We start from the raw sequence: 72,089 nt of genomic DNA, 5'->3' as shown, positions 1-72,089 counted from the left end.
GCTTTGTCAGCCCTGCAAAAATGTCATTTCTGCCCCAATCTTGCTATCTTGCTATCTACCACCCAGAGGAAAGAGGTGCAGTGTAGAAATTTAATGAATTAAAATAAAAACTTGATTCCTCTGCCATCTTCCATAGCTGGGTGAAGAGAAAAAAGACAGAAAATTTCCAGTATGAATGTTTTCTAAGAAGAGTTAGTTTTCATCTGTCTTTCTACCACATAAGAAGATAAAAAATAATTTCATTGAGGTGGTTCAAACTAAAAATGAGGCCTTTGGAACTAAATATTCATTTAGATTTTCTCCCTTCTTCCTATTTATTCTTATTACAGCCTACATTAAAGTATTTTAATTTAATTTAATTTAATTTATTAATATTTCTATACCGCCCTTCTCCCTGAGGACTCAGGGCGGTGTACAGGGCAAGAATAAAACACAGAAATGTACAAAAATTAAAAGATAATTAAATACATGCCCGATTAAAATACAATTAATACATAATAAAAACCCAATAAAAAAGATAAAAAACCCCACCAATCCCCCTCATGCCAGGCCGGCTTGCTCAAACAAGTATGTTTTCAGATCGCGGCGAAAGGAGCGCAGATCGGGCGCCGTCCGGAGCTCAACCGGTAACTGGTTCCATAGCTCCGGGGCGCCCACAGAGAAGGATCTCCCCCTGGGGGCCACAAGACGGCATTCTCTGACCGGTGGCACCCTGAGGAGGCCCTCTCTGTGGGAACGCACAGGGCGCAGGGAGCTTGATGCCGGCAGCAGATGTTCCCTGAGGTACTCCGGCCCCATGCCATGAAGGGCTTTAAACACCATTACTAGCACCTTGAATCTCACCCGGAAGACAACTGGCAACCAATGCAGCTCACGGAGCAGAGGTGTCACATGGGAGTATCGGGAGACTCCCAATACAACTCTCGCGGCTGCATTCTGTACCAGTTGGAGCCTCCGGGTGGTCCTCAAGGGAAGCCCCATGTAGAGAGCGTTGCAGTAGTCTAGACGAGAGGTCACGAGCGCGTGAGTGACCGTGCACAAATCATCCCGGCTTAGATAGGGCCACAACTGGCGCACCAGGCGAACCTGGGCGAAAGCCCCCCTAGTCACGGCCACCATGTGATCTTCCAAGGTAAGCCGTGAATCTAGGAGGACTCCCAAGTTGCGAGCCCTATCTACGGGGGGTAATAATTCACCCCCCATCGAAAGAGATGGAATATCCGAATAGACCCGGGATGAAGGTATGCAAAGCCACTCGGTCTTGTCGGGGTTGAGTCGAAGTCTGTTCCTCCCCATCCAGACCCGAACCGCCTCCAGGCAACGGGACATCACGTTGAGGGCATCACTTGGTCTCCTCCATTTATTTTTCCCATTGAAGTCAATGGCTCAGAAGCAGAAGCGGGAAAAGTCAGACACATTCACAGATTTCGGGGGCTTATATTTTAAGGAATTAGTTTTACCACCTGGAATTAAAAGGATTGATGCATCTGAGTTGTTCTGATGCCAAACCATGTTTAACTAACTCTAACCCATCCTTCATGTGTGGGATGTAGGATAATTGTACCACTCCTAAGATAGACACTTTACGTGGTAAAACCAAGTTGGGATTTAAAATGGACTCCATTTAATATTGTCCTACTGAGTAATTGTTTTCAATGTTGAGGTTTAGAACTGGGGCCAGATTAGGCCTATTAAAGCCAATAGGACTAAGGCAGTTGAAATCCACATAAACTTAAGGATGGGCTATCACCTAGCCTGTCATCCTTAGAGGGTCCTTTCTGACTGTCAGGCAGTGAAGTCCAACTGCCCCCTTTTATAGTGGATTCCTTCTTTCTTTCAAACCCATGAATGGGTAATGGAGCCATAGAGTTGAAACATTTATTTAAGATTCATAGGTCTGAAGGAAACTTCAACGGTCTTTTCATTCTCTCCTTCCCATACCCTAGGGCAGGAGCTACCTCATCTATCTCACCATTGAATTATTTGCCAGGTCATTCTTAATCCAATCAGAAAAAGGAATGCGCACAAGTCCTTTCATAGTCTGATTCATCTTAACTCAAATTAGGATGGGGATAGAGATCCCTTCCCATCAACTGGAACTTGGATGAAAGTGACTGGATAAATGTGAGCAGTCTGTGTGAAAAGCTTCTAATGATTCAGTCCTTATATAAACATTCCAACTTGGATGGCTGTAGGGTGGGGGGGTGGGGGGTCCTGAGGGGTTGGGTGACCAGAGTGATTTGCAGGTGTGAATGGCTTGGCATAGACTAAACATCACTGAACTTTCACATGGATTCAGATAGAATGGAATTCACATATTTGATGGGCTGCATGGTAGCATTCTGTCTGAGGGATGATAGCCGGGCCAGCGCTTCTAACTCTAAACTCTTGTCTTTTTTTCTTTTTCTTTTTTTACATCTGTATAGAATTTTAGCAGGTGATGTTTTCCCTATCAACATGGCAGAAGGAAAGATCAGCGGTAGGATTCTTGTGTGTTCTCTGGCTGTTAAAGACTCCAAAATTCATCCGGTTAAGAAATACTCTAACGTTACTCTTTCCTCTGAAGAAATCCTTTATTTAGAAAGATAGTTAAAGCTGGTGGCATCAAAGAAGCACCTTCTTGGATGGATTAGGAATCTATAAACCGATACAAAACTGGAGCTACATTTCTCCACAGGCCTGCACTTTTACTAGCCTTTAGGCAAACTGCTAGTTGGATTCACGCATAGCTTTAAACCAGAATGAAGTTTGTTTGGTTTTGCTTTAAGATGATGGGCAAGTGTAGTAGCCATTACATAATATGTTATTGAGGTGTAATATGTCATGGATCTAGATAATTATGGTTTGGAATAAAGGACAGTGATTTTATCTTGTGACTTATTCAACAAGTTTGCAAAATTACGGCTTTGCATGGCATAGGCCCAAATGGACTTAACTATTGTGTAGTAAACTCCCACCTTATTACTAATTAGTAGAAATGTCCAGTTAATGGGGTAAGAACATGACTGAAATTAATATCCTCACCTTCAAATAAATATTTTGTCCTGCAGGGTTCCTCAAACTGGCCCTTTCCAGATAAACTACGCTACCTCTTCCATCATCCTCAGCTGTCTCAACTTGACTATGCTGAGTGGATTTTGGTTTACCATTCATGAAATTTAGGCAATCCTAAACTAAGTAAGTTTGGAGGGGAGAAGAATAGCAGGGATCTGCTTGGTCATACCTGAAAACAGAATGCATTTGTGTTGAATGGATGTCATTAAACCTATCACTGTTTCCATCTCCAGCATATAAAAAAACCAACAGAAATAGGGTTTATTTCGATATATTGATTTATTCATTTAACCGATTTATATGGCCACCCATCTCACTTTTAGGTTGACTACAAGCAGTTTACATTCCCATTGTGTCTTATTATTTATTTATTTAAATGTGCATGCTGCCCGTGTCACTCTCAAGCAATTCTGGGTGATTTATTTATTTACTGAATCTGGGGGTGGGGGAGGAATATCCAGCCTATATAATTGAAATATAATTAAAACATATCCTAAAAAATGAAAGGTACTTAAAGAAGGGAATCTCAGGGTTGCAGCCTAAGGTATGAAGTTGGCAAAGATTCTGGAGGAAGGCAGTGACAAGGCACTTCTGTTACATCCATGAACTCACTGGGAGTCACACACACCTGACTTGAGTGACTCTTCATGCTACAAATAATAATGTCAAAGCTGTAGCCCATTTCTGGTGTTTCAGCTGAAGAGTGGAAAGGGAGAGAAAACTGAGAAACGGTGAGCATATCTCCATTGGAATCTAAAAAGAGCCAGTTTGCGGTCTTTCCAGCTACTGTCCCTTGCAGCACTAATTGCAAAGGTCTAAAAGATTTTTAAAAATAGCCATGACAGAAACATAACAGCTAAGTGAGATTTCTATGTCACTCCATTCTGGACTGGCTCCTGCCTCTATGAAGTCAAATAGGAAAAATAATAAAATAAAACAAAACAGTATTTTAGGATAGTACCCCCTATGAATGGAAAGTTAAGCCTGACTGTGAGTTACGATGAGATCTCTCTGTTCCAATTCAGTATAGGCAGAATCGGGCACAACCAATGTTTAATCCTACACGAATGCTGCCCTTAAAGCCGAATGAACAGCCAGCACATTCTTGCAGAGTTTACAGGTGCCATTATTTTTCACTTATCTGTTTTACTTTGCAGTGCAATTTTGTACACGGCTACTCTGCAAATCAAGGGCTTAGTTCCAGATCAGTGGGTATGAGGTTTCAAGTGGCTTTTTAAAAATTAAATAGAACAACTCTGCTCCGCCATTCTTCAAATAAAGTTCAAGGTATTTAACCATAATGGGAAATCCTCACACATAAAAATATCTCCCCAAACTGAAATAACCTCCCACTTGGAGCTTCGTGGAGGAGAAACAGAAGAATTGAGGGAGAGAATCTGGTTTGAATTCCCTCTCCCCCACCTTTTTTTGTGTGTGTGTGTGTGTTCTTTTTTTTCTTTTTCCGTTTTGGGCCGTAGACGACTATGAAGAAACTGAAATACTGTAAACAGAATGGAATATTTATGCTGTCGTCGAAGAGAAACGCTCTTCCACCTTTCCCCGTTGTTGTTTTTTTTTTTAATTCTCTTGTAAATAAGATACAGTTTTGTCTCTTGAGAGTCAAGATTTTTAGAAACCCTATCTGGCAGATTAAAAATTTCGGGTTCGAGAGCGGGGAGGGCAAATTGTGTATGAATTTATTCGCTTTTTAATAAGGCAGACACCTAGCTTTGATTGATCTCACAGAACCGACAGGAAGCCGTTTTATTCCCGTCGAAATTCTCTTAAAGCGCTGCCTTTAACCCCCCCGATCGAGCCTTATCATTGGAACAATAAAATTGGAGCGGCGATTCATTCAAGTCTCCAACCGTGGGGTGTGGAAGAAAACCTGCCCCACGCTCTGGAGACCTGGCTGAGAATGATCGGGCTAGAAGAAAATAGCCATGCTCTTTTGTTCCGGCGGAACGCACGGAGACTGCATCTCGGATTGAATAAGCATCATCTGGCACAATTGTACAGGACTGAACCGAGATCTTGGGGAGCGGGCGGGTGTGTGTGTGTGTGTGTGTGTGTGTGTGTGTGTTAAAAACGGAGAAGATCTCATTTCTTTTTTTTTAATGAAAAAAGAAAGGTGGAGGGGGGAAGGTATGTCGACCTGTCGGATTCCCAAAAGTTTAAGATGTGTCAGCAGAAACGGAGAGGCCTCGCTTGCTTTGAAGGTGGATTACACGCCGTAGGGCAGAGTGGTAGTAAGGGTGCCTTCCCCTCCCCCGCCGCGCGAGAGATAAATCGCGAAATCTGATTAAATGCGAGCCCGTCTCCCTTCCCCATCCATGTTTCTACGCCTCTTTGCGCCCGTCCCAAATTCTTCCCCAGCTTTTGCTCCCTCGACCCTCGGAGCCGTGGCTAGGGGAGGAGAGAAATTGGTTTTCAACAGGTTTCATTCCTCCACTCCCCTTTGTATTTTATTTTGTTTTGTTTGTTTGTTTCAATCGGGAATGTGGCGTTTGGCGAGAGTAGCTGCACCTGTTGAATTCCTGCAAAGGCCGTTTCCCACGCGGTTCTTCTCTCTCTCTCTCTCTCTCTCTCTCTCTCTCTCTCTCTCTCTCTTTCCCTTTCCCTTTGGGCCTCGTCCAGTTCGCCCCTTCCATTTGTCTCCATTGCACGCTGGGGAGTGGGACTACGATAAAGGGCTTCCTGCCTGAGCAGGGGGTTGGACTAGAAGACCTCCAAGGTCCCTTCCAACTCTGTTATACTATTCTGAACGCCCCGAAGCGAGCGTTTAACGAAGTAGTCTCCGCAGAAAAAGAGCGGATCTCCTTTCTTGCGGACGCCCCGGAATGAATAGATAGGAGGGGGGTTTTTCGAAGGCCCTGGTGGCCGTCGCCGCCCCCCCGTCGTGCAGGGCCTCTTCCCCCCCCAAAAAAAAAAAAAACAAAAGTCCCATTTTTTTTTCCACGCACTCGGGACTCCAGTCACAGGCGCTGGACTTATGTACTTGCCTCCAGATCAGGGCGCGTAGATTAATCCTTTCTTTCAGGAGCTCCAAGCAACTTACATAAATTCTCTAGTTTCCCCCATTTACCACAGCCCGGGAAGGTAGGTGGGCTGAGAAATTTAGCTTCCTTTCAGAAATGGGAGATGAAATTACATTAAACAGACGCCTGGCTTGAAAGGGGCCAGCTATGTTCTTATGACCCTACTAAGCCAAGTTTTGTTTGTAAGGGTGGTTTGCTTTAAGCAACATGGATTCCATTCACACTATGCATTTTAGTCACCAGTTGGTCGACTAAGCAGGCTGGCAGCAGAGGAAAGCACAGAGGGGTTTAGATTAAGAGACATGAACAGAGTTGGTTTTGCCTGACCAACTACACCTACGGAACTTCTAGACCCCTGATTGACATTAATCCAGCTGAGAGCTATTACTACTGAAAAGTATAAAAGTAAAGGGGTCATCTTCCAATTCAAATATGATCAAACAAGCATTCCCATTCCCCAAGTAATAGATTAAATTAACCTGAGTAAATCTAAGTGATAAGATTAAATTAAGCTGAGATCCAAATCACTTTGTTTGCTAAAACATGGTTATTCCAGAAGTCCTTTAATGAACTGTTGTCTGGGGGGCGGGATACAATGCATTAATACTACTGTGAGTTGGAAATTATTGTATCTGATTGTTACTGCATTATCTATTATTGAGTGAATACTAACAGTCAAAACTGAAGTAATATAAAAGTCTCATAAACAAACAAAAATAAATAATTTGCCCTCTTAAAACATCAAGAAGCTTTTGATAGAAGCCTTACATTATCATCTTCATTAGCCATGCAATTAATGTGATTTGTTTGCAAATGAAAAAGCAAATCTACCTTTGTATGGAAAGATTCCTATTAATTAAGCAACTGGCTAGTTTTAATTTCAGTATATATTGATCTTGATCAAAGGAGACTCCTTTACTTAGCCACTGGTCTTATTTGGAAATAAATAACAAAAATTATATCATAGTAAAAATGGCATAAAATAGGAATGCCATAAAATAGAGTAAAATAACAATAAAACAATGAAATACTAAACTAGAGAAATAGAAATATTAGATGTCAAAGTTACAACACAATAAAGCCAAAATTTAAGAATTTCTTTCTGAGATTAAATGACAGTAGAAGAAAAATAGCAACTTGGTTGCCGATAGTTTGAAACACATCTGCAAGAAGATAATTCAGTTTTTCAAGATATGAGCCCTTTCCTTCATCTTCCATTAATAATTTCACCTGATTTCATCTTAAATGGGGCTGTAGAGGTCACAACGAACAATGTCCTCCACTTAAGAGTAGGCTAATATTGAGTATTTCAGGGTTCAGAAGGGGGTGAGATGAGGTGGGGTGAGAGAAAGCCAGTTTGGTGTAGTAGTTAAGGCACCAGGCTAGAAACCATGAGTTTGAGTGCTGCCTTAGACATGAAAGCTGATTGGGTGACTTTGGGCCAGTCACTGTCTCTCAGCCTAGAAAGAAAAGCAATGGCAAACCACTTCTGAAATTTTGTCAAGAAAACTGCAGGGACTTATCCACAGTTGTCTGGAGCCAACATTGACTCAAAAACACTTAATAAATAAGTGGGGGAGGCAGCATGTGTAGTGATAGGACGTTGGGTTGAGTCCAAGTAGATCTTTCAACCTGAAATTTCCCCTTAGATGTGTTGTTGTCCAGCTATGTCCAAAAATATGTTCATCTAGGAATGGATAGTTCAGGAGTCTCTTGAAGGTTTGAGTTTGAGTGAGGGAGACCTGGTAGTTTCCAGAATCAAATCTTCCAGATTAGAGGTGTTTCACTGGGGTTTGGACATAGGTAATTGTTTTCTGGAAAGATTAACTGCTTGGGGGCTGGATCATCCCAGAATATGTTTGTTTCAGAAATTTCCAGGAAGTGCTGGATTGCCCATCCACTCCCAGAATGGCATGGTCTGGAGGGAAGCAAAAAGTTCGAGAGTTCTTTAGTTTATTCTTGATTGACAGTTTCTGCACATCACTAATTTGTGAAGAAAAAGTGAAGAGAAGGTTATGTATGCTGCTTTGACCTCCTGCAAAGATGCAAACATAAATTGAAAGTACGAATATACAACAAATCATATTAAGCTATGGTTCAATTTACTTGCATGGACAAATCATGTTACGTTAACCCAATTTTAGGATTTAGCATAATGTCTAAACTTAGACATGTAATAGATCCCCTTATCAGCCTTGGCCTGAATATTTGCTCAGAGACCTTATGAGCATGAGAAATATCTATATCAAAATATTTAATTGGATTAATGAGGGCATTTGTGTCTCACTACAGTCCCCTTTGTTAAATATGTAGGAGCAACTTAAGAGTTTCAAAACAATACGTTGCACATTTTCTTAAGAAGAGATACCCAAAACTCCTGTTGCATCTGGACAACATGAGTTGGATGGAATTCTAACCTCTTTTGAACTTTGAAATAGGCTTAAGCTTTTTCAGAAAAAGTTACAAAGCTATTCTCTTCCAGTGAAATTGGAGCATTTAGATTCAGTTGTGTGCCATTTGAAGTAAGCCTACTTGTGCCCAGTTATATTTACTCAGAATAAGCATACAGAAGAGTGATTCTCAAACTTTTTCAACTCAACAAAATGCCAAATATAGCAGTTCTGTGGCAAACCAGAGAAAATTTTTTTATATACACATATAATATGGTAAAATATGGTTCAAGGTGTACGATGTTTTAAAAACTGAATGTATATACAGAATTCAAAAAAAATGAAAAAATATACAGAAATCTCATGGCACATGAGAAAAAAGGCCACGAACACTTGGACCATAACATCCTGGTTGAGAACCACTGATATATAAGATTGCCAAAAGTTGCAATTAATCTCTGGATAATTAACTTAGAGCAAACTCTATTAACTATGCTGCTCTGGATCTGGCCCTTTCCTCAGCCTCTAAAATCAAGGAACATAAAAGGGCATCTTAGGTTTAAGGTGACATGCACCCTCAGGGACACTCATGTCAAACATTAATGGGGTATTTGACAAATACCCATGCAAAAATCAATCAGCCTCTGGTGACTTGATGCAGGTGCTCCATGTAATTTCCCTCTAATTTTTATTTTAAAAATGGTAAACAGCGTACTAGGCAGGCTCTTTGCTGGTCCAAACCAAACGATTTTATAAGATTTTGTTCTGCACCACCAACACCACCTCCTTCGGAAAGGAATTAGTTTCAACTTACTATACTCGATTTGTTTTTAATTTGATTAGTTCCCAGGGCTATCAGCTTGAATAGACAGGACAGAAATCGATTGAGGAATAATAAAACGATACCTATGTTTAACGAGAGGGGGGGGGAGAAAGATATCTTTGATTGCCTTTTTTCTCTATGTAATTTTATGGCATGGTTCATTTAACCACCTCCAGAGCTAAAAGCAGGCCTGTCCAGCAACAGGCAGCAATCCAACAGGTGAAGCAAGACGACTTCCAACTTTTGGCAACGCGAAACTCGCGCAGGCGCTCCGTGGAAAAGAGAAACGTTGGTATCTCATTCACCAGGGGTGGGTGGCAGGGAGGGAGAGGGGAGAAATACCCAGCGCGTTTGCGAGTGGGGCTTTGGTGCAGCGGAGCCTGCAAAACGATCTCCCCTCTCTGAAGCTTTTCAGGTCTGCGGGAGCAGAAAACAAAATGAAACCCACAAGCCAGTGGGCTTTCCCACTCTTTTTGGATTAAAAAAGAAAGAAAGAAGAGGGAGGGGGAGAGAGAAAGAGAGAAAGAGAGAAAGAAAGAAAGAGAAAGAAAGAGAAAGAAAGAGAAAGAAAGAGGGAAAGAAAGAGGGAAAGAAAGAGGGAAAGAAAGAGGGAAAGAAAGAGAGAAAGAAAGAGAGAAAGAAAGAGAAAGAAAGAGAAAGAAAGAGGGAAAGAGGGAAAGAGGGAAAGAGGGAAAGAGGGAAAGAGGGAAAGAGGGAAAGAGAGAGAAAGAGAGAAAGAGAGAAAGAGAGAAAGAGAGAAAGAGAGAAAGAGAGAGAGAGAGAAAGAGAGAGAGAGAGAAAGAGAGAGAGAGAGAAAGAGAGAAAGAGAGAGAAAGAGAGAGAGAGAGAGAAGAAAGAGAGAGAGAGAGAAAGAGAGAGAGAGAGAAAGAGAGAGAGAGAGAAAGAGAGAGAGAGAGAAAGAGAGAGAGAAAGAGAGAAAGAAAGAAAGAAAGAAAGAAAGAAAGAAAGAAAGAAAGAAAGAAAGAAAGAAAGAAAGAAAGAAAGAAAGAAAGAAAGAAAGAAAGAAAAGAAAGAAAGAAAGAAAGAAAGAAAGAAAGAAAGAAAGAAGAAAGAACCTGCTGCCGCTCGTGCCAGGCGGGCAGAAAAAGCCGGCGCGCGCGAAGAGCTCGCCGCTCAGCAGGAGGGGAGGAGGCAGCGTTAGACGCCGAGCAGCTCCTTTCTGCGCAGGCGCGGAGCTCTCGCTCGCCCTGAGCCCCAGGTGGAGCGCTTTGCCCGGGACTCCAGTTAAAGTAGTAGTAGTAGCTGCCGCCGCCGCCGCCGCCAGGACTTTCGGTCCCCTCCCCGCCCCGTCGGCTCCGTTCCCTTCGTCAAGCCCCCCCACCTCGGCGGCTCATGGCTCTCCTGGGGAGAATCGACTGGCAGGTATGGGGGGGCTTGCGAAGTGGGGTGGCGGGGGGGGGGTAGGAGGAGTGCGCCTTGCCGGGGCCGGGGCGAGAGGGTGGGGGCGGTTGAGCGCTCGATCGAGGGGAGCCCCCGCTTGCCCCGGCTCTCCCTTGCCCAGGCTGGGGAAAAGGCGAAGCGGTGGCCTCGCTTCTGCTTCCAGGAGGCGAGTCTTTCCCGCAACTTCTCCGGAGCTTCGCCAGCACGTGGCGGAACGTCGAGCCTAATGTGCGGGGGCTGGAGGCTGGGATTCCCCGCCGGGTGGGCTCGCACCGTCTTAGCCGGGGGAGGACGGGGCTCTGCCGGTGCCCCGGTCTGGCTCCTCGTATAGCGACGGGGAGTCCTTCCTTTTTGATCGGCCCGCTCGGTCCCCAGTGGCTAGAGCCCTCCCTGCCCCACACTGGAGTCCCCGGAGTAACTTACTCCTGTGCCCTGAACGGAGCTTCTGCCTAAGTGCGAGAAACCCCGGCTTTGCTTCCTGCTCTCTCCAGCGAAGAAGCTGATTGAATGATATTAGAAGGCAGGGACCCCCGTCAGTCCCTCGAGACAGACTTAAGTCCAAACACAGATCCCAGCAGAAATATTGGAACTCTACTTTATTTCCATATAGGCTGTACTAACAGGAGCCAGGAGGGATCCAAGCCACCTGCGAGCTTTGGCGGCTGGGGAAGGGGTACCGATGGTGGCTTGCGATCCCCAGCCGTGCCCAGCCAGAGCTGCTGAAATCTGGCGAAGGGAGGCTAAGAGCTTTTTTTTGGCTTTGCGCAGCTCAGCTCCTCGATTCCGCTGAGATCAGCTCTTCCGTGGGGCTGACAGCTCCGATCGGCCTAAAGCCGGGGGGATTCTCTGGTTGCATTGAAGGGCGATCGAAGCTGGACGGTCTTCTTTCATTCTGAACCGGGGCAAGATCTCTAGGCTCCCTTCCACCCTCTCTCTGTCTTAGCACTTAATGGCCAACCTGTGCCATAGTTTTTTTAAACAAAAAAGAACATAAGTGGCTGTGTTCGTACAACAGGTAATGTTGGGACAGTTTTTAACTCGTTTCTCTTTTGGGAGGATGGGGGGAGGGAGTTGGGGGGGAGTAGCTTAGCTTGTTGGGTGAACTGCTCTTGTTTGGTATGGAAACTTATTGTGCAAACTCAACAAGCAGTGCTATAAAACATGTATCAACTTAGCCAGGATTTTATTGGTTATTTTTTTTGTCATCAGCTTTCCAATGCCTTTGCTGTTCTCCAACAAAGTACCCCAGTTTGCAAATTCGAGGTTCTAGCTAAAGGGCAAGTCAAGTCTTATTCTCGGGATGCATTTATCCATGGTTGGTTGCACCAGAACTCAAGTTTCTGGATTTGCAGGAAACCCTAACCCTAAAGTAAGCCAGAGGTCGAATAACATGGTAGACTAAAATGCAGTTGGCTTGTTTGTGGTTGAGCTCTCCTGAAGCCGCTGGGGCCCCTGAGGTCAAAATGGGCAGGGGAATTTGCCATCTCTTCTATCTTGTGCTGTGATTTTTTTTTTTGAAGAACAGCTCAACATTCATTCACCTGCTGACAGGAGTGGCTGGAACTTCCTGACCAGAGGTAAAGGAAGCTTTTTCTTTTCCTTATGCCGTTCTGTTCAGTTTGGTTTTTGGTGAGGAATCCATCTGAAAGCAACATTTCTCCCTTTAAAATTCAAGTGGATGAAAGTGTAGCTTTGGGTTGTTTCTGAACCACAAGAATCAATTTCTAGCAGTTGTTGAGGTAGAGAAATTTGCATGAGGAAAGAGCCGAAGTAAGTAGCGATCTCTTGGTTCATACTTTCTTTGAAATTCCAGAATGGCTAGGAATGATGAAAATTGTAATTCCAGACATCTGCAGAGCCAGGGATAGGCAGAAAAGATTGCTCCTAGCCTTCATGAAAAACTGGAGGTTTATTTTGCCACTTTCCCACTTCTGCCTGTTTGCAAACGAAGTACAATTCACTTCTGGCTTAAGTTAGCAACTTTCTCAGTATAGTTTTTCTACTGTTTCTCTTAACCACTCTCCAATTTTCGCTTTCTCCCACAGAGCAAAAATAAGAACAAAAACAATACTTTAAAAATGTTCTGTCCCACTTCTGTGGCATATTGTCAATAATTCACTCATTGCTCAATATTTTCAGGATTTTGGAATTGTACAATGTTTTTTGGGGGGGACCGGCAAACTCATTACTGACCTGCTTAATGCCAATATACTTCATTGATTTTAATTTATCATATAGTTAATCCAGCCAGGATTATGGTTTGTAAGGTAGAGTTAATGGCTCAGCCCAATGTAATTTTTTTTTGTTATTCCATTGTCATGTGTCCCAGAAACAAATGTGTTGGCAAGAGTACAAATCTCTGCTTAAAACAAAGATATATGCTGTGTTGATACCTCATCATAACTTTGACAAGTTACCGGTAATCAAAGATTAAAGTTTTAAAACTGGTCAATCTTTTTGCAGTGGAAGGCCTTCGACTTTTACATAAGTGTCTGAATTCCACAAGACCTCTTTGGGAAAGGCTGCAATCCAATGAAAAGATTGTTTTGGGGGGGCTTCTGGTAATTGCAGTTTTCCAAGAATTTTTTCCCCCACCCCTTTGCCTGCAGTGTTCTGTGTTGCTGTTGCTATCTCAAATGCTTAAGCAGATACTTAAGAGTAAATGTGTTAAGCCTGAGAATGACACCATTGTACAGAATATATAGGTGATCATCTCTGGAAGCAGACAAATCCTTTTACACAATTCTTTTTATCTCAAATGTTCATGCTTAACTACCATAGTTCCTAAACATGAATAGAAGGTGGACAGCTTGGGCTAATTCCATCAATCAGCTGACTGGTACTTTTAGAATAAGACAAAGGAGTAAAGGAAGATATAAGCAAAGAGTTAAAGGGAAATGGTTGCTTGAAGTGAGGTCAAGATTTGAACATCCATTGGTCCAAAGTTAATACTGTTGGAGGTTGTATAAGCTTGTAGAATATGCTCAGATATTAATATTCAGACACACACTGTAAATCTGTGAAAATGTTCTCTCTCCAGATTTTCATTAGTTGCATTTCCTCTTCATATATCCACACAATCTGTGTAACTGGCACCCAAATCGATAATTTTGTGTGTGTTGGCACAATACACCATACATTGCACAATAAACCAATTTTTTTTGGTGTTCATAAAAGCCTAAGTCTCGTACACTACTAGTTCTTTAATTGAGATGGGTAAACATGGTGTGTGAATGTGAAGATAAATTTTGTACAGACCCAAGGCTGTGGTTAGCTTGTACCTCAGCGGGTTCTACAAATCCAGAAAACTTATAAATTGTGGCTCCTGTAATAATGGATACATTTGTCCTACAACGAACTGGCTGGTTCCTGAAAAATTTGAATTTGATTCTCAGTGGAATGCATGATACCACAGGGCTTTGAATGTTCATGTCAAATATCTTTGCTCAGGCTTATGGCCAAAGTGATTTTATTTATTACATGTATATGCTGCTCATCTCACTGTTGAAGCAATTCTGAATCTGAAGTGAGGTGGTGCAACTATAGTGCTTACTTAGGAGTAAGCCCCCATTGTGCTTGGAATACATTTTTTAAAACCAACATGGTTTGCAGACTTCCAAACCTCTGCACCTCCTCTTTGGGATAAGGGAAGACTAGGCAGGTAGGATTTTCTTCATAGTAAACATGTGTAGCATAGGCACTCAAATTCTGATCATTGTTTCCAATTTTGAAAAGTGCTTGGTAGCCTTGATTTTAATGGATTTCATATTGGTAAATCAAAGAGCACCAGGGTCTTAAATTCTGATCTTAACCCCATTTATGTGGACATATTCCTTGCTGGTCCAAAAGCACTGGGTACTGTGTTATTTATTTTCTGCACATAAGTCCCTCTTTTAAATCCTTTTTCAAAACCAAACAATATTGATGGTTTCTTCAAGGCAGCTTGTAGGAGAAGGGATAGATCCACAAAAGTTTTTATGACACAATATATTTTGACTATTTATGGGGGAGAGGTTTGCTTCTCAGTAAGTAGATTTGTCAACTCAAATTTCTTATGAAATAAATGGGATTTATTTTAAAGACCACAAAAAGCTGGAGTTAATCTTATTACACCACTTTCAGGAAAGTCATGCTAATGATTTTTTTAAAAAAATTAAGCGGGCTCTCAAGAAAATTTTTCAGGAAAGCCTAGGTCTGTTTCATATTTTAGTAAGACAGAGGACTTTCTGACCCTGGGGAAAAATCTTTTAGTTCAGAGTTTTCTCAGAGGTCAGCCATTCTGCCAGAATAATTAAATCAGATCTACAGCAAGTGGCCCCTGTTTTTTTCCCCTTCAAACAGCACTTGGGAAAAATAATGGTTTTTCTCCTATAGAGGAATGTTAAGGTGAGCTGTGTCTTTTTCTTATTGAGATGCCTCGTCTTAATGACGCCAAGTGCTAAGAGGGGGAGGGTGAATCTCCCCCTTTTTTGTGGTAAATGCAGATTCTTTTGCCCCACCTGGGCCTCAGCCAGTGGTATGAATCAGCACCTGCATGACAGATTGAGAGATAACAGGGCTGGGTTTAATTGCTGGCTGATTAGTCTCTCCCCCCCTTCCTTTTTTTTAACCTGGTCAGTTGTATCTTCTCTGGGCTTTTCACCTGGGTCATTTTGAAAGTGGGATGGGGTGGGTACTTTCAACTTTCAGGCTTCCTCTATCTTCCATTGCTTCTGGAAGAAGCAGTATTTTCACTGGTGACATGTTTAATAAACACAGGGGAAGTGGAGTGACACCATCAATGTTAATGAACCCAGCCTGGAGTTCCTGCGAAGAGATTCCCCAGAGACTCCCCAGAAAGAAAAAAAATATGGTTGAAGCCACTAAGCAACCATGCATGATTGCAATGGGGTTTACTAGCGTGGTACATAGTGGGCAGTTTTATACATCATGCTGAACCCCTAATCCTGGTTTAAACAAAAGGCCGTTCTCAGCATTTTCATAAGATGCCATGCCTGAAGGAATAAACCATGTGATAGCTTAAAGTGATGGCTTGTGTGTCAAATGGGTGCTTGCAGCATGCTAAACCATCAACTAACCCTGATTTTAGCTTAAAATCTTTAAAGAGCTCTGCCAAAGTATTGGTTATTTTGGGTGGTTAATTTAATAAACTATGGCAAAGTGAACTATGGATCCATAGAGCATAAATCATAATTCAAGAATAGCTCTTAATACTATATTTCCCTCCTTCTCTTGAAGCTTAAAAAAATGAAGATGGAGAAATGTAAAATGCTTAATGCCCTAATCCTGTGCAGTTGCATGCTAATTTGCATGGAGTTTACTCAGAGAAAAGAAGCTATAGTATGGACATCCAAAAATGATTCTGCCATGAATCATTTCCAACCAATTTGATTAAAATGCATAAGCTTTCACACACAAAAATTCGTTAGATTCTACTAGACTCTTCCTGATTTTAGCATCAGATCTATAAACCAGCAGGTGATTTGTGTAGAATTGCTTTAAAAATGCAAACAAATCCTTCCACATGTTGCCTAGTATTTTTTTTTTAAGCCACAATTTGACTCAGGCAAAATTTAACGCTTTTTGTATGTAATTTCAGTGGAAGCAATTCTGATCCTTCATATCCCCCTAAAGTCAGGTTAATAAAACTTCCTCAACCCACAACGTGCCTTCCAAGCACTTGCTGAAGTGCTGAGAAGTTAGGAATTTTATCCAGATCTCAGCCTGCAAAGCTTGCAACACTTAGGCTGGTAAATATAATCCAAAGTGCACTCATTTTTCTCTCTACCAAAAGGAAATTGCAGTATCTCTGTGTGTGTGTGCCTATAAACTTTTCAAAGGAAAGTGGTTGTTTTTTTAAAAATTTTTCCCCAGGACAGAGAAACTTATTTTCTTTCCTTAATCTATTTCCACTAATTTCTCACTTTCAAGTCAGTCTACTTTGCACTGCACACAGGGATGTGTGTTTGTGTGTTGCTATTTTTTTAAAACAAAACAAAACAAATGCAGACAGAACTTGAGCAACCAACCTGCCTATTCTCCCTGCAATTTTATCGGAAGGAATTCCACCGAGGAGACTGTTCCAGTATTTCCTTGAAAGCTTCTAGAAGTCAAAAGGATGGGCTCTCCTTCTATTTTACAGATGACAAAACTGGGTCATGAAAGTGCCTTGACAGACAGACAGACAGACAGACAGAGACAGACAGATGGTATAGTCAACCACCTCCTTCGTAGATTGGGAAGAGCAACTACATCTGGGCTTTGATTGCCTCTGCATCAAGCAGAGTGGAGCAGATTTGGTTTTTAAATTATTGCCAGCACCCTCTTCCCCATGGTTTGGGAATATTCCCAGTTGTGGACCTGGAATGAGGATCGAGGGGGGGCCAGTTTCTTCCTTTTGGGAACTAAGGAAGATCCCAAAAGCAGAGCAACTTAGCCAGGCTCTCTCTCTACGGCGTATTATTGCAAACGGGACGCGGAAACTCTGCCATTCCAATCAATGGTAGGGGTTTCAGCTAGAAAAATTGGCAAGGGAGACGAGACAATTGTAGAGATAACGGCATTTTCAGTTACGTATTTATTCCCGATGCGTGATGCTTATCCTGAGATGATAACATCAAATAATAATACAATACTGTAATATGGCAGGCTTGTGTCGTTTTCCTTTGCCGCTCGCCGTCCCTTTCCTCGGAAGGTAGCGTGGGCGTAAAGGAAGCTTTAAGGTCGCTTACGAGCCAACTCGAAGGCTTTATTATTATGCTAAATCCATTCCACCAGGCGACGAGCGTCCCACGCCCGGGAATCGCCGAGCGGCTCCCGAAAAAGTTACCGCTTTTCTTTAGGCAGAGCTCCGGCTGGAGGAGTTAAAATTCTCCTCCGGGGAGAAGGATCAAAATAAACAGGCCAACGGCGTTGGAGGCAATGAGGCTGAGAGGGGGAGGTCCAGACCATTGGCAGGGTCCCCTCCCCTCCCACGTCCAAGATTCTTCCCGGAGTCAGTGTAGAAATAGGTCTTCTGGAATTTCACCAGGGATCGGCGCCGTTTTCCCCTCTTCTCTCCCTCCCCCCCCCCACCCCCGGCCGGGAATCGGGCGTCCCCGACACTTGCACCCGCAGAGCGGATTGTTGCCTGTCCAGGCAAGCGGACAAACAGGAGCGAACCCGGTTCCTTCCATTAGAAACGAGCAAACTGAGCAGCGTCTGGCTGCCCCGGGTCCAGAGCAAAAGAGATCCCAAGGGTGGATCGAGCTCTCCTGCCGAATGGATCCCTTAGGAATCCAAGGCCCCGTTTGCTATACCACTTTGCTGTACCGTTTGCTCTCTCTCTCTCTCTCTCTCTCTCTCTCTCTCTCTCTCTCTCTCTGTGTGTGTGTGTGTGTACATATATATATATATATATATATATATATATATATATATATATATATATATATATATATATATATATATATATATATATATGTATATGGGTCGGACACGACTTCGCAGCTAACAACATACACACATATATATGTATGTATGTATGTATATATATATATATATATATATATATGTATGTATGTATGTATGTATGTATGTATATGTATGTATGTATATGTATGTATGTATGTATGTATATATAAAAATATCTCCTTAACTTAGGAGGAAGCGCTGCTCTCTGCAAGGGGATTTAAAAGAGGATTGCGGGACTGCGGGGAGCCGGAGCGCCCGGTGCAGGAGATCCCGGGGCTGCACACGACAGGTTGCTTTAAAAGGGTCTCGGGAGAGGTTTTTTTTCTTCCCAAGCTGGTTTTGTAGGAGACGCGTCAGTATTACTTAAGGAGTAGCTGAATTCGGGGGAAAACCGAGAAATATTCGGCTTTAGGTTCAATCCCCTTTGCGCTTCCTCTTCTCATTTATAGACGTTTAGATGCACGATTAATTCTACCCCAATTTTTATTTAGGAGTTAGTGTGCCAGGGCCAGTTTCTTCTCTTCGTTTCTCCCCCACCCTTTTAAAAAAAACCAACAACCCTCAATTATACGGATAGGGGTGGCATTCACACAACTCCCTTAAATTGGCAGCCGGTTCATCCGTTTGGCGAGCTCGCCCTCCAGATTTGCCTCCAAGGAACCCAACGGGTAGGGCTCGCCCTACGGCTTTAAGCCATCCAAAGCCTAGCCGAGGTGAGAACCGGTAGGAGCCGCTGACCCGACTCAATGGGTCGTGTGAACGATATCGGAAGAATTCTCTCCCCCCCCCCCTCCCCGACATTAGCTAATCTCACTAGCCTGGCATTCTTTATTTGGTCGATTCAGCTTTGTGTGTGTGTGGGGGGCGGAATTCTCCCATGCGGCGAGAGTTGTTTCCCTTCGTTCTTGCTGGCTTTCGCCGTGCCGGGGTCCAGCTGGAAGCGTGCGCCGCAGCGTGAAGCTCTCCCAGCCGGGTTGCGTGCGCGCATCGAGCGCTTTCCCCGCCCCGTTGCTAGCCATGCGTGTGAGTAGCCTTCGGGCAGGCTGGCGCTTTCCCAGGCGCGCGCGCGCGCTTGCGCGCTTTGGAAAGGCTCCAAAGGCCAGAGCGCGAGCGGGGCGGGCTTTCTCAGGCTCACGCTAACTTCCCCATTGGCTAAGCTTTGCGCCGCCTGTCAGGGGAAAGCCGCCTTGTCCTGGGCCCTCCCTGGGGAGGAGCTATTCTAATAAGGTGGCCATTAAGGGTGGCGGGATGGGAAAAGAACTTCAGTGATTAAATTCTCGGGCGGACTCTCTCTCTCTCTCTCTCCCCCGCTATTTTGTTTCTATGCCTTTCCTTAAAGCAGCTCCTTGAAGGTTGGGGAGAGAGTTCTACTTTCTCCAGCTGCCTCCTTGGATTTACCATACTTTAAGGCTGGGGTGCTTTACCTCCCCGCCCTTCGGGTTTCATATCCTTATAGAATTGATTTTACTTATTATTTTTTTTATTTTATTTTTATAATTTTGGGGAATACTGGACGCCATGTTGTGGAAACTAGCAGACAATGTCAAGTACGAAGAAGATTGCGAGGTGAGAGGTTAAGACTGTGAATGTGGCTAGTCCTCATTGATCAGACGGGGGGCGGGTTGTTTCCTCGTTGCTGCTTTCGGTTATTGGCTTTGCGTTCGCGTCCGTGCAGAAGTTAGGGGAGCGGGACAGATCAAAGCGAGTTTAGTGGACGATTCCCCCGAGTTAAACCGAGTTATGGGAAGGTAAAACGTTGCTCCAGGTTGTAAGGAGTATAGTAGTCGGCTTCTAGGAGCGCTGCGTCACGGGCTTGTGTGTTCGATACGGTATGATGGGGTTTTCTTGACATTCGTCGGGCTTGACTTAGTAAATAAATAATTTAAGGTGCTAGTCCTAAGCACGCTGAATTCAAGGTCTAGTTTTAAGGAAAACCTTACGGTCCAATCGGGTACTCGTAAATAAGTCCCGGGGAAATCGAATGAGCCTTACCCCCGGGCACGTAACTTTTTTTAAAGTATGCATCAGATCGCTGAAATGTGTTTTCTGCTTTTAATTAGGTTAATCTATTAAAGCGATGCCCGCGCTGCGTCCAAATCATGATGCAATACAGAACCTAAATCGGATGCGCTCTTTTCCCACGTGTTGAAAAAAAGGGTTCGGTTATTATTATTATTTTTTTTCCTCTTTTCAAAGCTGTGGCGGTGGGGGGGTGCTCTCGACGTCCTGTTGGGCTTCTGCCACTTTCTTGCTCCTTGTACAAGTTTTTAGAGGGCCCCTGATGTCAGAATAAGGCTTTTTTTAAAAAAAAAAAAGTTTCAGCCGGACTTCACTTTAGAGGGGAGTTACAGGATTTCACTGGCATCCCCGCCGTCATCCGCTCAAAAGCGGCTTCCGAGTCGCCCTTGAAAGCAGCTTGGTCCACATTTAAATAGCTGCTTCATTTCCTCCCAAAGTAAAAAAAAGTTTTCCTTTGGCTTTTTGCGTTGTATCCCCAGAGGTGGATAACGACTCTCCCCCCCCCCCAGTAGCATCCTTCGGATCCATCTCGCGTCCAAAGACCCCGGGGTGCAACTTTTGTAGACTGGCCGGCCTGTTTTTTATCGTCTTTCCTTAAGATTGCGAAAACGCGGGAAAGAGCATGCAGAAATCCTAAATTAATCCTTCCTTCTCCCTAGACCAGGCTTAGGTGGCGATCGTTTTAAAGCCGTGCAAACCTGGCGGGCTGCGTTCCTATAAAACAGCGTTTCCCAACCTTAGGAACTTGAAGATGCGTGGACTTCAACTCCCAGAATTCCCCAGCCAGCTATGCTGGCTGGGGAATTCTGGGAGTTGAAGTCCACGCATCTTCAAGTTCCTAAGGTTGGGAAACGCTGCTTATAAAAACCTTAAATCTTAAAAAAAAACACCTTAAATCTTAAAAAAAAAAAAGATCCCCCGGGTGCGCGCGTCCCAGACGATGCCAGGCTTATTATTAAATCAATTAAGCGTTCGCTTTCATTTGCCGCGGAGTCCCGCCTGAATGAAGCTGCTTGCTCGAAAACCGAGGTTAATTGCAACAACCGCGTTAACCCGCGTCTCGTGCGAACGCAGCCGGCCTAGCGCGCTCGGAAAGAACTGCCCTTGAACTCGACGGGGGGCTTTTAACCCGTAAAAGGATTTATAACAACAACAACCACCCCCCCCCCACCCAACCTACCCCCGGTCCCTTAAAAGAAAAAAAGGAAATCTTGTTTCCTTCTTTGGAAACTTTTCCCTCGCGAGGTAGGGGGGGGGGGAAAGGAGGAAGAAAAATAAAAAAAAAGCCTGGCTTTTGCCCAGGAGCGGAAATGATTAATCCCTGCCTGCTCTCTCCACGCCACCATTCCCCCCCCCCAACCTCCCAATCTCGCCCCGCGGGAAATCCAGGCAAACTTTTTTTTTTTGCACGCTTCGAGGCCGAGGTGCGCGCAGGGCTTCCAGTCCTCCCACGCGGCGGGGCGGGGAGTGGGGTGGGGTGGAAGCGAGGGCCCGGACGAGCGGAGCCTCCGAAGCCAACGCTCCAGCCTGTTGGACTGGTTCCGGCCACGGGGAAGGGCAGGAAGAGGGGGAAAAAAAAGAGGCCTCGGGAAGGGCAAGAAGAAGTGGACGATCTTGGCACGTCCGAAGGGCACCGGAGCCCTCCCCACGGCGCCTTTTAACTGTAGCACCAAGCACACCTCGGGAAAGGGGTGCCGGAGGGTTTGGAAATCCTGGCCAGGCTTGTTTTCCCTTGGACTACTTTACCTCTTGTGCTCAGCTTGCTTGCTAGCTTGCTAGCTTGCTTGCTTGCTAGCTTGCTTGCTTGCTAGCTTGCTTGCTTGCTAGCTTGCTTGCTTGCTAGCTTGCTTGCTTGCTAGCTTGCTTGCTAGCTTGCTTGCTTGCTAGCTTGCTTGCTTGCTAGCTTGCTTGCTTGCTAGCTTGCTTGCTTGCTAGCTTGCTAGCTTGCTTGCTAGCTTGCTAGCTTGCTTGCTAGCTTGCTTGCTAGCTTGCTTGCTTGCTAGCTTGCTTGCTAGCTTGCTTGCTAGCTTGCTTGCTAGCTTGCTAGCTTGCTTGCTTGCTAGCTTGCTTGCTTGCTAGCCTGCTTGCTTGCTAGCCAGCTAGCTTGCTTGCTAGCTAGCTTGCTTGCTTGCTAGCTTGACAAGCCCTGACCCGACTCCTGCTGGGGAAGGGGCGTGCCTAGGATGGACAGGACTTTCCAAAATTCCGCTTTTGTGAACAAAAGCATCGATCTTCCTCTTTTTTTCCCGGTGAATGGGCGTTTAAGCCTTGTGAAGAAGAAGAAGAAAAAAAAGAATTCGGGAGTTAATCGGTATCGATTGCTCTGCAATAGAAAAGCTTTCTTGATTGCAGCTTAAGCCTGGCCTTGCCCTCCCCGCCCTCCCTCCGTTTTGTTTAGAATGTTTCTCCCCACCCAAGTAATTTATTTAAGTCACCTGCATTTGACTACATATTTTTTATAATGTCTTCCACGAAACACCCCCCCTCCCTCCCCAGGTGGGTCTTGATTAAACGGGCCGATTTCCTGCAACTTGTTTTGAAGGATCAGATAACAGCCATAAGGGGAGATTTTTTGGCTCAAGCAGAAATGGTAACTGGGATGCCCCCCCCTTTCCTAAATGCCCTTACCTCTCCTTATTTGAAAAACCCAAACCAGCTTGCAGTCCTCTTCCTTGCAATGGGAAAATGAAGAGTCCAGGTGACTCTTAAAAGTGCTGAGATTACACAACAGCCTTAGTTGAAATGTGACTAACTGGGTAGTGGGTGAATGCATTGTGTGAATGTAGACAAATAGAGAAGTGCGTAGCCGAGGCAAACTATACGGTTTGAGTAAGCAAGATTAGCCCATTGTGTTCTGGCAACCACTGTGTCTTGAGTAATTCTCCTCCAAGGTATATTTTCCAACGAAATGATGAGCCTTTTGCTTGATTAGGAATATATATTTTAAGATCGCAGTGATTGTATTGGCACAGCACGTTTACCCAAAAAGATAAACGGACATGCCAGATGCATTTGTAGAACATTAGTTGATTAGTTTTTTATGGTTTAACATGTGTGAGTGTGAATCTAACACACGTTTGATCAGTTTATGGTTCAATGCAAACTCACAAGGAGGGTTAAATCAGTTAACTGTTGTGCTTCTGTTTGCATTTAGACACTTGAGGATTTCACAGGCTGAGCAAGGAACATTTCTGATTTCTACAGTGTTGGGAGTAAGCCAATAGGTTTGGTAGAGCTCCTTGCTAAGTGAATTGGGTACAAGGTTGCAACCTCAGGTAAATTGGGGGATCCCTTTTTGATCTTAAATTCATTTTTTTAGGGATTACAGGGGGAAAAAAGCCCTGGCAAGGGAGGATGCATGATGGAAAACAAAAAAGAAAAAAGAAAAATTAAAGATCTGGAATCAGATTTAATATAGTTGAAAACAAGGCTGAGAATCAGTATAGAGACAAATCTTTAATATTTAATAATTAAAGGTGCAAGGAGACTGAGAAATCACCTCACCAGGATGAAGAAGCACCCCTGGTTTAAAAAAAGTAAGCAGATCAGCTCATCCTTGTTGGGCTGCAAATTACTTTTTTCTTTGTTTTAACATCTTTAGTGGAATTAAATTAACAAGTCAGAGAACCTTAATTGCAGCATAAGTCTAAATATGGCTGAGACTGGTTGGCTGAATTTTACCCCTAGGAATCCTGGCCTCTTTAACAAAACTTCTGGGCCTCTAGAGCTGGCTGCCCAGTGCCAGGATAGGAAGACTTAAGACTAGTCTGAGGGGTAGAAGATAAACCAAATTTATTTGGTGGGGAGGAGAGGAAAGAGACCTTTCCTATCCAAAGAAAATAGAGTAGTTAATTTAAACTTCTTTCGGACTTTCTCTAGGTTGACATCCACTTGGACAACCTGCAATCTCGGGAATGGGGACTTCCAACATCACTCATCCATAGCAACCTTAAACCTGCCCACTTGCCCTATAGTTGATCTGTTAGAAGCATTTTTCCCTCTTACCTCCTATTTTCTTTTGATTGATTTCCCTGTTTTTTTTAAGGAAAGAAAGAAGCTGTATAATTCCCAGTGCTCCAGCATTGAGATGTTATGCTAGTTTTAACACTTAGTTTTAACTAATTCAGTAATCAGTGATTGGTAACCTGCAGTAGCCTTGAAGTACAATCCAACAGGTTGGGTTTCATAGTGCATGCCTTATTTTTTAAAAGGAATCCTCTGAATGCTGGTAGACTATCACTACACTATTAATATTAGTAAATTACACAGACACAAACAGAGGAATCCTTATATAGCTCCATGTCATGTATTCTGGCTAATGAGTTAATTAACTTTTCTATTGCTGAAAGGGTGTTTGGTGTTTCATGCAGCAATAAGTGGACAAAAGGGATGGTTGTTATTTAGATGCATAATTTTGTAAATTCGTGGTACATTAAGAACTGATAGCATTTCATTAAAAAAGCACAACAACTTGAAGTTGTGAATATATTTTGGGAGGGAGACCGAGATTTGAACCCAGTGTCTGTAGAATCAGTGGCAAAGTTAATTGAAGTTTTTGAGCACTATGGTACTTAATTCTGATTAATCAAGTATATGGTTAGATTGTAAGCCAAATATTTCAGGATAATATATGTACAGTTCTGAATAGCTGCCAGTGATTGAGGGCCACATATCGGGATCCCAGGATCCTGCATTCTCTATAGCAGTATCTGCTCACTGGAGTGAGATGCTCGGGATCTCATTCTCTGGAATAAAATTTAAAGGACTTCCATTCTGCTAGGATTTTAAAGGACCTTAAAAGCCTGGCTGTTTGCCTAGAATCTTTAGAAAGGAGAATTGATGCCTCCTTTTTGCTTTCAGCTCTAATGGGCTTTATTTTCTTTGCAATCTTTGTGCCTTTCTCTTGTGCTGGTTTCACATATTTTTTTATATATCCTGTGTTTTTAAAATGTTTTAACAATTGTAAACCACTGGGAGTCAGGTAGCATCTCCATTTAATAAATTAGTGAACTGCCTAGAGTCATCATATGAGATAGGTGATCAGTATGACTTGTAAATCAATAAATCAAACAAACAATGCTGCAAATTGCCCCCCCCCCATTTATTACAGAGGGTGGTTTGTTATTATGTTTGTGTATGAGGTATTAGTTATTTTTTCCCCACTTGACTGGCCCCAAAATATATTAGCTGAAAATAAAACTTGGTGTTAATTGGTTTGCAATTTGTTGCGTTTAAGCTTAAAACAGCAGGTTCATGAGTCTAATTAATTGAGCTCTGCCGCACTTGATTACAAATCCCCATCCCAAGCAGTATTAGGGAGCTGCCTTTATTTAAACTGTTTAATCCAAAGCAAATGCACTTATTTTAAGGGGAAAATACAGGAATTAGTTGAAAGTGTGAGGTCATAGTTCTGCAGTCCAATCTCATGAACTGCAGAGTAATTGTTTTTGTCATATTGGAGGCTACTTCCAGTTGGAGTGCTTGAAGGTTGCAGCTAAATAAACACTTGGGTAGTAATATTCCTGAGCAAGAGAGAAAGGAAGAGAGAGAGAGAGAGAGAGAGAGAGAGAGAGAAAGAAGGAAAGAAAAAGAAAGAAAGAAAAGAAAGAAAGAAAGAAAGAAAGAAAGAAAGAAAGAGACCAATGGGGCTTAACTTCCCAGTGTCGCCCATCAAACAGTGCATGGCAGCAGTTTGCAGGTCTTCCTCCAGTTTGAGAATTTCACTAACTGGGTTTCATGTGGTTTCTTCTCAGGACCGGCACGATGGAAGCAGCAACGGGAATCCCAGGTTGCCTCACCTCTCCGCTGTCAGCCAGCACCTCTACAGCCCAGCTCCCCCTCTTTCCCATTCGGGGACCTCTGATTTCCAGCCACCTTACTTCCCTCCCCCCTACCAGCCTTTGCCTTACTCCCAGTCCAGTGATCCTTACTCACATCTCGGGGATCCTTTTTCTATCAATCCACTTCATCAGCCGCCACCACCACCACCTCCCAGCCAGCAGCAAACCAGCTGGCCAAGCCGTCAAAGCAACCAAGACCCTTCCGGTTTATCCCACCACGCCCGATCAGGCTTGGTGCCTCATCTCCCAGCTCTGGAAAGCGGCTCCCTTGGGACAAGAAGGGACACCTACAGGCGATCTGAGCTGCTCCTGCCCCACGGCCATGGGCTCGATGCTTCCAGCCTGGCAGAGAACTTAGGACTGCATGACATGGCCCACCAGATGGAAGAGGTTCAGGTAACAATTCTGGGGTCAAAATTAAATGCCGTGAATGGGGAGGATGGTACAGCAGCTTTTGTTAATTGTGGGGGGGGGGGTCCTTGGTGTGCTCTCTTAGCTTGGTTGTTTTACTTTGCAGACATTTCATTACCCAAATTAGGTAACCTCATCAGTGCTGCTAATGTTACTTAGTCTGGGTAATGAAACATCTGCAAGAAAACGACCCAAGCTCAGAGAGCACCAAGGACCCCTTATTTCAACCCTGAGCTACAAATATTCTTTGTCAACTTTTGCTGGGCAAACTTGGGCTATCTTACTAAAGAAACCTTTACAGGTAGTCCTCGAATTACAACCATTAGTTTAGTGACTGTTTGAAGTTACAATGGAACTGAAAAAAAAGTGACTTATGTCCATTTCCCCCACTTACGACCTTTGCAGCATCCCCATGGTCATGTGATCAAAGATGCTTTGATGCCTTCAGATGCTTGGCTACTGGTTCATGTTTATGACGGTCACGGCGTCCCCGGGTCATGTGATTGCCTTTTGCGACCTTCTGACAAGCAAAGTCAGCGGGGGCCCCGATTCGCTTAACCATGTTAACTAATTTAACAGCTGCAGTGATTCACTTAACAACTGGCAAGAAAGTTTGTAAAATGGGTCAAAACTCACTTAGCAACAGAATTTTTTAGCTCAGTTGTATAGTTGTAAGTTGAGGACCAGTTGTATTGGGAGAGGTTGGAATTCCCAGTTCAACAAGAGATCCCGAGTCCCTCTGAACCTTGCCCAGAGTTGAGCATTATGCCCTCAACTTTGAGAAAATAGTTGCTGGTGTTTTTACTTAATTGTTTAGCACTTGATTATATATATCATTTGTGTTCGGGTTCATCCACTAATTTTGCCTTCATGAGTGAACAGATTAATACATGAAGATGTATACAGCCACTGCAGTAACGTTAAATCTAAAATAAAGGGTGGGGTTGGTCAACACAGAGGATCCATTCTGAGAATTTTATGCTCATAAAATTTCAAGGAAGTGGAAAGGGTTGCAAGCATTTTCTGTTCACTGAGAAAATGCTGGTAGAATGGATGGTTTTGTTCAGCCACATGTGCTTATTTTCCTTATGTATGAAAATCTGAGAAGCCAGGTATGGGTGAATCAAGTTTTAAACTGATCATTACTTCACCCTGAAGTGTATCACTTGGGCATGAAAGAGGCATTGCACAAACACAGAGGTGTGAGAATCTGTCTTTCCTCCATTGCTTCATACCCTGTGCAATCCTATTATTGAACAATCCTACCTTGCTGCCTCTGCTTTGTCATTCCAAGGAACAGAGCTTGATGTGCTAACATTGCTTTCTCCAACCTGATGTTCTCCAGCTGTTCTTAATCAGTTCTCGGCCAATGATGGCCAATAGCATTCCATATTTGGAAACCCATCAGTTGGGGAAGGCAATAGCAAAGAGCATTTTTATTTTTTATTTTTTATTTCCATTTTCATCCTGCCTTCTTGGTCAACCAAAAAGCCAAAGTGGTTCATTTCATTTGTACAGAAATCCTCCATGCCGGAAGGGATGTTAGCTAAGTGAGTCCATTTATTCAGATGTGGCTCCAAAATAGAACTGCCTCACTGATGGCAGATTTCAACCAGTGGGATAGAAGGCTTGCATTGTTAACAAGGTGTTCTTTTGCTCAATCTCAAAGAATGAGATTCTAATAGTCTTGTAGTAGTTCTGTAGCTTGCTCCCAAAATTGTTGGTCTTTCATTTCATGGTTTGGTCATTTTTGTGTGTGTGTGTCCCTGTGAGTCAGGTTTTGACTCCTGATGATTGCATTGAGAGGTCCCTGCGGTTTTCATGACAGGGATTTTCACAAGTGGTCTGCCATTGTCTTTTTCCCCAAGACTGAGAGAAAATGAGCAGCTCAAGGTCGCCCAACTGGTTTTGTGCCCTAAGGCAAGGTTGGAACTCCTGGTCCCCCAATTTTTAATCTGATGTTTTAACCTCTACACCGGACTAGCTCAGGTCACCTAGAATAATTCTCTGAAAATAAATATGGGTAGTCCTCAATTTACAACAGTTCATTTACTGGACAGCCATTTGTCTGAAATGGTATAGGGCAGGGGTCTTCAAACTTGAGCCTTTTATGACTTGTGGACTTCAACTCCCAGAATTCCTCAGCCAGCCATGCTGCATGGCTGGCTGAGGAATTCTGGGAGTTGAAGTCCACAAGTCATAAAAGTGCCAAGTTTGAAGACCCCTGGTATAGGGTTTCTTGCCTGAGCAGGGGGTTGGACTAGATGACCTTCCAACTTTACTATTATGATTATGATTAAGTTACAGTGACACTGAAAAAAGTGACTTCGGACTGTTTTTCACGTGACCGTTGTGGCATCCCAGTGGTCATGTGATCAGAGGCTTGTCAACTGACTCATACTTATGACGGTTGCAGTGTCCTGGGGACATGTGATCCCCTTTGTGACCTTTTGACAAGCAAATTCAATGGGGAAGCCAGATTCACTTTAACAACCGTGTCACTAACTTAACTGTAGTGATTCACTTAACAAATGTGGCAAGAAAGGTCATGAAATGGGCCAAAGTTCACTCAACAAATGTCTTGCTTAGCAACAGAAATTTTGGGGCTCAATTGCGGTTGTAAGACAAGAACTACCTGTAGACCACAGATAAAGCCCAACTGCTCAGATGTTGGTGTAATTCAACCACAGTGCTCAGCTTCCTGATTAATTTCGCCATTAGGTGTGTGATCCCTTCCCTTGTCATTTGTAAATCACAGTTGGTGTTGGGGATATATTCACACATCACACCTGGTCTCAAGCAGGCCAACCATATGCTAGCTTAACATGATATGTACCACTTTCCCTGAACTATTTTGAGGTCAGCTTGAAAATGTTCTGAGTTATGATCATTGCGCTTTGGAAATGGAGAGCCACAGATTCTGTGTTTGTGCACACCAGCATCCTAAATACCTCAGTCGTGAATGAACTTCCTCATTTGTTTACCTGGGGATTTAAGTAGATCCATGAATGCAGTCAGAACTTTTGAAGTCAGTAGATCATGATTCTAAGTATGCGCAGGAATGTAGGCAGCATGTTTACTGAAAAGTAAAGCCACTGGCTTGCTTCCCTGAATAATAAATTGACAGGCACTGGAACTTTGTATGATTGTACATCCCACTAATCTCAGTATGATTTCAAGCAGGTTAATTTTTGTTGGTTGGGTTGGCCTGTTTAGATGTCCATTAAATTTTTTTGCTATTAAGTTTTGTGTCTTGCTAAAACCAACTAGGGGAATATGTTAATGAAATATGTTTGTATATTGGGTGGGGAAGCGGGCACAAATTGTATTCCACAACTGTATTCTTAAAAAAAATTTCACATTCTCTCTCCAGAATGTGGAAGATCAGCACTTATTAATGCATGACCAGACAGTCATTAGAAAAGGTCAGTAAGTTTACATTCTGCTGGTTTGTTTTCTTTTGTCTTTTATAGGATGGTATTTTCACTCATAAACTTTTTTAGGAGTTTCAGATTTGCCCTTACGTTCCTTTTTGAAAAGACACTTTGTTTAAAACAACAACAAACAACTAAAGTATAAAAATGTAAGATTCTCCCCCCTCCCCCCAGCCATCAAGTTCTTTATGTGTGTGTTTGTGACTGTGTCTCTGTGTGTACACACACACACAGAGAGACACTTCTGAAAAGATGGTGTGGATATGATCATCATGAATACTTATAAACAAATATTTTACAAATCTACATTTTAAAAAAGTATCTACACCCTAGATTTTGACTTAATACAACAGATTTAAACTGGGTTAAGTTTCCTTCTGAAGACATTGTAGCACCTTGGATGTTATGTTCTGGGTTACAATATACAATGTGCAATTTTGGAGAATGAGTTCTGTTTGTTAAAATTTGCTGTTTTGTTATTATCCATTCCTTGGTAGTTATAGATGTCTTAGAAGGAAAAAAATCCTTCATCTAAGAGGTTGGGAGAGAAATGAAAACTCAAGAACAATAGAAATATTTCTTTCAGGATAGTGATCTCTCTTTTTTGCAAATCAACAAAGAAATGTTCCTGCTGCAACTTTGGCCTTGGCCCGCCCTCTCTCTCTCTCTCTCTCTCTCTCTCTCTCTCTCTCTCTCTCTCTCTCTCGAGCACCCTTTTCTTTTAAAAAGAGAGGTCTCTTTTTGCACAATTCACACACCGCTAAAGTTTTTAGAATAAATATATAAATCAAAGGATGATTTTGTCTGTAACTTAAAAGTGACAGGAGGGAAAATGTGTCTGAGAAGAACCAGAAATGTTTTGTTGTCAAACTCATAGCTGATTGGAGAATTAGCTCATAGTATAACATTTTTTCTGCTGTCTGTTTCACCTGCTTTTCAAAAATCTTACTCCTTTGATAAATAAAAAGTGTCTGGCTTAGCGCTTTAACCCTTTCTTCTCCTGCCCGCTCCAACTCAAAATATTCCCGGAGAAGAGCTCAGGTTTCAGTCAGAATGTAACTGCCAGTTGAGCATACTTTGAAGACAAATACAAATGCTGATTTGTATTTTCTGTGTTTCAATTTTCATAAAGTCAAGATGCCACTCCAAGGAACTAAAGTCAGGGGGGGGGGGAAGCATTCATTTCTTAAATGGAATGAACTCAAGAACATTTTATTATTATTATTACCAAATTTATTAGCTGCCCCTGTTGCAGTTCTGCAGTATGCAGTAATATGACAGCAATTTTGTCACATAATTAATTGTTAGCTTCGAAAAAATTTATAGTCTTGTCTGCATTTTATCCATGGTCTATGGATTTCAGGACAAAAAGAGGATCTTATTTAAAAAAAATTCTTGGCTGAATTGTAGACTATTGTTCTTAATTGCTAGAACAATAGATTATATCAGCACAATTGGGAAGGCACTTAAGCAATGGAGTCCTAATACTTTGTTAAATAATAAAAGAACAATCTTTTTATATAACTGCCTCAGGTGTCTTCAAGTCATATGTGGATCCTTGTCTGCCTTTTTCACGTAAGGCCAGGAATGCTCTTTAATTGTTTAGAAAAAAAATTGGATTCATTGTGGAAGGCAACCTTATTCAACCTGGTGCCTATAAGTCTTCAGATACCATAATCTCTAGCTATCAGACATAAAATGAGTGGGGATTATGGTAAATAAAGTCCAGCTCATCAGGACGTTGGGTTGTGGGAGATATTTCCTCAGGCATCCTTATGTTAAACGTTTAGACTTCCCAGAAAAGAAAAGAAAAAAAAACAGGAGAAACACTCCATCGTAGTTTGTTTGTTTTTATATATTTTGGCTCTCCAGGTCCCATTTCACTAACGAAAAACAATGCATTAGGTCTCCCTTGCCAGAAAGATGGACTTCTGGGTGTAGTGATCAATCCCAACGAAGTGTTCTGCTCTGTCCCTGGACGGCTTTCTCTCCTCAGTTCAACATCGAAATACAAAGTGACGGTGGCTGAGGTTCAGCGAAGATTATCTCCTCCTGAATGTCTGAATGCGTCTCTGCTGGGAGGAGTCCTCCGAAGGTAAGCACATCATTCCTCGGCCATCTCTCCTCTCCCCACCCCTCCTGGGTCAAATCATGTCCTGTCAAAGGGGTTTCCTTATGTCCTGCAGAACTGAGTGGCCTGTGGAACAGAATAGCTTCTTGTCTCCTCTGGTTGTGAATCTTGCAAACAGGAGATAAAACGCTGCATCCTAATAGAGTTTATTTTGAAGCCTCTTGCCTTCACACTCTTTCCCCCCCCTCCTTGACACCCTTTTGCCTTTCCAGAATTGAAAAGTGCCATAACAGGATTTTATTGTGCGTTCTCTTTTCCTGTTAACAGACTCTCTCTATCCCACCCCCACCCCCCACCCTAACATTGCAAAAAAGAAATAATTGAATAGGAAGTCAGGTCTTGCACTGGTTTACCCACTGCAGTCTAATGTTAAAAAGGTGTGAAGAGAAATACATGGATTATTTTAGAACAACACCATTTCCAAATTAATACGTCGATTGAGAAAAACATAGCCAAGTCTGATTTATTCCAGGGTGTTTTGAGGTTCAGAAATGGACAGGTGAAGCTCATCGTCATCATCCCATAGGATGTTTATTGCCTGTTTGAACGTTGATGGGGCTGCCGAAAGTAGAATTGCTGAGGCTCACATTCAGAAGCTACCAGCTGTAATTTTGAAGGACAAAGAAAAGTTGTTCTTCAGTTAAGTTTAAATCATGGGGATTTCTTGGCCGTGCCCATGTTATTTTTTTCTGCAACAGTGTGGAAGCAATTGGCTGCCACTTGTAGGAGAACAACAAGCAGAGTTGTGGGGTGGAGTTAAATGCATCATCAGTTTAGAATCTTTGTGTTGCCACAAGAGATCCAAGTACAGCCCCACTTGAATTCCGTTGACCCTTATATAGTGTCAATTGAATGTTGAGCTCTAGGTGACTGGATTCTTGTGTATAGGCTTGAATAAATCTTGTATGCTGCAACCTTGCAAATGGTTCCAATTTTATCATTCTATCTAGTTTACAACACTGAGATATGCTAGTATTATTCCATCCAAACACTGAGCATAACTAATACTTTTTAGGTCTAGAGGGGTCAGTAGAAATTGAGTATATGTAATCAGCTACTCATTCCCCACCCAAGTAATCACAGGACTATGCTGCCAACAGATCTTGGGGAAGTGATCCCAAGAAAAGGTGAGATTCCAAGCACACCTTCTTTAAAGTGGGAGTGCCCAGGGCTTTCAGGCAATGCCCCAAATTTTTGACATAGGAAGATAGGGAAAGTCTTAAGTAAGCACCTCCTTTAATGATATTTAATGCAGATTAATAGAATGTACTTTTTTTTGTCTTGAGTGCACTGTCACTCAGAACCCAGTGTTTACTCTTAAGTTGAAAGCCATGTGCTTTATATTAATTTATGGTTGCTTTTTAATAGGCATTATTCAAATAAAGAAACACATCACCACAAGAGAAGAATACAAATTGACCTAGTAGTTGTATCTCCTAATTAATAAATGTATAGGGAAACAAATGTGGGAATTACCATAACATGAACGCAATCCATCTCACCATAATGAGGAAGAATGTTTGAGATTTCAGTCTCTTACCTGAGTATATAAGCAATTTCGGCTCTTTTTTAAAAAATAAATTCTGGGTTGAAACTGAATTCAGATTGTGTGATGCTTCATCAAGATTATGAACTATGAGCTACCAGTTCTTGAACTCAAAGCTTGTTCTGTGTGTGGAAGGATTCATATCCACCCTACCTTTTAATATAACGTTCACATTAAGCAGTTCTGTTCAGCAATTCGTCAGAATTGTTTACTGTGCTTTAAAACACAACCTCGCAACTTTAAGGTAGGTGGACTTCCAACTCCCAGAATTCTAGCCAGCATGCTTAAGTTACTGAGACTGAGAAACACCGCTTTATAGAATTGCTAATATACAGCCTAATTTTCAGGAATTGGGGAATGTGCCCAATTCTCTCCACCCATTTGTAGTAGTGGAAGTACAGTGGACTTTACATCCTAGATTTTAAAAAAAACAAGGCTGCATTTAATATCCACAACAAAGTTTGTTTTGATGCTCTTTGTGTTTGTAAAAGGTTTTAATTTTCGTTATGTCGGTCATCATGATTGTAATGATGCTTGATAGTGTAAACGCAGAGGCAAAGCGTATCCTTCTCTTCCTCCCCCTTCCCCTTTCATCTTGCCTTCTGATGTTCATGTGATGGAACAGTCAAAAGTAGGTCAGCTCTTGTCACAATCCTCTCTTCCCTCCCCCCCATCGGCAGAAGTGTATTGAATGTCAGCAACTTGCATGTCCCAATTGCTTCAAAATGTGACCTCTTCAACGATGCATCTAAACACCGCCCATCCCTCTCTCCCTCATCCGCAGAGCCAAATCTAAAAATGGGGGCCGCTCACTAAGGGAGAAGCTGGACAAAATTGGCTTGAACCTACCTGCGGGCAGAAGGAAAGCTGCAAATGTGACATTACTTACATCGTTGGTGGAAGGTCAGTTGGTCTTCTCTCCTAAAGCCTTTTCTGGGTTAAAGGGCAAAGCGTGCAATTTGTGTTCGCCAATCAAGTTGTCTTCCGAAAGGATAAGTCTTCAGAAATATGGGCAGGACTCAGAATAATGGTCTTGAAGGAGATGAAAATGTCCTTGTGGTAAGAGCTGTTCAGCTTTGGATCCATGAGAGGCAACGGGCTTCTTATTAAAATAGAGTTTGGGCAGGCTGGAGATGTTTCAGTCTAAAGTTCTGCCTGAATACAAGTAGCCTTGACTTATGATCACAACTGAGCTCACTTAAGAGTTGTTAAGTGAGTTTTGCCCTATTTTATGACCTTTCTTACCACAGTTGTTAAGTGGATCAGGTGTAACGTGGTTGTTACATCTATCTGGCTTCTCTATTGACTTTGCTTGTCAGAAGGTCACAAAAGGTGATCAAGTGACCCCGGGAGGCTGCAGCCATCATAAATATGAACCAGTTGTCAAGCGTCCAGATTTTGATCATGTGACCATGGGGGATGCTGTGAGAAATGGCCATGAGTCACTTTTTTTCAGTGCTATCAAACATTAAACAAATAGTTGTAAGTCGGGGACTACCTGTAAAGAGGTTGGACTTGAACGTCTAAATGGCACTTTCCAATTCTGCACCCTGGTGGCCTCTTTTTTATTATTCCAAAATGCTTTTTGTAGCTAGATCAGGTGTAGGCAACCTTGGCTCTTTTATGACTTGTGGACTTCAACTCCCAGAATTCCTGAGCCAGCATGGCTCAGCTTGGAAACCTCTCCCTTTTCCCTCAGCATGGCATAATAATGGTAGATTAGGGTGAAATTTGTTCATTGAAGTTTCAGAGATGTCTCACTTTAGATGTGATCAGAAGCTTTGAATATCTCTCTTCTCCTTCCCATTAACATTGCCAGTTATTTTTTTTTACCTTTCCCATGTTTGTCAGTCTGACTCCAGTTAAATGATTATTGTTTGTTTCATTATGGGTAGATGAGGATAGATATTTTCTGCAGAAATGGCTGATTCAGAGAATCAGTTTGTCTTTCTCGTCCTTTGCATGAATCTAAGAACATTTCCATCCTTTGATTAGTGTGTTTCTCGGGATACTTTCATGTGTGCTAACAAGCAGCTAAGAATTTGATTGCCCGATTTCTTAAAGAATTCCTTATAAAACTGCACTGAGTAAAACAGCTAAAAACAACCTATAAAAAGCTGAGAAGAAAGATTGGCAAGGACTGATAAGGGTTCAAAGCAATAGTAAATAGAGAAGAACTTAAACCAGAGATTTTGGATTGCTAAATCAGAAAGATAAATTGCAACAATGCAAGTTTGTCAGTGGAATTCTAAAACCACCTTTTAAAACAAAAACTAACATTTATGTATTCTAAACAAACTACATATGAGCTAGAGATATATGAATATTGTAAGCTGCCCAGAACCTTTTTGGAGTTGGGCAGCCTTAAAATCCATTAAATTAGGTTAAATTAAATTAGAAATATTTATTGTGCAATGAGCTTATTGTACAAGGGATTAGGACTGATATGTCTCCTTTCATATACCAAATCTGCAGCATGGCAAATTGCTGCGTTTAATATGAACTGGATTGTCTGGTGTTTTCTGCTTTTTGGTTTTTTAAACTCTGCAGTACTCAGAACTCCCTTACAATGCCCTAAAACAGGGGTCTTCAAACTTGGCAACTTTAAGACTTGTGGACTTCAACTTCCAGAATTCCTCAGACAGCCAGGGCTGGCTGAGGAATTCTGGGAGTTGAAGCCCACAAGTCTTAAAGTTGCCAAGTTTGAAGACCTCTGCCCTAAAATAATGAACTATAAATGGTCATATGAATACAAGTAATAGAGCGAAATCTTCACTTAACAAATTAACCTTAATATATTAATAAGAACAGTTTCAATCGAGGAGGACATACTTCTACACCAGTAACTTTCAGAGTGAAATCAAATCTCTGAATCAAGCTTGACTCCTCATGACGTCATGCATACAACCACCCAGTCTTCTTGTCAGTAGCAGATGTTATTACTTTCTGGGAATCTAGGATCTAGCCTAGATCTTAGGTCTTTCCTGAAGTGTCTCCTCCAAATATTAACCAACCTGAATCTTGCTTAGCTTGACCACAGAATACAATCATTCCAGAAATTAATGTTTTCAGAACTGCACTGATGAAGAAGGTTTGTTCTCTGCTGTTGCAGAAGGTAGAGAAAAAACAGAAGGAGAGGGAGCAGATTTCAGCTAAAAAAACTCTTAGGAGGAACCCTCAAACTGTAGGATCAGTTGGCAGCAAAAAAGAGCAGTGTCTTCCTTGGCTGAAGGTACTAATGGCTGGTTGGTTGTTAGGAATATTTGTGCAGCAAGTAAGTTGAATGACTTGTAAGATCCCTTCTAATATTGTTTTATTTTGATGGGTGATGGAAGATAAGAGAGATGCTGTAACCAAAAACAAAAATAGAGGATCTTTAAATACAAAAAATATTTAATGATAGTTATGTCTGTTTAGAAACAGAATGTATTTTCTAAGCAATGAGTTTCATGTTTCAAACCTTTTGACTCTCAGGCTTTCCTGTAATTCCCGTATGATAGTTGGGAGACTTGGAATGAAAGGTTAAATTAGCACACGGCCTACCTCTGTTGAAAATAAGTGTAAAATTGGATGTGAAATTTGTCATGTGTATGTCAGTAGGCAACCTTTGCTACTGCCATCAACATGACAAATTCACATGGGTAAATCAGTTATTATTTCCAAGGAAGAACATGCATGTTTACAGGCAGAGTAGTTGCATCCCACAGTTTTTGCTGAACTGCATTATCAAATGGGCTGTCGGGGTGAAATATAGACCCATTAAAAAGCGAATAGTTGCCTTCCTAAGTATATTGAAGGGAATGTCCTCAAACTTGGGCTGAGCGTGTTTTGATTTAAACTGCCGACATTGTGAGAGATGACACTCGTACAGGCAGGAGAAGTCAGTGGAAATTCATTTGCTGCTTCGCTTATAAATATCCTGGCTGCTTGGAACTTGTGCTAATTCATGCTAATTATTGCCAGGAAAATATTTTTGCAGTTGTTTCACATTTTGCAAAAACAACAGACTGGAGCAGACGACATTATAGGATGAGAAATATTTGTATGGTGGGACTCAATGTGACCTACTTCAAGTTAGACTATTATCTTGTAAAGGTCCTGACCCTTACTTATAATGAAAGTATAATATTGCCTATTGTTTTAAATCCTCCTTCTCCTACCCTGGTCTCTTCCAGATGTGTGTGGGGTTTTAATTTTCCTAATGCCCAAATAGCAAAGTTTTCAGTTTTACTGATTGGCTGTCCTATGTGCAACACCTGTCAGAAAAGCATTATTCTGGGGAAGTTAGTTTCTTTGCAACTATTGGATATCCAGAGAAAAGCTTAAAATCATAATATTACTCATCAAATAGAGGAGCTTTCTTAGGTAGCTCCCCTTTTTAAAAAACCTAGCTCGAATGGTGCTGTTATAAATTATAAGGTGGGGAGAAAAATAATCTTGTTAAACATATGGGCTGGTTATGACAGTGGCAAATATTGTTCATCTGTTTGTCTGCAAACAGTTATTTAAGTGGGTGTGATCTAATAAGCAAATTCTTGATTTTTTTTCCTTCTTTTCCCCTTCTGTGGTCCACTTGCAGGGGAAGCAGTCCATCTTGCCCGGGATTTTGGCTATGTGTGTGAAACTGAATTCCCCTCAAAAGCTGTGGCTGAATATTTAACCCGGCCCCATCTGGGCCGAAATGAGATGGCCAGCAGGAAAAATATGCTCCTTGCCGCAAAGTAAGTATCTTTATTTGAGTGGAAAGCAATATGTAAGATTTATAGAATATATTTAAAGTGCTTAGAAGGCTCAAGCAGTGTTTCCTCAGTACAGGGAGTCCTCAACCTACCACCACAACTGAGTTGTAAATTTTCCATTGCTAAAAAGTCAGTTGTTAAGTAAGTCATGCCCAATTTTACCATTTTTTTTCACCATGGTCTTTAAGTGAATCATTGCAGTTGGTAAGTGAATCGTGCAGTTGTTAAGCTTTCACCTTGACTTTGCTTGCCAGAAGACCAGCTGGGAAGGTCACAGATGGTGATCATATGACTCCAGGACACTCCAACCAGAATAAATACATGCTGGTTGTAAGCTCCCAAATTTTGATCACATGATTATGGGGATGCTGCAATGGTCCTAAGTGCCAGGACTGGTTATAAGTTACTTTGTTCAGTGTGGTTGTAACTTCAGATGGTCACTAAAGGGATGGTTGTAACTTGAGGACTACCTATAAAACCCACCAACAGGAGCAGGCAAAAGATGACCCTTAATTAGTTCCTGTGGAAATGGTATCAAGAGTGAGGAACAATAGAGGCTGGATTGGAGCTTATTGTGAATGTGGGCAGACTGGATTTTTAATTATGAGAAGGTTGCATTCTCCGTTTTAAAGCCACATTAAGTTGGTTTTTAAGCTTACAATACAGTTTTCATGGGTTTCTAACCTTCAATGGTAGGAAACCAAAATTGGTTGGAGTGAAGTTGGAGAGTCTGTTCCCCAAAACTTCATGAAAGCAGGTTGAAAATAAATAATAATAATAATAATAATAATAATAATAATAATAATAATAATAATTATAATAATAATAGAAGAAGAAGAAGAAGTAATAGTAATAATAGTAATAGTAATAGTAATAAAAGAGTTGGAAGAGACCTTGGAGGTCTTTAGTCTAGATGCAGATTCTTTTCTTGCCTTACAAACATGCATCTTGTAGAGTTTAGTGAAGAGAATCAGGATTTAAATTAGATACTAGCATTATACATTAGGATCTTAAGAGCCATGGTGACGTACTAGTTAGAAATGCAGCATTGCAATTTTTCAGTCTTAACACTGCCCATTGCCAGGAGTTCGATCCTGACCAACTCAAGGTTGACTCAGCCTTCCATCCTTCTGAGGTTGATAAAAAGAGGACCTAGATTGTTGGGGATAATATCCCGACTCTGTAAACCACTTGGAGAGTCCTATAAAGCACCTTAAAGGAGTATATAATTCTTAAATGCTATTGTTATCTTGTACAAGAACATTCTTCTTTGTATTTAATGACTTCCTGTTACCGCCTGGACTAAAAATCAAGGACTACCTCTGTATGACTTAGGGATCTTATTTTCAATGGGTTTGTGTGGCTATAGAAAAGTTGCCCTTTTAAAATAGTGCTTAAGGCAGGAACACCTTTCATTTTAATATTTCATTTTAATAATGCTTGCAGGCATCTTCAAAAATGAATATGTGCAGGTTCAAAGTGTGGACTTTTTTGCATTAGAGCAGAGATGAGACCTGTGGGGTATTCAGACTTAAACAGAAACAGTCAAAGCATTTTAAGAATGTTGAACAAGTTATCTGCTATTTTTGCAAGTTTGCAAGCTAGTTTGAGCTCTAGGTCAAAGGGTAGTTTGATATCTGTAGATGCCTCCATTTCAGCCATTAGCCTCCACCTGTTGCTTCTTCCATAATTTTTTGCAAACCACAGATGGGGAAATTCTGCTGCAGCTCGCTTTATATTGCTTAATACAGCAAATCTAGACAGAAGATCAAGCCGAAAGCAACTGCAAAAGCTTAAAACTGTTTTTAGTTCTAAAACTGTACTGGAACAGGAACCGTGATTCTAAAGCAAAGAGGGTCTTTCGGTTTGTGCTTGAGAAAGGAACTCAGGAAGTGTTGATGAGAGAATATCTTAAATTCAAGATGCCTGTTCTTTCTCCTTCTCCCTCCCCTCCCTCCCTCCCCCTTCTCTCCCTCTCTCTCCCTCTCTCTCTGGTTGCCATCTTGAGGTTCCACCAAGCACCAATGAGCATCCCATATCACATACGTCTTCTTTTTAAGAATTGCTGCTGTGGCCTTGCTTTGTATTCTGCAGCTTATAATCATTACACTTTCAAAGTGTCCATTATAGTTTTCTCTCTGATCATAGGTATCTCCACAGAAATACAGAATACAATACAAAATAGCAGAATTGGAAGGGAACATGGGGACGGGTCTTCTAATGACTGAATAACAAGCCTTTCTGCCATCTGGATGACCTCTAGAATTGGGTTCCTGAGCCCGTACAGTTAAAGCCCCAAAAACATGGAGGAGGGAGGTTCCTCTATCTCCACCAGGAAGAGTCTTCCACTTCCAAGGAGTCTCCTCCCCTTAAACCAGTTTGGTTTTGGAGCATTCCCATGGTCAGATTTTTTTTTTTTAAAAAAAACTGGGAATAGATTCCCAGCATCTTTTCTGCAATATGTTGCATGCTGAAAAGCCTGCTATCTTCAGATACTTTTACAGGAATGATTCCTAATGGAAAGTTTGGAGCAGTTTTTCTCCTCTCCAGCAACTCCAGGATGTGTGGACTTCAACCCCCAGAATTTCCCAGCATTTCCCAGTGGAAGTTCACACATCTTAAGAATTGCTAAGATTGAGAAACATTACTCTGAGAAATATTAGACATGGGTGAAGAATTTCCCCCCCCCTCATGTCGTGGGTCTTATTCATTCAAGTAATCTTTATGTGGCCTGTAATTGATGAAGCTAAAGCAAATAGCGAGTTGGAATATCCACTCTCTTTTATTATTCTTTATCTCTTATTTTTAACACTCCGTCTGTCTCCTGGAATAAACGGCTGGAAGGAAGGAACTAATATGTTTTACCAAGGCCTGAACTAATTTAATGCAGAGGAGTTTTGAAATTAGGTGCAAAGTTATAAATGTTGGTTACAGGCTGCCTGTATTAATTACTGTTGAGTAGAGTCAAGCCTGAGCTACAAATAATTATCTTCTGTCCGAATCATTGTTGAGCTAGTTAGTCTAATCTGTAAAAAATGAGACATAAAAGCAATGTAAGTTTCTAGGGGAAAAAGAGGATTTTAAAACATGGTAATAATTCACACAATATTGTCTTTTAAATTACTTTTTTTAAAAACATATTTAAGGAAAACACTAAAACATCTCTTAAACATGTCTGAGGATCTCAGTGGGAGGAAATTGATAAAGTCCTTCTGACGCACTTTCATTGTCTTTGTCCAGTGGAAATGCAGCATTAAAAATTAATTTGCTTCCCTGTTGCCTCTTCCAGACAGATCTGTAAAGAATTCACGGAGCTTCTCACTCAGGATCGAACCCCTCTTGGTAATGCGAGGCCAAGCCCTATCTTAGATCCTGGCATCCAGGGATGTTTGACACACTTCAGCCTGATCACACATGGATTTGGGAGTGCTGCCATCTGCGCCGCGATGACCTCTATGCAGAACTACCTGAATGAAGCGCTCAAACTAGCAGACAAATCATACATGAATGCAGGAGATCAAAGCCCCCCTGATGCCAGTAAGAACCTTGAGAAGATGGACAAGCATAGGAAGTGAGCATGGAGAAGATGACAAAGAAATGAAAAGTTACAGAGACACACACCGTGAAGACAGATTTTAAAAAACTGTTACTGCACACAGACTTAAGATCTTCTTGCCTAGAAGGCATGTAGATATCTCTTAGATCTTGCTTTGGGGCATCTTTTTCTTTTTCTTTCTTTTTTTTTAAATTTTCAACCACATCCTTTTCTGGAGACGTGTGTTGTCTCTTTCTCCTCTTTAAAGCTGCTGTTATCCATTCATTTGGGACCATGTACCTGAAGGTAAACATGGATTTATCTTTTTATTTTTTAAAAAATTAAATTGTAAAAGGTGGTGCTATCTCCTTCCCCCCCCCCCCATATGGAAATTTGTTACATGCTGTACCTAGACACTTTGCAGGCAATGCTTTCCCTCCAATATACGTTGTGTGGTGGAATCTCAAATGAAATTCAGCAATAAACCAGTTTCAGCAGGTTGCGAACAAATGTACTTAAGACACATGCTCATGTTCTCTCCCTCTGTGGGGAAAAAGAAGCGATTGCATCTTTCTGTTCAAACAAAATCCAGGCTTTATTGTTACATCTGAAAATTGCAAGCTTTGGTTTACTGAAATACAATAAGCTGCAATATGATGCTCCTTCTTTTTAATTAGCCAAGATTTGGTAACCACCTCAGATGCATCAATAAGCTATAATTAAACGGGAAGCAGATGTTTCTGTATTCATTGCCACTGCCAAAGGACCAGATTTCTATATGTGTTTAAAGAGACAAGTGATGGAGAAGGGAGAAGAAAGTACATTGGCTGGACCAAGTTCATTTTAAAATTATGGTTAAACCTCGTCAGTTAGGCTGTTTAAGTGAGTTCATGCCCATATCTTGTAGAACAGGACCAGCATGATTACGTAGTAGTTTGTAAGTAAAGGTTTGGCAAACTAATTAAGAGGAATAATTAAAAAGTTTGAACGTGCTGTGAGATTCAGGCAAAGACTTGATCATACTCTAAGCTAGTTGCCTCAATTGATGCTCAGACATTCACAGCTATCTAGATTATGCGTGAGGAATGCTCCACCACACCCCCAAAAGCAGAAACCATATCTGGTCACTAAATTGGGTGGATTTCAGTGGTCTCAACTGCTGAAATCTTATGACATTAATCTTGTGGCATCACAGCCTTCTATTGTGTTGTTTTGCGTCTGCAGCATCACTTCTGAAAAAGTCACTCAAGTGTGCATCCATGCTGTGATATGGAGGTTTAGTGGATTCCTATTACTTCATTGGAAACCAGCAAGTAGAACAAAATGCAGTATTAGTACCCGTTTTTTTCTGAGTTTTTGACAAAATACTGAGATTTCTGATAATTTTAGAGAAAATCAGGATAGGAAATAAAATGAAACAATGTGATAGTTTTGAATATGTTTGCCTTTTTAAAAAAAGAGTTTTGATTTCTAGACATAATTTAAGAAATGTTACTAAAGCGTATTTTAATATAATAAAGTTGCAGGTTTTACAAAAATAGAGTTGCAAGACTGAAATGTTCTGTAGCAGATCTTTTTTATTCAAGGAAGAGTGACTTGGAGCTAATATTAAAACCTTAATTTTTCATCCACTTTAAAAATATGAAAAAGAGATACTGCAGCTTTAATGTGCATCATCAGGTCATTTTTTTAATTAAAAAAGGAAAAAAACTTGAAAATAGGCACGTAACTTTTAATTTTTTTTTGTTTGCCTACATAGGCCAAAAATATAAATATAAATATATATATGTATGTCTCCAGGGAAGTTTTATGTGTATAAGGGAAAACAGTGTCTTGAATGTATATATTTATTTATGTGTAATTTAAAGGGATTTGTAAATAATGGTGAACATTTTAATACTTTTTTTTATAAATGGGATTCAGATTTTAAAAGTTTTCCCCATCCCACAAAAAAAATTTAAAAAAATGAAATAAAATATTGGCTAAACAGCATAAACTGCTAGATGATGTACAGTCTGTTTTATGCTAAATATTTAAAAACTTTTTACAAATAAAATAAAATTCTTCCCCTTTTTTGGTCACTGGAGAGTTATATCTGTTTGGAAATGTCTGTTGAGCAAGCACTCAGTGCATATTTGATAGTATTTGGAATGAGTGCAGATGCATTGTGTATCTGGGAAAGTTGTGTGTGTGTGTCTCTGTGTGTGTGTGTAAGCAAATAAATAGAAATGATAAAAACTGCAACCACTCTTCTGAGAAGATTTTTTTATTCAGTGTACCATTGTGTTCCACAATCCAAGCAGTTAATAGAAATATTCTGAGCAGAAATACTGAATATTGTTTACTGGGGAAAACTGATTATTATTTTTTTCTAATGGGGATGGAACAACAAACCCTATAAAAGTAAAGTTCAACAAATCCCTACAACAGCAAACCCTACAAACATATCTATATCTTCCTGAGACTGCACGGTTGCTCTCCTGCAATGCAATCCCTGGAAAAGACAAGCTAGTTTAAAGAGTTGCAGCCAGTGTAATGTTTGCACCCCTGCATACTTCAAGCCACCGTTTTTCCTTTGTCTCTAAAATACTATATTGCATAGGGCTCTAAACCTCCTCCCCCAGCTCTCAAAAAGAGAGTACAGGCTAGTAATGATAGTTATTGCAATGCCTGAAGCCCATTTGGATAGACTACTGTAAAGCACTATATGTAGGGCTGTCTTTGGACACATTTGAAGCTATACCTGGGACAGAATGGGGCAGCCAGGCTGCTAATGGACCAAACCTGCTATTTCACAATAACACCAATTTTAAGACAGCTGCAGAGATTTCTAATAAGGTTACTAGGCCCTATTAAAGGTTCTGCTTTTACATTTATGGCTATGTGAATCGATCACAAACTACTACATTGAAGGAAGGCCTGCTGAAGATCTTACTCCCTCAAGAGGCACATGGAATTTGGCTAATATGGCAAACATTTGGCTGATAGTGTTTTATCTTTTAGAATAAACCTCCACCAGAGATGTGCTTGGCACAGTCCTTTATTGCATTTTGGAAATCTGAAGATTTCCAACATGGTTTTGGCCCTGAATGGGGTCACTGTTGCTATTGTTATTGATACTTGATTTTTCTTTTACTGCTTTCTTGGTTGTTGCATATCATCAGGGCAATTGATTTGGGAAGTTTAGAAATATTGTAAAATACCTGTGTAGATAAATTCAGTTAATAAGAACAGGTACCATAAACTACAGTAGTAGAGTTGGCATAATGCTCAAGACTAAAAAAGGGGCTATACAATCTAGTGCAAGATGCAATTCCAGTCTGCAGAAGTTCATTACTTGAATGCATCGATCAATAATAATAAAAACCATAATCAAGTGCCTAGAAATAACAGGAGTCAGTAGAAACATCAGAAGCTTTGTGCAAAGATCAATGACACAATGGAAGACAGTTGCTAATCAATGACTATAGACTTGCGAGAGTATTGTTTGTCGCTGCATTGATTCCTCTGTTAGCAATACTGAATAAGCCAGGCCAATGGATAATGCACTTGTGATACCTGAAGAGAGCAAAAGAGAAGAGAAAGAACTGGAGAAAATTAAAAAAAAACACAAAGACCTGCAGATAAAAGTAGAATTAGGGTGGCAAAAGAAAGCAAAGATGGTAGCAACAGTAATAAGTGCAATTCCAAAACATTTGAGGCATCACATAAACACCATCGGCTTTGTCTAAACAACACAAGTCAATTGCAGAAGGCAATTGACATGGAACAGCTTACATCCCGTGATACTTTTAATATTAAACAACAACACTTGTCTATACTGGATCCTTGGGAAGGGCTCAAAAGGTGGACAAAAATGCCAGATCTGGTCTAAACATCTGCTTGACTCTGACCAACAATAATTTATTAAATTTGTCTTTGTTGGGCCTTGTAGATTTTGCCCTAAAATGGACTTTGAGCCATTTCTAAAACCGTTTTGATGTATCTGCTTGTAATTACTAATTGCTGTTTCTAAAATGCTGATATAAATACCTATTTATATATACCTATACCTATAGATACCTATAGATGGCAATTGAAAATGGCAAAAGAGACTTTCTTTGTTGACACATGGCAACATTCCATAGTAAAACCCAGCAGTGTCACCATCAACCAGAAACTTTCTTCCTACAGTAGGGCAGTCATGTTAATTGCTACCATCTTTGCTTTCTTTTGCCACCCTACTTCTACCTTTATTTGCAGGTCTTTGAATTTTGTGATTCCTCCCCCCAATTCTTTGTCTTGTCTTCTGCTGTCTACAGGTATCACAATGCACATTATCTAAGCTTGGTAGCCGTGGCCTGACTCATTCAGTATTGCTGACAGAGGAATCAATGCAATGACACAATAGACTCTCCCAAATCTATCACCATTGATTAGCAACTGACTTCCATTGTTAAATCTGACATTCTTTATTAAAACACAGTTAACAAAATGGAGCCTTAATATTTTCATAGCTTGTCAATAGTAAAATCATTATCATCATCATCATCATCATCATCCCAAATCAGTTCAACACAGAATGAAGACTTATTTTGCTGCTTCCAACAATTTCAACATGACCCAAACAATTTTGAGTTAATGCCTCTAAATCAGGGGTGTCAAACTGCCGGCCTGTGGGCCGGATGCGTCATCTGGAAGCTGCGCCCACCCCATTGCTGGCAATGGCAAAACCGTCCTGATACGTGACTTCGCGAGTTTGACATGTCTGCTCTAAATCAACGTTTTCCAAACTTTGAGACGTACCTCCCTTGAGGTGTTGCAGACAGACCAAAAGAGATGTGAAGAAGTTTTATGTTCATTGTTACAAAATCCATCTTTCCTGAAGTTTCATTGCATTGTTTTCATTGTTCATTTTGGTGTTTGGATTTTTAGGGTTGGTGTATACATTTGGATTACACAGAAGAGAGCTGTGAGGGTAAAATATTTAGAAATATTGCTATAAATGGGGTTATATTATCTGTCCAATGTTTCTTTGGGTATCTAATCACAGCATATGGCTGAAAAATACCATTTTAAATGCATATTTACAAACGAGTGAAATTTAACATTCACTTTAACTTGGGTACCTCTAGATACATTTGACTACAAAGTCTATCATTCCCAGCTAGCAAATTTACTAAAAGCTCCAGTGATTTGGCTGAGTGCCAAAGAATTGAGGCCTTTGAACTGTGGTGCTGGAGAAGACTCCTGCAAGTCCCTTGGACTGCAAGGCAATCAAACCGGTCAGTCCTAGAGGAGATCAACCCTGACTGCTCTTTAGAAGGCCAGATCCTGAAGTTGAAACTCAAATACTTTGGCCACATAATGAGAAGGAAGGACTCACTGGAGAAGAGCCTAATGCTGGGAAAGGTTGAGGGCAAGAGAAGAAGGGGATGACAGAGAATGAGGTGGCTGGATGGAGTCACTGAAGCAGTAGGCGTGAGCTTAAATGGACTCCAGAAGATGGTAGAGGACAGGAAGGACTGGAGGAACGTTGTCCATGGGGTCACGATGAGTCGGACACGACTTCGCAGCTAACAACAACCAGTGATTTTACTGAGATTTACTTTTTAACCTATATAAATTTGTACTAGTAAACATGAATTTTTAATGGACTGTTATTTTAGGCAGAAGATGTGATTACGGCAAATTCTTATGAAACAATGAGAAAGATGAAAACATTTAATATCTCTGTCCCTCAAAATGTTATTTTTTTCTTTGTGCCGAGAACCTTTGATCATGCTAAAACACAACATTTTAAATTAGCTAAGGAAAATATGTAAGCATTCCTTTTATTAATGAATCATTGGAGTAATTGCCCTCTGGGAGAAGAAACAAGCGTGTTTTTTTTCACCTATTACAACATGGATCTAAGTGAAGCCAGCAACACTGTTTTTATGATACAGATGGTATCAAAACAACGCCTGGTTCAGGGCTTAACAAACCTTAGAGACTTCGGCTTCATAGAGGAAAAAAAATACCTCACTAATTAAGATATAGTACTTCTGGGAGTTCTGCACAAAATGTCAAGGTGGTCCGTGTTCTTTTTCCTTTTAACACAGTTATCCATTTCACTCAGGAAAAATAATAATAGTAATAATTCTATCATCAAGAAGCTGCTGCAAGAAGATCGCACAAACTGACTTCAAGCAACGGCATGACTGGCAACAATGGTGCATTGGAATATCTGCTACAACTACCATTTGCTTGCAAGCAACAAGTGATGAGATCACAAAATAGGCCACACAATAGAAAATGAAAACGCTAAAGTGCTCTTGAACTTTAGAATTCAAACAGACTGGCACCCTACCGCATATCACCTCAGACTTAAACATTGTTGATAAGGAAGACAAAAATGTCTGGACAGTAAACAGTGCAATACTGGAAAAAGAATAAAAGAGAAAAAACTGGAGAAAAATCACAAAATATAAAGACCTGCAAATTGAAATAGATTGGGGGAAGAGAAAAAAAAGGGGAAAAAAAGCAAAGATAGTACCATGGTAATAGGTGGCTACAACCATTGCTGTCTGCTTGAACGTGGAGGGCTTATGATGTTACAAAACCTTGCTAGTAACTTTCTGGTGCAGGAACTCATAAGATACTAGGCACTTCCTGGAGAAAATGAGCAACAACTCTGTGTTTTCAGAATGGTGATTTCTGACCCAGATAATATGATTATGCTACCAAATCTACTAATTTGATCTGACAGGAACAGCTGAGGACTTGATTGCTTGTATTGTGGGAACAGAACATGTAAGTATCTCAGAAGCGCCAACAGAAGGATGTCATGATTTGTTCTGTATTGCCCCAGAATGAAGAACATGGAAGAATAACCTTAATCTACAAGTAAGTATCTTCTGGGTGAATGATTAGGAAAAAGATTCAAATAGTAGGAGCACCTCAATATTTGGATCCATTTGCAGAAGGAGGTCTAAGTTTGCCATTGCTGGATTATAAATGGGTAGGACAAGACCTCTGCAGACCTTGAACAGTTGTTGATACTACTTTTGTAATCAATGGTTGTTGTCTCTTGGTAGAATTCTGGAGAGGCTTATTTATCTTCCTTCCTTCCTTCCTTCCTCCCTCCCTCTCTCCCTCCCTCCCTCCCTCCCTATACCATGGTATATATTCCTTACATAACTTTGATAAACACAAGATTGGCTGATAAATTTAAATCAAACCACATTACCCTGTGCACATGCTGTACTAATGTGCCAGACAGCTTGTCCATTTTTGTTTATAAATAAACCAGAATGTGTCTTCCCCCACAAAGCATGGTAAGCTTCAAAAGTCACATTTTTCTAATTTGGATTCTTAACAATAGTGAGAGTGGCTGTGGAGGATGTCCTATTCTGTGTGATACACATGTGTGTGCATGCACAAACACACAGAGAGACACTTTCAAGCTCTCCCAAAAAACGTTCCAGGGGATTCAGTAGAATGCCAACTTGTATAAATAAAAATTCAACATAATTGAACGTAAGGACAATCGTGGAAGAAACTGTAAAGAAGCATACCAGCCTCATTAAAGTCCTTCAGAGCAGCTACAATAGCTGTGTTTGGACAGGGGAAAGGCAGTTAAAGATACTTACTTCTCTTTCTTCCTAGTACCTTAATTTGCAGCTAATAAAAATTTTGTTAGGTCCTGTTTCTTTAAGGTTCATGGCCACTGAGACAGAGTGATTGGCTCAAAATCTAGGCAAAATCTCCAGCTGAGTAGAAAATTTAAACTGGGGTCTCCTTGAATCAAGGATAGGACTTTAATTTCTATACTATATTAGTTCTCTATGAGTCCTGATATGCAGAAAGATATCAGTTTCTTGGACAAGTTTTTTTTAAAAAAGTTTATAACATTTTATTAGATTATAGAATAAAATACAAAAATACAAAATCAAATAATAGGAGACAGTGGGCTGGGAAAGGAGAAAGAAAAGTGAGGAGAAGAGGGGGGGGGAAAGAAATTAAGGCATTGACTTTTGGCTTCCTCTGTTGCAGTAGAATAAAGTGTTAACATCAAACCTCAACTTTTTACTTTTCCATAACAGTATAGACTAGCCATTTCTATAACAACAAATCAGTCTAATCAGTAAAACCCAAAATCAAAGTTCCATGTTTTTCCCACCTCAAGCACAAAGTCCAGAAGTGTTCTCCAAGTAGAAATAAAAAACACGCTCTTTTCTTTAATCAAAACAGTCAATTTAGCCATCTCTGCTAACTCCATCAGCTTCTGTAGACATTCGTCCATGGTGGGAATTGAAATATCCTTCCATTTTTGTCCATACAATAGTCTTGCTGCTGTCAACATATATAACATCAAAGTTCCAATTTTCCCCCAAGTCTTTTTCCATTAAGCGCAAAAGAAAAGTTTCTGATTTCATCTTTATCTTTGTTTCAAGAATTTTCTGTATTAAGATTTAAATCCTACTCCAATGTTTCTTTGCTTTATCACATGTCCACCATAAATGATAAAAAGTCCCTTCTTTACATTTACATTTCCAGCATTCATTTGAAATACCTTTATACATTCTAGATAATTTATTTGGTGTTAAATACCAGTGATACATTATCTTCTAAAATTTTTCTTTTAAATTATAATTTAGGGTAAATTTTAAAGCTTTCATCCACATAGTCTCCCATTGTTCAAACATCACATTATACCCAAAGTTCCTTGCCCACTGAATCATACAATGTTTTACATGTTCACTTTCTAAATTCCAGTTTCAATAATGTTTTATAAACCTTAGCAATAATATGTTCATCACTGCCACACAATAAGATTTCCGATTCATTTTTTAACAAAGTCAAACCCATAATAACTTTTTTTTATCTAGTTTGAACTGAAGAAGCTTCTTTGATGAGAAGTGAAATATCTTCAAGGAAAAATAAAAAAAGTCCAGTTGCCTCTTGAAAAACCATCTTTTGGAAACCTATCACCACAGCCACCAGCTTACTATAATGTTTAAAATAAAAGGGGTATCCTTAGTAATAGTCAGGTTTATGCATTACTCAATTTTGAACATTCACAATAATAAAATCATTGTTTTTCCTTAAAAAATGACTTCTTTTAATAGTAGCTTTTGTAAAAGGATCCAGGAAAAGCTAATTGCACAAACTGACTGAAAATATGATTATCATTCAAAAATAAAGTGTGCTTGTTTAACCCAATCCCAGAATCTCTTCATTTAAAGCTGAGGTTTTCAATTTGATCTTTGAAATCTCCTTTTTAATTCTGTGTATATTTCAATCCTAATTGAATTCCAGTTATAAGTAATATCATACTACTCCTTTTTCTTGTGCTTACAAATAATTAATTACTTGACAAATGTTGAGTTTCAACAATTCTGATATGCAATACCTTCTTCATGTTAAGTTTTAAAATGCTAAATTTTCTCTTCCTTTGAATCAGTATTTTATTTATCTATTTATTTATGTAACTGCTCAACTCACACATAGGTGATACCAGGTGGCTTACAAAATTTTAAAAATCCACCCTATAATAGAAAACTGTTAAACTCATCTCACCTCACCTCCCCATGGCAGAAGCAATACAATAAAATCAGTCACTATGGTTCCCAGTGGTGGTTCCCACCATGTTTGTAGAACTTTTGGAAGAGCAATAGGGTGAGGTTTAACTATAGCAATAGCAATAGTGCTTAGACTTATATATTGTTTCACAGTGCTTTACAGCCCTCTCTAAGCAGAGTCATCATATTACCCCCAACAATCTGGATCCTTATTTTACCAACCTTGGAAGGATGGAAGGCTGAGTCAACTTTGAGCTGGTGAGGCTCAAACTGCAAGCAGTCGACAGTCAACAGAAGTAGCCTGCAGTACTGCATTCTAACCAGTGTGCCAGCACGGGTCATTAACTGTGTGGGAATGATGTTCTATAAAGAAGGGGCTAGCACTGAGAAGGCCTTTTTTGTGATGCTGCCAGATGACAGTCTGTAATCGATAGGACCTGTAATGTGCTCTGCCATCCCATTCTGGTGGGCTGGTGGATATAATAGCAACTACAATGGCACTTAGACCTATATACCACTCCATAAATGCTTTATAACACACTCTGAGTGGTTTACAGTGGCAGCATATTGTCCCCAACAATCTAGGTCCTCATTTTACTGACATTGGAAGGATGGAAGGTTGAGTGAATCTCAAGCCCCATGAGGCTCTGGGCACTGTTAACCTGCAGTAGTGCAGTACTCACTTTTGTCCTGCATTTTAATTATATATTTTTTATTTTTCCTATTATTGCTTATCACAGGTATTTTAATTGATTGTATGTTTTAATTGGCTAATTACAAACCACCATTAGACTTTGCATGCATTAAAGGACTTTAATCTAGATATGGCAAGAAATATGCCAGAGCACAAATGCAATGTCTTTACTATCACCAAGGAATGCTGCAGGTGTCATTGGTGTAACTAAGGCTGGTGAACTAACGTAAACCTTATCTTATGAATAAGTATATTGTGGAAGCCTCAGTTGACTAAACCAGGTAGCAGAGGTAAATATCTATAGCCCCATCAGATAATGACTAAATTGTATGAAAATTTCAACTTGGAATGTAACAGGATTAAATGGCAAAGATTATTCATGCATGAAATGAAAGAAAAAGTAGATACTTATCAGTGAAACTGGTATTAGAAAGAGGAAGGCTATCTGACCTCTGAATGAGGATCATATGAAAGCTACTTAGAGGAGGAAGCACAAGACCTGTGTGAAAAGTAGATTTATGTCAAAGATAAATTAGAAAGACAATGTGGCAGATGCTTAGAGAGAGTGGAAAGAAGATTTCAACAGGAATGTGTAGAGTTATGCTGGTGGCAAAAATGAAAAGAGACAATTGGTAAAATGATGAAGTTGAAGCGGCTCTGGATGAGGACACAAATCCTAAGTTTTTCAACAAACACTATATGCATTGGTGTCCTCATCCATAGTTTTTACACTTCATTATTTGAAATTATCATGCTTTCTTTTTAATATACCTAGGTCAGTGGGCTCCAAAACCTCAGAGACCCAACATAACCATGCAGACTTCTAGGCAATACACACATACTCAAGCACTCAAAGGCTAGTACTCAATGTTTACTAATGCTTGCTCCATTCTTTACTAGAATTTCATACTTAGCCTATTAGCCAAATTGTAGGGATTTCTATCTGATTGACTGGTGGGCAGATTTTGCAAGTGAGTGAGTGAATGTATTGATGGTTAGTGTTGTAAAAGTCAACAAGTAGTATTTTGGGTGGTTTGTGTTTTATCTGGGTAGAGATAAGGCAAGCAAACTGTTATATATACCTTGCCAATGACCAGTCGCCACAAATTCCAATAATTATGCCACACTAAATACCTAAAATTGCCTCAATACTTTTCCTTCTTTAGAAGGATCTGCTATTGGACAAAGGTGTTTACTCACTGAAGAGACAGCTTTGTTATTATCCAGCAAAGCATGTTTTAGTATTTCTATTTTATTTCCTTCCAATGGAATTCTGGAAAGCACAAGGTATCTGATTCATACATCTGAAAACCTATCTCAGCTTGATAGTTACTTTATTTATGTAGTTTCTTTCAGTCTCAAAGAGATTTTGTTATTCCCCCAGGAGCCTGCTTTAGACCCTTAGTTATAATGATTAGATTCTGTAAGATGCTGTGTTATAGAGAAACTCTGTCCCATAATAGCTTCGTTGCTGTGGAAAATCTCATGTTATTTGGCCATTTACTCTACGTTCTCTAAGCAATCAAGACATGTGCCTCAAGGCTGCAAATACAAAGCTACAGGCACAACCCTCTGGACATAATGACTGGCCATTTATGCAGAACTAAAAACTGGAACAGCTGAGCTGTAGATGTATGAATAGCAAGCATGCCTTCCAGCACAAAAGATAGTGCTCTGAAATAAAGGGATTTATAATGGTTCTGACATCCTGTACATCAAAATCACACAAGACAGTTGGGTTGTAAGTTTCTCTCTGTTTGCAGATTTGAGCCATGTTTGCAGAGAAGCCTGCAATTAAAATGAAAAATGGCAAGAAGGGAAACTTGAGCATGGCTCTATGTATGTGTGTGTGTCTCTGTGTGCTCAAAGATACTTCTGTTGAAATTCTGAGAAGATATTTTCTCCTGAATCAAATAACTATGGTTCAAAGTTACTGTTTTTCTCTTGTTTTCCTACTTCTTCCAACCCAACCCACTCCCTGTTTCTCTCAGCTCTCTCTTAAAGGGTTGATTTGATGACACCGAAAAAGCTTGATATTAATATCAACTGAAATGTCTGCCAATAGAAGAACGCACACAAAATTGGCCCTAAGTAACATGGCCAAAGGCAGAGAAAAACAACATTCAGAACAACTCAGATCATTACCCTGTTCAGGGCACTGAGAGCTGAGAAATGGAGGTTGATGGTGATATGTCCTAGTATAATTGTTAAAGTCCTGGAAAACTCTTGGAGGTGAAGACTTCTGACATAGGAATCGTTATATTTCAACTGTATTTTGAAAAAAATCTTAAACTTCTTTGTTAACTTATCAGAATTTTGTAGGGAGAAGGCAATCAGGATGGGCATGCTTTCTCTAAACGTAGTCTGTTCACGGTTTGTAAATTTCTATGGAATTCCAATGGAAGAGAACATTTGTAGCTCAGAACATTTCATTACCAAGCTAGGTAACATCATCAGTGCAAGTGAGATGGAGTTTGCTACCTGTTTATAGACAGTAGCTTCCCCTGCTAGTTTTGGTGGGGATATGGTTTCGTCCTTGGGAATTCTTTGATTAGAGTATTGGTTTCTGCCTAATTGCTTGCCTGGTATGAATCCCTTATCTGAATCCAGTCTTTTTGTTTCCTTCTTAGAGGAATTTAAAAAAAATATTTTCATGTATTAAGAACAGCAACTTCCATTTATAAATGCTCATGTCAGGAGCCAGGCTATATAATTTAGCATCCCCTAGATATTCCCCAATCACTTCATCAATAATAGTCAGTAGTAAAGATGGAGTTGTAAGGTGACACACCTTGAGGTCATCATGTTGCCTATTTCTATGAGGTCCAGTAAACTATACAGGTCTCCATGCACCTAAGGCCTTCAATATATGTGAATACCATATGGAAGACAACTCAGAGTTAGTTGCTAGAGAGGCAAAGTTTTATTTCTGAAAGCACAGAATCCAAGAACCCCAGCTTTACAACTATTTTCCAGTGTCAAATAATAGTCAACTAGATCTAGGCAGCTAGTGCAGAAAAATATCTCCTACATTTTGTCCTACCAGTTGTCTTTCAGTTTGGTGGGGGAAAAATGCTTCTGACATTTATTTCAGAAAAGAAAAGATCTGCAGTGAAACTTTCATTTCTGGAATCTGTGATGAACCAGCGAGGCGAGGCGGCGGGGGGGGGGGGAATACATGAATGTCTTGTCCTTCATTGCACAATAAGCAGCGGTACAAAAGAAGCGTCCCATCAAGTCTCAGAGCAGGATTTTGGGAGGGAATCTCTCTCTGGGCTTGGGAAGATAAGCAGACTCAGTGGATTCCAACAGATAGAAAGACATAGTGGTGAAAACAACTATTTTTCCTGGAACCTGAACCAACCAAATATATTCAAAACACCACCAATAGCAATGCAGAAAAAAAAGCTTCAACATTTCTCAGAATAAAGTAGAATAGCAGAAGCCTAATAGATTCAGAAAGTTCTTAAAGAGATGGGAGTACCAGACCATCTTATTTGTCTCTTGAGAAACCTATATGTGGGCCAAGAAGCAACAGTGAGAACTGGACTCGGAACCACTGATTGGTTCAAAATTGGGAAAGGAGTCCGGCAAGGCTGTATACTGTCACCCTGCCTATTTAACTTATATGCAGAGCACATCATGAGAAAGGCAGGCCTAGATGAATCAAAAGTTGGAATTAAGATTGCCGGAAGAAATATCAACAACCTAAGATATGCAGATGATACCACTCTAATGGCAGAAAGTGAAGAAGAACTAAAGAGCCTTGTGTTACGTGTGAAGAAGGAGAGTGCAAAACATGGGTTGAAACTTTACATTAAGAAAACCAAGATCATGGCATCCGGCCCTCTCAATTCCTGGCAAATAGATGGGGAAGAAATGGAGGTAGTGACAGATTTTATTTTCCTGGGCTCCAAGATCACTGCAGATGGGGACTGTAGCCAAGAAATTAAAAGACGCTTGCTCCTGGGGAGGAAAGCCATGGCAAATCTAGACAGCACACTAAAAAGCAGAGACATCACCCTGTCAACAAAAGTGCGTATAGTCAAGGCTATGGTCTTCCCAGTTGCAATGTATGGCTGTGAAAGTTGGACCATAAGAAAGGCTGAGCGCTGAAGAATTGAGGCCTTTGAACTCTGGTGCTGGAGAAGACTCCTGTGAGTCCCTTGGACTGCAAGGCGATCAAACCGGTCAGTCCTAGAGGAGATCAACCCTGACTGTTCTTTAGAAGGCCAGATCCTGAAGCTAAAACTCAAATACTTTGGCCACCTAATGAGAAGGAAGGACTTACTGGAGAAGAGCCTAATGCTGGGAAAGATTGAGGGCAAGAGAAGAAGGGGACGACAGAGAATGAGGTGGCTGGATGGAGTCACTGAAGCAGTAGGCGTGAGCTTCAATGGACTCCAGCAGATGGTAGAGGACAGGAAGGCCTGGAGGAACGTTGTTCATAGGGTCGCGATGGGTCAGATACGACTTCGCAGATAACAATAGATTCAGAAAACATTTTGTGAAGACAGATTTTGATGCAATACTATAAAATACTGAGATGGCTATATGTAATATGCCTAAGCTCTTAATATAAGATCTATCCTTCTGTGGTCTCAGCAGAATGACTTGCCTGGCTGGCTTAAAAGCTAAGCAGGGTCAGGCTTGATTACTATTTGATGGGAGTTTAAGAAGTCAAAAAACAAAACAAAACAAAACACCCCAAAAGCAAGATGGTCTTTTCTACCGAGAAAAATCCATGTCCACGTTATAACGAAATTTGCTCAGCCTGAAAGAGACTTTACCTGTACCTTGCTTGTTGTCACCAAAACTGGACTTTCATGGACCTGAGCAGAAAAAGAAAAAAAATCTAAACTTTTCCTTAGTCCCATCAGAAGCAAACGTATCCCTGAGGAAGTTTCCTACTTTCTCATCCCCATTTCCGAAACAAGTCAATCCCATGAAAAGGATGAAGATTTACTAGGATTTATTTTCTAATCCCACTTAACCTCTGAGATTCTGCTAATATCTAATTAAATGTCACCCTTACCCCTTTCCTCAATTGTTTGGAATCAGCTTACAAGAGGGGTTGTGCCTTATGACTGAATAAATATTGTCAGGCTTCCTTCCTTGCCCTTCTCCCTCTCCTTCTCCCTCCCTCCCTCTCTCTCTCCCTCTCCCTCTCCTGGCAGGGCAGCACTGATGGGAACCAGCTATTGGAATGACCTATTTTTCTTTTCTTTTTTTTAAAATGGTATGTTATGAACATTATAGGGAGGCGGTGGCTCAGTGGGTTAGGACGCTGAGCTTGTCGATCAGAAGGTCGGCAGTTTGGCGGGTCAAATCCCAAGTGCCCGCGTAGCAGAGTGAGTGCCTGTTACTCGTCCCAGCTTCTGCCAACCTAGCAGTTCGAAAGCACGTAAAAATGCAAGTAGAAAAATAGGGACCATTACGGTGGGAAGGTAACAGCGTTCCGTGCGCCTTTGGCGTCTAGTCATACCGGCCACATGACCACGGAGACGTCCTCGGACAAGCGCTGGCTCTTCAGCTTTGAAACGGAGATGAGCACCGGCCCCTAGAGTCGGAAACAACTAGCACGCATGTGCGGGGGAACCTTTACCTTTACCTTTATGAACATTATTCTGGTACTATTCTCTGTGAATAAGAAGTATTTCATCCAATGCCAAGAACTGGTATACCCAACTAGTACTTAAAATATTTACATCTCCATACATGGGTGAAGCAAGACCACAAATTACCAAGGCCACAAATTACCTTAAAAGAGTTGTGATATTTCTGCTCAACTCCATATTGATCAATTCCTAATTTTCCGGAGCTGCCTATTAAAGGAAGAGGAAACCTAATTTTCCTTGGAGTCCTCCAAAATATTGAACCACAAGTCTCATCATCTCAACCTGTCATGGTTACACTCATTTTGACTAAAGGACATTAAAGTACAGTCCAAAGATCTGAAATATCAGGTTGTTTGTAGGAAAACATCTTTCATAGCAACTCACCCCCCCATACTTAGTTTTCCATGAGCTTCATGGGTATTTGGAGGAAGGGTTATAAAAAGGTCAAGATGCTTTTAAGCTGAATTTGACTCTTTTTTAAATAAAGGTTTTATTGAGTTTCATCGTAAAATAAAAATATAGAAAAAATAAAAAAGAAGAATAAAAAAGGAGAGAAAAAACTAGAGGGGAAAAAGTGATGACTTTTGACCTTCTTGGGTGCAATAGTTTACAAAAATAACACAACATCAAGCTTTAGCTTGACATTTCACAATATCTCAAGTCATTTCTATAATTACAAGATCATTCTAATCATCAAAACTTAAAATCCAAGTTTGCATTTTTTCACTTTTTCCCCCCAGTTTGGAGCAAAAAGTTCAGAAGTGGGAACAAAACTGAACAAATGCATTTAATTAAAAACTGTGAATCTCTGCTAACTCCATCACTGAACCTGACACGATTTTGTGTCATTGCTCATGTTGTTATTCAGCAACTGGACAGCAGTGGTCTGCCTTTGCCTTCTCCTGAAATGTTTTTTCAACTTCCAGGTTTGGCCTCCAGTCCTGGTCTTCCATCCAACTACTTCCATCCAGGTCAAGGCTGCTTAGTTTCTGGATCCAGGCAAGGCTATTCTGGAGTTGTGATCCAGGATGGGAAATAGATTAGTAGCATCTTGCTGAAGTGGATCTTTCCCCATTAAATGCACTCCAGCAAAGCAGCAACCTGGAAACTCCATAATAACTACGTAGCTTAAGTTCTTTTTTGCTTAGTGATTGTGGCTAAGACAGTTGCAAAACATCTTATTTACTGATTAAAGGAATTACCAACAAGGGGAAAGGGATAATGTTTGCACTAATTGTGGCTGTCGGAATCTAATGCAAAGGAAAATGAAAAGAAAGCCTGCCATTTAAGTGCCTGCCTGCCAATTAGGAAACAAACCAATATTGGTGAAACAAAACCCAGACTTGGAAGAGAGTTCATTGCTACTTAGTTAGGTCTTGACTGCAAGGCTTCACTGCACCACTTACTTTGCATGAAAGAGCTTTGCTATCTCTGCCCTTGCAGCCAAACTGGCCTGGTATATTACAAGAGAAGCAGGAATCCTTATTTGACATCTATAAACTGTAGAATGGGAGGACTATGCTCTGCAGTTTTTCTTGGAGATCCATTGGCTGAACTACCCTGATGTTACACAAGGCAGAAATACTGTACCTTTAATTCCACCAGGCAGAACTTTAGGAAAAGGGTGGGCAAGTCCATAGAAACAAGATGGCATAGAATAGAATAGAATAGAATAGAATAGAATAGAATAGAATAGAATAGAATAGAATAGAATAGAATAGAATAGAATAGAATAGAATAGAATCTGAAAGGTACCTTGGAGGTCTTCTAGTCCAGCCCCCTGCTCAAGCAGGAGAACCTATACCATCTCAGACAGGTGAATGTCTAGTGTAGCAGGATAGACTACCTATATCTTTGGAGTCTTTTTATATCCTTGGCCCCTTTTTGGACCATGATGGCTGAAAAGGGTTTGCTGAACAAGTAACATAAGAAACTCAAAAAAGTACAGCACAGTTAGGAAAACAAACACTCTGCTCATGTAGGTGAATTTTTCAAAAGCACTTTTACTGTCATTTAATTCTTAAAATAAACATGTTAATTCTCAGAAAGGCCCAGTTCACTTATTTTTTTTATCTCAAAAACCAGTAGTGATTCTCCAAAACAAGGGGAGGAAATATGCTGAACATTTAAAGTCCACCCATTCCAAGATCATCAAATGTTTTGAAATGCTTTTTCCCCAAATGTTAAGCTACCAAGAAATAAAAGGGTGATTTCTCTCCTTTCCATTAAAATCCTTTTCTCCAGTCTGTAAACCAGCAGAAAAGTTTTCTCATTGCAGAATTCCAATCTCCTCCTCCAATGCTGCTCTTACAGTGTTAGTTTAGTGTAGTAGGACAAGTTAAGGTAAGTGATTAATAGATTCACCTGGCTTTGTTTCTCCTCCCACCAAGTATCCCCTGCTAACCAATCATGCTCCTTTATTGTGAGGTAGGGCAGGGCTAAGTGAGTGTTGAAGGATTGGTTTAGCTCAGGGGTAGGCAACCTTGGCTCTTTTATGACTCATGGACTTCAACTCCCAGAATTCCTGAGCCAGCCATGCTGAGGGAAAAGAGAGAGGTTTCCAAGCTGAGCCATGGTGGCTCAGGAATTCTGGGAGTTGAAGTCCACGAGTCATAAAAGAGCCAAGATTGCCTACCTCTGGTTTAGCTAGTTGTTAGGTTGTCCAGTGAATAGTGTGCAGGCATGAAAATATTCTGTGACTTCTCAAGCTACTTCTTAACATGTTTCTAGTGCTCTTTTGAAAGAGTACTTAACATGTCCAAATAAATAAGTAAATAAATAGCGGTTGAAAGGTCATGAGGCAGAGGACGAGTGGGAGAGAGCTTTTCTTTGGGAAATCTCCCTTTCATTTCATGCCGTACCACTTCTCCCTGCTGTGACCTGTCGTTAAGGCTAACAGGCATGAAGAGGAATGTGTGACAACAGCAAGAGGGACTGACTCATAACAAGCAAGCTGTGTCTTTGATGAGTGCGGCAAGAGGGTATCGTCCTGGCGATCACTGGCTCTGCCTGACAGCATATAGAAATAGTCTATGGATAGCCAAAGTGATCTACAGTAGCAGTAGATAAAGTTGCCTTATCCCCAAAGTAAAATTGTTCACACAAGCCCAGCATGCCAAAATACCTCTTGATAGCAGAAGAAGTAGAGACATATCAAGATAAATACATAAGATTCCATTTATCCATTTTATGATATAGGTTCTTCTTAGTTCTCCTAGAACTAAGGAGAAACTTCCTGACAGTTAGAACAACTAACCAGTGGAACAACCTGCCTCCAGAAGTGGTGAATGCTCCAACACTGGAAGTTTTTAAGAAGAGACTGGACAACCATTTGTCTGAAATGGTATAGGGTTTCCTGCCTTAGCAGGGGGTTGGACTAGATGACCTCCAAGGTCCCTTCCAACTTATTATTATTATTATTATTAAGAAAACAGAGATCTGAATGATTTTTTTTTCTTTTTGGATTTATGAAAGAGGCACAATAAAGTCTTGTTTCATAATAGCAAGATGCAAATAAGTAAGGATAAACCGCCTTAGTTACTTAGCCATGGTTTATACAGAACATCAAACCATTGCCATAGAGGAAAGAACTGAAAACCGGAAATATTTTTTTAAAACTGTCCTTATTTCAAGTCTTAAAGTTACCAAGGTTGAACACCCCTGCTTTAATAATTGCTGCTTGTTAAAGCCTTTTGTATTAAAATTTGGTGGAATATGCAAAAGATATTTAAGAAAAGGATAAAGTTTTCTCCGCAATTGTTTTTATTGGGTATTATTATAGATACTACTGTTATAGACACTAAGTTGATGTTGCATCTAATTACGGCGGCAAGACTTTTAGTTGCGCAATATTGGAAGAAGGAGGAATTGCCGACTATAGAAGAGTGGACTTTGAAAGTTTCCAACTTGGTGGAAATGGCAAAGATTTTGGCATATTTGAAAGATCAATCGCAACAGAGATATATTGTGGAATGGAGAGGATGGATTGAATATATTCAGAATAAATATGGGACTAAAAAGTTTCATTTAGCATTTGAATAAGTAGTGGATTTTTATGATGTATGATTAGTTATTTGTTACTTTATTAATATTATGACTATGGAGAGTTAAAGTCCGATAGAACTTAATGTTTTATTTTTGTTGTTAGCATATTTTAGTTTATTTTTGTATTATTATACCCTGTATTCAGCTCTGGAAAGTCGGGGAGGGGGGAGGGGAGGGGAGGGTTGGGGAGAGGGGAGGGGGAGGAGGGAGTTCATTGTATTTAAAAATTGTAAAACTTTTCAATAAAAAAAATAATTGCTGCTTGTACAGATATAAAATGTCACAGGTATAAAATGTATATACATGTATAAAATGTGTAAAAAAATCAAAAGCTACAATGAAAGGTTTTCATTTAATAGTTGGATTTGTAGAATATGGAAAACCATGGTTGTTTTTTTTTAAAAAAAACGGAGTTTTGGCTGGAGAGGGAAATCACAGCTCACTGACTTTAAACAACATGCTAACTCCAAATAAATATCTATGGTCACCCTGTATACTAAACCAAGCCAACCAAACTGATTCCTTATTTATTGCAATCTTCCTATGCCGCCCAAACTTCTCGTGACTCAAAAAAGGTTACAAAACCATGAAATGAATTTATGGAGAGATTTTATCAGCCTGTGGCCTGTTTGGGATGTCACTTGGTGGCTTAGCTGATTGTTGTTTCATATTGCTCTTCCCTTCTTTTTCTTGGCCAAGGGATCTGCCTCTTCCATCTATTTTAACTTTCTACAAGGCTTTGAGGTTTGGAATGGCTGTTTGGAATACTTCTATGGTCCAAGGACACCAGATGGAAGGCAGCTCCCCTTTCCCTAGGTCTGTGATGGAGCCAGCTTGGAAATGAGGAAAGATCACACGATGGATTAAAAATAAAATAAAAAAAAACATTTTTTATGGTTTCCACAACCCAGGGCTTTAAATCCAGGCAAAAAGTTTCTTCAGAAAGAGGCATGCTTGATTCTTAGTGGCACAGAACTGAACATCACCACATTACTTCACTTTGAATGGCTTCACTTTCCTCCATGTAAAGAAACTTTGATTTTCTGTTCATAGATGTTTACCAAGAAGATGTTGTGTGTTTCATGACATTTTCATGTAAATTATGCATCTTATGCAATTGGTTGCAACCCATTTCCATGATGACATTGTGAACTACAATAGATTGTTTGTCTCTTCTGCTTCCGTCCCTACAGATCCCAGTATTGTCTAAAGAAGAACATTTCCACGTAAATGTTGCTAGTCTTACTTCTTTCTATGCATGTCTCATTAGTGATGGTTTAATGTACCAATAAAGGAGAGTATTTGCAGCTCAGGGTTGAAATGAGGGATCCTTGGTACTCTCTGAACTTAGTTGTTTTCTTGCAGATGTTTCATTACCCAAACTAGGTATCATCATCAAGGCTAGTAAGGATTTGCACTCAGTTTATATTCTACTGGCTTGCCCTGTCAGTGTTGGTGGGGGTGATTGCTGTGTAGAAGCTGGGAGATGTAGTGATGCAAGAATATTCTTCAATAGAAAAAAGAGACCTCCCACAACTATTGTAAAACTTCAGCTGGATTTACATGCCAAAGCAGGAGATGGTGTAATTCAGAAAAGTGCATTCAAAATCAATTAGTTGCAGTTTCCAATAAACAAAACCAAAGTGAAAAATAAACCAACTTAGTTCCCCAACAATATCCTGAGAGCAGTTGGGTCTTGTGCTGATCCCATAGTGGGTCAAAGCTTTCTGGAAGTGGTTTGAAGACAAGACAATGACCATGAAAAATATGAAGAAAGTACAGTAGTTGGTGACAATGAAACTTGTGGAGATTGATTTATTAAATACTTATCTTGCCTTTTTTTTATTTCATAAGTATCTCAAGGTGGCAAACACACATAGTATTCCTTTCTTCTCTTATTTTCCCCACAACACTCCTGTTAATTAGGTTAGGCTGAGGCAGAGTGACTGGTCCAAAGTCATCCAGCCAGGCTCAGTGTCCTGGTTACATGATCAAAATTCACTGATTGTGTATTTAGGATGGTTGCAGCATTCTGGGATCATGTGATCACCATTTGTGACTGCCAGTCAGCTTCCAACAATGGGAGAAACTGGATCCATGTAACAACCACACAATTCATTTAGTAGCCATGATGGAAAGGCATGACTCACTTAATGCCTTGGCTTAGTCAGAGAAATTCAAATCCCAATTGTGGTCATGAGTCAAAGACTACCTGTATTTGTCAGCTCTTGAATAAAGGAACACATAGAGGTGTATGGCTGTGTTGTAAGAAGTTGAGGTTGGGGAATTATTATATTAGTAAGTTGCACATCTCTGACCTGGAACAGAGATGTCTCCATCTTGAGGAACCAGAAGAACATTTGGTCTGGCTGACAATAATGTTGAAGCAAGATCTTCATAATCTTCTTGGAAAATGAAAATTTACTTTGCATTCTTTGGGTTATGTTCGACCACATATAACTATAGAAGCTTCCATGCTACCATTGTGTCAAGATCCTATTTCCCCGGAAGGTTTAACAATGATTTCTGCATGGGTACATGTGACACCCCAGTCTACATACAAAGAGTTGGTATCATATCGACACAGGACTGCTTTCCATCACTTGACCCTCCTTATAGTAGATGTCTCTGCTGTCCTAACTGAAGGAGATTTGCAATCCATATATTTACAAGTGTCATTCAGTTTAGCTCTATGGGCCCCTCATACTGTAAGCAGAGATTACGTATACTGAACTCAACAAGCTACAAATGAGCCTAGTGCATTTCAAATTAGTATGACTTGATGCGAATTTAGCCTAGGTGGTTATTTTGTGGTTCAGTGTATTGTGCAAACCAAGAAAAGTGGGTTGAGCTGTGCAAAGATAACCATGATGCCTAGAACAGATGCTCTCCAGGCATGTTATTCTTTTGCAGTTATGGGGGAAATATTTTATCGTGTTGTTTTTGCCACTTAAAGTGGGTGAACCTGCCCAACTTTTTGCAGGTTCCAACTTGATTGCTCAAGCATTAGTAAGAGGTAAAGAAAAAACAGCAGTAGGTGGAACTAACTGGCTGGCTCTGATCCACTTCTGCTCCCTAACTTTTCTTGTATGACAGTGCAATAAGGAGAAGAGAAAAAAAAAGTGGGGGGGAATGGCCTGGTGAAGAGATTAAGATCTCTAGAATCTGTGAAAGAATAGTGTATGTCTCTAAAAAAGAAAGCAGCCTTAAAAAAGAACCGAGAACTCATGTAACCTTAAACGAGTGATGAAACTCTTACCTATAACAGAAGTAACAGGAAGAGACTTCAGTCTACCAGCATCTTTGGGGCAAAGAATTGTCTATTAGCACAGTGCAGCATTCATGCAACCACACCTCTATGCTTCCATCCACCTTTCAACTAGTAAATTCAACTCCTACAAAGCATGATTAATAAATTAATCATAAAGTTCTACTCCCAGCCACTCCATAAAATATCAGGACGGCTGACTGTTCAGATTAAAAATTATAGCTCCCCTGCCCCATGCAGGTAATAACCATCATTCCCCAAAATGATGAGGAGCACAGTAAGAAGAAAATGCGATATCATAGAACTCTAGACCCCACATCTGGGTGTTATCTTCATTAAGACCAATGAAAATCACATAAAAAGGAGGATAAGCTCCCAGGTTCTCCAGAAATCTTTGTCAGATGTTAGCCCCCCCTTTCCCCCCCAAATCACTCAAACCTCGGGGATAAGGGATGGAAAAGAAGAAAGGAAGACTAAAATAGGGCCAGATGTTTAAGTCATGAGATCTATGGTTCCCAAACAATCCCAAGAAGGATTTTATGAAGTGACTGCTGAGGAATTTGGCTATCTGATTATAGCCCTTCTTGAGAGATAAGGAAAGATTCTTCTTGAACCCTGAAAATGGAAAGAATATACATCCCCAGTCTTTCTCTTGCCACAGGCAGTACGGACAGGCGCTTTGGCTGAGTAGAAAGAAAATATATATATATATAGATGACCCTTCTCAGATCAACAAGATCGGAAAGCAGTATTTGTTGGCAGTCCAGGTAAGAGTCAACCAAGCCAAAGAATGTAGCATTACCTACGGTAGTTGTTGGAATAAACCCTCAAAATGTATAGACTAGCCAAAGATTTAAATTTAGTAATTTCTTGCCCAATACCAACTTTACTTAATCTGATGATTTCTGTCCTTCAATCTCTCTCTTTTCTAGTATGTGTGGCACAACACCACATTGATCGGACGAATAGGGATCAGGCTGAGAAGAACCCTGCTTTCCTATTCTTGCAGCTCTCCAGATGAGAATGAAATTATTGGTTTTATCCTCTGTTACATCCCCAACCAACAAAGGAAGAAAAAAAACACACCTTTCCGTTCCATTTTTTTTTGTTTTGGAAAAGGGCATTTTAAGTAGTCACTTCTTCACTGTCTCTTTCAAACATTCTAATGGTAACACCAGAAAATGAACTTCCTATGAAGTTCTTTTTTCCACTGTTGAGTGGAAGTGTACCTCCATTCATTTTTGAATTGGCAAAAACCATACTGGCATAACATTTGTTGTTCCATTGCTAACCTCTCTGCTCCTGTTGCCTCTCTTTTTCAGTTGTTGCAGTCAACCTGACTTTTCTCCCATTTCCATGAGATTTCCCACTTGATGGTGTTGAAATAAGTGGGGACTTATCGCCTTAATATTACAGGTAGTCCTCAACTTACAACCACAATGGAGGCCAAAATTTATGTTGTTAAGTAAGAAATTTGTTACATGGGTTTTGCCCCCTTTTATCACTTTCCTTGCCCCAGATTGTTGGGGGCAATTAACCTGACTTTGTAATAATGCCGCTTGGGGTGTGTGTGAAAGCCCTAACAAGCAGGCATATACATAGAATGAAGGCTACTGCTAAGCTTGTAAGCTGCCCTGGGTCTTCGGAGAAGGGCGGGATATAAATGGAATTAAAATAAAATAAATAAATAAATTTGTTAAGCGAATCACTGCGGTTCTTAAGTTAGTAACACGGTTATTAAGTGAATCTGGTTTCCCCATTGACTTTGCTTGTCAGAAGCACAAAAGCTGATCACTTGATCCCAGGACACTGCAACCATCATAAATGTGAGTCAGTTGTCAAGCATCTGAACATCAGCCATGTGACCATGGGGATGCTGCAATGGTGATAAGTGTGAAAAATGGTCATAAGTCACTTTTTCCAGCGCTGTTGTAACTTTGAACGATCACTAAATGAGCTGTTGTAAGTCGAGGACTACCTGTACTTAATATTAGAATTAAGGATAACTTAATCCTTAATGGATTTAAGTCAAGATGAAGTTAACTTTATGCTATGCTTAGATGTAACAGAAGATATGCCCTAAATATGACTGACTAGATGCAAGAGAAATATAACCAACCATAGGTTTCATACCATAGATAGATGTATTTTATGTACATGGGCAAGGTTATTTGCATATCTATCAGTAGAATATGTGAATGTGACCTGGATGTTGCTAATACCTGGATCACATATACTGAAGAAAAAATGACTAATGCCTCCCTCCCTTTTCTCTGATTATGATCCAAGGACAAGCTATTAGCATACTATACATTTCTTTGTTCTCACAAATAACAGCTACTGTGTTCTTTCCCAGTCTGGTTTTCTTCATTATACATGCAAAACAGCTGAGAATTCTGGGAATTATAAAGCCAACCACTGAGGTCTATAACTGCAGGGCACAAGGCTGGACTTGACTGTGCTCCTGTATTAGGAAAGGAAGACATCTCATAGAACGAATTTCAGAGACTTTTTCTGTTGATAATTATGGAAACTGCTAGACAGCCCTCAAAAAACCTCATTACACTCAAACGGGCATGCTTCTCAACACTAATGGATGCCTTTCATACCTGATAGCAAAACTAGATTTTCTGTGAAGTAGGTATTTGTGGGTCTCTTTTAAAATATTACTCCAGGCTAGATGGCGAAGGGATGTGTAAATCTCTTTCTATTGAAGGATATATTAAACTGTTGTGTGCAAACTAGTGAGTGAACAAAAGTTAGAAGTGGGTGTTGCGAGAGCCAAATAAAAGGTGGCATGTTCATTCTGTCTCCTAAATATCTCTTTTTCTTTGTAGCATCTTTTACTCATTTCCGAGATGTTCTCTTCTCCAACTGGATTTCCAAGTGAAGAATGTGGAAGAGAAGAGACCCCTGTTTAGAGGTGTGCAATTGCCATTTGAAATTAGGGTGGAAGACACTACTGGTCTCAAGGTTTACCAGTTAACCATCACACTCTATGGCAAAATATCCCCTGACATGTCCCTGATCAAGCAGTTTGTAGAGTGACAAACCCGGGAAATCTAGAAATGCAGATTTTTATCTAATGATAAGCAGAGATCATAGGAGATGCTACACTTATTCGGTTGCCTTTAGACTCCGTTCGCTTGTGTCTGAGGGTTGCTGTGAAGCTAAAATGTCACCCTGGGTTGCTTGAAGGTAAGGTGGGACACAAATTCAGTACAACAAAAAAGCCATCACTCAAGCAAGATGGCTCAAAATTCGATAGTGTGAAGATTCTAAAGGTGGCAATTAAAGCAGGAATGAACTAATTAAAAATCATGGGAATTGCTTTAATTTGTACTCATCCCAGAATGCAACACAGCAGAATGTGCGAGACTTTAGCAATTTATAATTGCAGCACATTTTTTTTAGTTTTGTGGGAAAGAGGAGAAAGAAGAAGAAAGAGAAGGAGACAATATTTTGCAATACAGCAAACAGGCCTAAACCTGTGAAACTAAATGGTGGAAACTGTTTGTGATGATTACTGTCTCTTAATTGATTACACACAAACAGGTGTGACTAAGGACAGCGGGGGGGGGGGGGGGGGGGGAAGGGAATTGACAATTCCAGGGTGAAAGAATAGACTTTTTCTTTTAAGGTAATTTGAAGTATCCTCTCACAAATCTCTGTCAAGAGACTTTGAGATGGGTGGAAAGCTGCCTCTCATAAGATGAGGATTATGGGAACGTTTATGTTTTTTGTATTAAGACTTCCCTGAAATATTTTGGGTACGTGTGATGCATTCATTCAAGAAAAAAACACCACTCGCTTCTCTCTAATTCTCCTCTTCCGATGTGTTTTCTCTAGTACAGGGGTGTCAAACTCAATTTCATTGAGGGCCGCATCAGCATTGCGGTTGCCCTCAGGGAGCCGGGTGGGTATGGCCTGGGTGGGCGTGGCCTACTGGTTGGGTGTGGTTAGAGTGTGTATGGCCTACTGGGTGGGCGTGGCCAGCTCTACATCATTCGCATCAAGGGTGCCTATGGGACCCTGGGCAGGAGTGGGACAGATCTGAGGGTCTCTGGCAGAAGGAGGGTCTCTGGGCCAGGGCCAAGGCAGTGGGGGCCGTTCCCTCACTGTTTCCAGGATGGCTTCACCAGCCACATGAAACCACTTCGCGGGCCAGATCTGGCCCCCGGGCCTTGTGTTTGACATGTCTGCTCTAGTAACATTAAGATAAAGTAAATATTAAAGCTTGAAGGTGTGCAAAACAGTTATGATTACAGTTACCAAGAGAACATGCCATGAACATTCATGTGTCAATAAACATGTTAGACTTTACCACAAATCTCTTAGCTGGTTTTGCTGCAGCAGATCCACATGACAGTTTGTTTTGAGAAAGGGTGAATAATGTAATGGAATGTGGGGCTCACCTTGAGGAAGGAGGGGAAGAGATTCTGCCTGGAAAACAATCAGAAAACAGAGGCTCTTTTATGACTCATGGACTTGGCTGACTCAGGAATTCTGGGAGTTGAAGTCCATGAGTCATAAAAGAGCCAAGGTTGCCTACCCCTGCCCTAGTGGCTTAACAGTTAGAGAAACCTGGGAAGGACTAGAGGCCTAATGGATATGACAGTTTAATATGGCATGGGAAATTTGTACCTTCAGACTTGATATCAGCCCTCCCAGGTAAACTAGAGAGGAAACATGACACAATGAGCCAATTCTTCCTTATTGTAAGACTACATTAAAAGGATGTTGCAAATCTGAAGATACAACTTCCTGTCACCACTTTGAACTTCTAGGTTTCTTCCTCTAACCATTAAGCCACTGGGAGCTCCCCCTTTCTTTGTCAGATTATTTTCTAGGGATCTCTCTTCCTGTCAGGACCCACTTCAAATCTACCTCTTAAGAAAGCAGAACTCTTGGAAGCAAATTCTTCCAACAGGGACTTTTATTAAGAGTAGTTGACAGCAGGCATAATAAACAGGATCTGAGATTTCCTGCGTAGAACAATAGATTAAGGTATCCCCAAGCAAGACTCCACCCCATAGTCTGCCCGGCCAGTATGAGATGGCCAATCCCCAGGTGTTAGGTCCATCATGGGAAAAGGGGAGATAACATTGGCCTGTCTCCAGTTCACTCAGCGATGGTTGGCAGCTCTTCACAACTTCCTCTGAGCACGTAGAAATAAACCAGGCACTGAGGATACATTCCTTATTCCCTCCCTTGTTCTACCTGACAGTTTAGGGAGATAAAGTTCAGAGAGAGAGATAACACAGGAAGCAAATTGTTACATTGTAGCGAATAGAGGCCGCAGAGGTAATAAAAGAAAGCAAGACATTGTAGCAAATAGAGGAACTAGAGGCAATAAACCCGCAGGCACATCCCCGCTCCCCTTTGGGAGTCAGAGGGGACAGATAGAAATGAAATAGGAACGGGTTCTGACACTTCCCCTCCTTCCTCAAGGTCATCCACACATTCTACTGCAATAGTTTATAGTTATAGTTATAGTTTATTTGATTTATATACCGCCCTTCTCCTTGGTAGGGACTCAGGGCGGTTCACAGGGCATATATAAAAAGAAAGACAATACAAAAATTAAAAAAAGGATTAAACCCATGCCCAATTAAAAACAGTAATACAAATTTAAAAAACAATTAAAAACCCATAATCCCCCATCAGGCCAGACCAGCTAATTCGAACAGGTGGGTCTTCAGGCCCCGACGGAAAGTTCGGAGGTCTGGTGCCATCCGGAGCTCCACCGGCAGTTGATTCCATAATGCCGGAGCACCCACAGAGAAGGCCCTCCCCCTGGGGGCCACCAGTCGACATTCCCTGACTGGCGGCACCCTGAGGAGGCCCTCTCTGTGGGAACGCACAGGGCAGAGGGGAGTCAATGCCGGCAGCAGGTGGTCCCTGAGGTATCCCGGACCCATGCCATGTAGGGCCTTAAAGATCGTAACCAACACCTTGAACCTCACCCGAAAGACAACTGGTAACCAATGCAGCTCGCAGAGCAAAGGTGTAACATGGGAGTACCGGGAAACTCCCAAGACAACTCTCGCGGCCGCATTCTGTACCAGTTGGAGCCTCCGAGTGGTCTTCAAGGGAAGCCCCATGTAGAGAGCATTACAGTAGTCAAGGCAAGAGGTCACGAGCGCATGAGTGACCGTACACAGGGCATCCCGGTTCAGATAGGGCCGCAACTGGCGCACCAGGCGAACCTGGGCGAAAGCCCCCCTAGTCACGGCCACTATATGATCTTCCAGGGTAAGCCGTGAATCTAGGAGGACTCCCAAGTTGCGAGCCCTATCCACGGGGGGTAAGAGCTCACCCCCCATAGAAAGAGATGGAACATTTTGAATGTCCCGGGATGCCGGAATGCACAGCCACTCAGTCTTGTCAGGGTTGAGTTGAAGTCTGTTCCTCCCCATCCAGACCCGAACCGCCTCCAGGCAACGGGACATCACGGCGAGGGCATCACTGGGGTGGTTTGGGGTCGAAAAGAAAAGTTGGGTATCATCGGCATACTGATGATACCCAACTCCAAAACCACGAATGATCTCACCCAGCGGTTTCATATAGATGTTGAACAGGAGAGGCGAGAGAACCGACCCCTGCGGAACTCCACAAACGAGAGACCTAGGGGCCGATCTCTGCCCCCCTGCCAACACCGACTGCGAGCGTCCCAGGAGATAGGAGGAGAACCACTGAAGAACTGTGCCTCCCACTCCCAATCCCCTGAGACGCCGCAGCAAGATACCATGGTCGATGGTATCGAAAGCCGCTGAGAGGTCTAATAGGACTAGGACAGAGGAATATCCCCTATCCCGCGCCCTCCAGAGATCATTCACCAGAGCGACCAATGCCGTCTCCGTGCTGTACCCGGGCCTGAAACCCGATTGGTAGGGGTCCAGATAATCCGCTTCATCCAGGACCAGAGGGAGCTGATGCGCCACCACACTCTCAACAACCTTCGCAAGAAAGCGAAGGTTGGAGACTGGACGAAAGTTGTTCAAAACGGCTGGGTCCAGGGCAGGCTTCTTGAGGAGAGGTCTCACCACCGCCTCCTTCAAGACGGTGGGGAAATAACCCTCACTCAGAGAAGCAGATATAACCGCC

The 72,089-nt window shown here is 41.0% G+C and overlaps 1 protein-coding gene across 1 annotated transcript; it reads left to right on the top strand.

Moving 5' to 3' along the window:
• Positions 1–19,432: 19,432 nt before the first annotated feature.
• Positions 19,433–41,853, top strand: TFAP2C (transcription factor AP-2 gamma; the record flags this gene model as incomplete). The annotated part of the gene is made up of 7 exons (XM_083357436.1): positions 19,433–19,724; positions 25,931–26,413; positions 29,802–29,853; positions 31,735–31,957; positions 34,324–34,442; positions 38,119–38,260; positions 41,568–41,853. Exons 1-7 carry the CDS (start codon positions 19,677–19,679, stop codon positions 41,851–41,853), a joined length of 1,353 nt encoding a protein of 450 aa, XP_083213562.1. The 5' UTR covers positions 19,433–19,676.
• Between the last annotated feature and the right edge of the window lie 30,236 nt (positions 41,854–72,089).

The sequence above is a fragment of the Vipera ursinii genome, assembly GCF_947247035.1.
Source record: "Vipera ursinii genome assembly, chromosome: 3".
NCBI classification, from domain to species: domain Eukaryota; kingdom Metazoa; phylum Chordata; class Lepidosauria; order Squamata; family Viperidae; genus Vipera; species Vipera ursinii.
Note: the sequence above shows the minus strand (reverse complement) of the source record. Positions and strands in the feature narration are given on the sequence as shown.